General features: G+C 32.5%; 3 protein-coding genes and 1 pseudogene across 5 annotated transcripts; 3 read left to right on the forward strand and 1 right to left on the reverse strand.

The window, feature by feature from the left end:
• The first annotated feature begins 1,578 nt into the window (after positions 1 to 1,578).
• Positions 1,579 to 19,405, forward strand: LOC133314834 (trihelix transcription factor ASR3-like; annotated as a pseudogene).
• A 647-nt stretch (positions 19,406 to 20,052) lies between these two features.
• On the reverse strand, positions 20,053 to 21,379 carry LOC133314816 (magnesium protoporphyrin IX methyltransferase, chloroplastic). The gene is made up of 2 exons (XM_061516343.1): positions 20,685 to 21,379; positions 20,053 to 20,597 (listed from the first exon to the last, which is right to left on the reverse strand). Exons 1-2 carry the CDS (start codon positions 21,261 to 21,263, stop codon positions 20,190 to 20,192), a joined length of 987 nt encoding a protein of 328 aa, XP_061372327.1. The 5' UTR covers positions 21,264 to 21,379; the 3' UTR covers positions 20,053 to 20,189.
• A 2,431-nt stretch (positions 21,380 to 23,810) lies between these two features.
• On the forward strand, positions 23,811 to 34,367 carry LOC133314814 (uncharacterized). Of its 3 annotated transcripts, XM_061516340.1 has the most exons (14): positions 23,811 to 23,919; positions 24,090 to 24,185; positions 24,333 to 24,399; positions 25,129 to 25,239; positions 27,137 to 27,332; positions 28,424 to 28,509; positions 28,721 to 28,916; positions 29,505 to 29,616; positions 30,822 to 30,949; positions 31,091 to 31,297; positions 31,433 to 31,542; positions 32,428 to 32,557; positions 33,520 to 33,666; positions 33,837 to 34,367. In XM_061516340.1, exons 2-14 carry the CDS (start codon positions 24,098 to 24,100, stop codon positions 34,065 to 34,067), a joined length of 1,809 nt encoding a protein of 602 aa, XP_061372324.1. In that variant the 5' UTR covers positions 23,811 to 23,919; positions 24,090 to 24,097; the 3' UTR covers positions 34,068 to 34,367. The 3 variants fall into 3 exon arrangements, with proteins under 3 accessions (XP_061372324.1, XP_061372326.1, XP_061372325.1); XM_061516341.1 differs by lacking the exons at positions 23,811 to 23,919; positions 24,090 to 24,185; positions 24,333 to 24,399 and adding an exon at positions 25,658 to 25,712 and having other exon boundaries at positions 25,180 to 25,239; positions 33,837 to 34,366; XM_061516342.1 differs by lacking the exons at positions 23,811 to 23,919; positions 24,090 to 24,185; positions 24,333 to 24,399 and having other exon boundaries at positions 25,131 to 25,239; positions 27,166 to 27,332; positions 33,837 to 34,366.
• A 4,914-nt stretch (positions 34,368 to 39,281) lies between these two features.
• LOC133314811 (ADP-ribosylation factor GTPase-activating protein AGD1-like) lies at positions 39,282 to 57,096 on the forward strand. The gene is made up of 20 exons (XM_061516336.1): positions 39,282 to 39,326; positions 39,559 to 39,635; positions 40,634 to 40,734; positions 43,608 to 43,678; positions 44,149 to 44,211; positions 47,593 to 47,637; positions 48,504 to 48,569; positions 48,679 to 48,726; positions 48,814 to 48,909; positions 48,990 to 49,031; positions 49,664 to 49,879; positions 50,029 to 50,160; positions 50,247 to 50,462; positions 50,542 to 50,628; positions 50,715 to 51,050; positions 51,796 to 51,941; positions 52,008 to 52,101; positions 53,996 to 54,161; positions 54,256 to 54,508; positions 56,985 to 57,096. Exons 1-20 carry the CDS (start codon positions 39,282 to 39,284, stop codon positions 57,091 to 57,093), a joined length of 2,409 nt encoding a protein of 802 aa, XP_061372320.1. The 3' UTR covers positions 57,094 to 57,096.
• The last annotated feature ends 14,993 nt before the right edge of the window (positions 57,097 to 72,089 follow it).

Below are 72,089 nucleotides of genomic sequence, written 5' to 3' on the forward strand. Positions count from 1 at the left end.
TTTCAATTGTAGAAGGAGTGTTCTGCAGAAGATTCAACAACTTCTGATATTCAGCCTCTGACAGTGATACTCCCAGCCTTTGCTTATCTGTTTGGTTCTCGTTCATAGCACACATGTCAGCTTTTTGTTGTGCTAAATTTACCGCATTATGCTGTTTAGAAGTTTCAGTCCTATATCCAGGAGTTCTGTATCCGCGAGGTCTATTTCCAGGGGGAAATCCATGAAGTTGATAGCAAGAATCAATTGTGTGGTTTTGTCTCCCACAATGAGTGCAGATTTTTGTGTTTCTTCCTTGGTTTCCACGTCCCTGACCTCCACTGTTAGGTCTGAACTTTCCTTTCTCAACAAAGGTTTTTCTGCCATTGTTAGTCTCATTAGACAAAGAATGAGATAATAAGGAAAATTCACCTTGGGGAACCGATTGGAATTGCCTTTCTTGCTGAACCACCAAAGAAAAGGTTCTACTGACATGAGGAAGTGGATCTATCATCATGACTTGGGATCTAACATGAGCATATTGCTCATTTAGTCCTTTGAGGAATCTCACAGTCTGATCTTGATACTTGTGTGTTCGTATGAGTCCAAGAAGGCCACAATTGCACGCAACAATGCATCCACACACAGGCAATGGACGAAGATTTTCCAGTTCATCCCATAAAGTCTTCAGCTCTGTGAAGTAATCAGTGATGTTCATATCACCTTGTTGAAGTTTATAAAGATCTTCTTGAATTTCAGACAAACGAAAAATATCTGATTGACTAAAACGATTTTTCAAATCAAGCCAAACATCAAAGGCCTTGTCCATCCAAAGAATCGACTTTTCTATTGAAGGACTGATGGATCTATGAATCCATGCAAGGACCATAGTGTTACAACGCTGCCATGCCACAAACAAAGGATCAGCAGCAACCGGTGGAATAATGGATCCATCTATGAATCCAAGCTTGTTCTTGGATAGCAACGCCATGCTCATAGCACGCGCCCAAGTGTGGTAATTCTTCCCACTCAAAGGAGGATTGACAAGAATGAGAGCAGGATTTTCATTTGGATGCATGTAGAATGCATGTCCAGGATTCGTGAGAAATTCTGGAATCAAATCAGCCATTGTTTCCAAGAAAATAAGAAAGAAAATCAGAGATTGAAGAACAAGAAAGCAGCGGAATGTGGATACCAGAGCCTATGAAAGCTCTGATACCATATTACAAAAGATCAATGAGAGAAATCTAGAAGAATTCATTACTGAGAATGAAAAAATGAATTAACTGAGTTTTCAATGTATCAGATACATATTTATATAAGTGTAACCAACTAATCAACTAATCATAACTTCATAACTAACTTAAAGCTATGTCACGTGGGTGAATTCGTGATTAAAGGATCCACATGGCACTGCTTAACAGCTTTGCTGAGCTGGCCAGTTTCTGATGAATCTTCTTCTATGTTGATATCCAATAAGATACATGCATACTAAAAAGAAAAGTTTTTTGCCCCTTGATATATTAAAAAAAAAAGTTTTTAGTTATAAAAAAAGATTAAATATTTTTTTTCCTTTTTAATAAAAGGTACCGTTGCATCCCAATGAAAGAGGGTGACAAACTTTTCATGATGGAAGATTTTGTTGGCATTGCGTTGCGGGCTCATGGTCTGATAGGAATCTTAAAGTTTGAAGACTGCAGTACAGTGTGATCCATTCGAACTCAGTAGAAGGGACAAAGAGAGACACATAGACAAAATATGCTGAGCTGCTTACTAAACTGTTAAATAATTTAAAAAAAAAAATTAACATGTTATTACCTTAATAACACTGATTATTATTAAATTTATTCTTTTATATAACTTCTTCAATCTTCTGTAAAAAATAATATTGTGAATTTTAAAATTTGAATAAAATTAATATAATTATACGCTCTATTTTAACAACAACAAAAAAAACTAATTCTAAAATTCGGATTTGTTTCTTTTAAAGTGAAAAGTATATTTTAGAGAAAAAATAAAGACATAATTATTGATTAAAAAATAACAATTAAGATTATAATAAAATACATTTATATGTGTTACAAATTACAAAATTATTAAAATTTATTAATTTTACTTTTTAATTAATAGTATAACTCTTTATTACTTCTTTTTGTAAAATACATCCTAAATAAATCAAAAGTAACTACAGTATCTGTGTAGAAATTTTGGCTACTTTAAAAGTTACTTTAAAGTTAGTGCCGAGACTCGAGAGACTCAAAATTCGGAAGATGGAGAATGATAAAGAAAAAAGCCAAAAAGAGAGTTGCAGAGTTTCAATTTGAAAAGCGTTTACCATGTTCCTTTTCACGAATAAATCTTTGTTTTTATTTTTGTACTAAAGATTCAATACATTTTTATAATAGAAATATTACATATTAGTTAATTTTTTTTTTCTGCTAAAATTTTTCTCTCTCCTATGATTTTTAATATTTTTATTAATGGGATGCACTGAATTTTAATACAACAATAGCATCAAAAATTTATTCAGTCGTTGCTCGTCAGTTATCAGAATTTACTTTTGGGGCATGCGATCCACGCGCCAGTAGAACGTGATCTTCTAAGTTCTAGACCTGTGATAAAGTTTTCACGTCACAAATAAGTTATCTGTACATTATCAGAACTACATAAGTATTTTAAATTTATGAATTTAATATTTATCATTTTAAGAAACATAAAATTATGTTATTTTAAATAAAAAATAAAAGTTAATGAAAATTATAGGAAAAAAGTGAGTAATTTTTTTAAATTTAATTTTTAAATAAAAATATTTGGTGATGTCTCTCTTTTGTTTAAAGTAATACAACTATATTTCATTTAAAAAAATAAATATGTTTTTTTAAATTTATTATGGGTCTGATGTTGTCATTTTAAATGACATATTTTATATCATTTTAAGAGAGATAGAAAGAAAGAATAAAAATCATAGGAGAGAAAGTAAGTGATTTTTTTTTCAATTTAAATTTTAAATATTTTTTTTATTTTGTGTCTATCTCTCTCTTAAATGACATAATTTTATGTAATTTAAAATGATAAATAATTTTTCCATTTATATATAATTTATAAAGCATGAATTTAGTAAAATATTCAAATTTAAAATCATATGTGTATAATTAATTTAAATAGAATTTAAAAATATAAATCAAATTAAAAAAATTGTAAATAATATTTAAAATTAATTGAAAAAATGTGAATAATTTAAATCATTTTTGAATGTCAAATTTTACAGTAAAATTAATTTTTTTCAAGTGATTATTTTTACTTCAAAATAATCATTTAATTTCAAATTTCCAGAGACACGATGTAATTCTAGATTAAACTTTGGTAATTGAGTTTAGATTATGTAATTTTCGTTTGAATATTTGGTATATCATTATATTACTCTCACTTAATCCGAGGGTGGGCACAATTGGTAAGTGAAATACGATATGTGTTCCATTTTTGGTAGATATTTTTTGGATCAGAAGTGAAAATTTTTGCACTCTAAACTTCGGATAAGGGATTAATCTCGATTCTCGCCCTTTCTCTGCAAGATTGGCTCAATCCATAATATTTGATATATTATGTAATTTGACTATTATCTGCATCGCGCAATGTTACTTGATGTTATCGATTCGGATACAAACTTAGCTTAGTGGATGAGAAGCCAGTTAGACTTGCACATGTATTCTTTCTTAGGCAGTGTTTTGTAGAAAATTTATTTTAAAATTCATAGGATAGGAAAGTGTAAGTGAATATTGAAAATATCATGTTTGGTTCAAGTTTTTGAAAAAAATACTTGGATGAGGAGCTAGTTGGACTTGCACATGTATTCTTTCTTAGGCCGTGTTTGGTAGAAGATTTATTTTAAAATTGATAGGAAAGTGTAAGTGAATATTGAAAATATCATGTTTGGTTCAGGTTTTTGAAAAAAATACTAGGCAAATAAGATAGATAGGAAAATGACTTTTGTGTTGATTCTTGGATGAAATTCACCATTACAAAATACCACTTAAAATATGGTATTTTAAGATAATTGAGAAAGTGAAAAAACAGGTGTGAAGTTTCTCCCGAACATAGATTTTGTAAATTTAAATAAATTTTCTTGGTAATATTTCGGTCAACCAAACAAATTTTTTTTTACATCTTCCTACTAAACTCACTTTTCAACTATTTTTTTTTTAGTAACAAAGTTTAAACTTATATACATCCTTGTTTGCTTCCCAGAGTTACATTAGCCTCCTATGTCCTACACTTTTTTTTTTTTTTGGTAAGCTCCTATGTCCAACACTTTACCTTGGGTAATCAATGTCATTTTCGAATTTTCCAACCAAAAACTAAAATTAAATAATTGTCAACAATGTCATAATTGGAACTATCCCCTTTATTGGCTACATTGTCAGTGCCCCAACCCTAAAATGCCACTGTGGTCCAAATTTCTTCATCTTTCGTCTTTCCTCTAACGTCTGGAGCTGCCAATAAATTTACAAAATGAGCCCCCCCAAAGCCATTTCAATCCATTATCATTATCATTGCAGTATATATGAATTTTCATTATAGTATATAAAATCGTTTTCCATATAATTAATCTATCCGTACTCTTTCAGAAAATCTCAATCATGTTATGACATCTGATGTCATTCTATAGCATCGGGTGTCACCATCGAGCTGTGAATCGAACGGCCATGAAGCGTCAGCACCACATCAACGTTTTCCGCCCTTTGGCCTTTTCTTCATTCTGAAACCGCTCCGCTTTCGCCATCATAACCCCACCCCACGCACAGCTGGAAATTTTCTTATGTACTGTGACAGAGAATACTGTTTCATATTCGTTAATGATATAATTTGTCTCATCTAATATATGAAAAAATAAATTAAATCCATTTTTTTTTTTAATGGATTTCACTTATTATTTTGTGTGTTGGATAATACAATTTGTTTCGTACAAACTAGATGTGATAATATGAGTTATACCCGACCGACAGGTCAATCCATCAAAATGAGACGGATTGAGTTATTTATCTCGATCCACCAACTCATCTGATCATCTCAACCAGTCCCACTGAGTTGTGAGTCAAAATGAATTAGTGACTTGTCGGGACGGGTTGACCTATCGGATCCTTTTTTTTTTTTTTACTAATAACTAATATTTTATTTATTATTAAGCTTTTGTAATATATAATTTTTTTATTTCAGTACTCCCAAAAAAAATTTATTTATGAAAAATATTATCCATTGATTGGCATAACGGGAGAAAAAGGCAAAGAAAATAAGGGAGGAGTGGTTTAGTTTGTTTTTTGATCCCATCTAATGAAAAAAGAACGAGGGTTTTCTCCTTTCTCTGGTTTTAAACATGACTAGAAACAAATGTTAATAATGACTTTGTTGGGTATTAAAGAAGGGAAAAATGTTTTTTTTTTTAAAAATAGAAAGAAAGGAAAAAATATTTATCCTTATAATTGTGTTATTTTAAAAGAAAAAAAAGATACAACATAGTATTTTTTATTTAGAATTTAAATTAAAAAAAATATCCACTTTTTCTTTCATAATTTTCATTATTTATATTTTTCTCTCACTTAAAATGACATAACTCTGTATCCTTTAAAAACAAAAACAAAACTCATTAAAGATATCAAATAAAGATAAGGCATACAGAGAAAAGAAACGGAAGGAAAATTAAAGTTTATACTTTACACTCTTCTTGTTTGATTTAATTCACAAAAAATAATAAAAATACTACAATAAATGATAAAATTTACAAAATAAATAAATAAATTCCTTTCTCTTTTCTTTGTCAAAAAAAAAAAAATCCCTAACTCTTGCATTTCTTTTCCATTGTTAACTTACTATCAGATTGACTTAATCCACCACTTTTTTTTTTTTTGGTGGGGCTGTGGTGGTGGTTTAAAAACATACCAAAATAAAGTCGATATTGGAACCGATGAGAAACATATGGGACTCACCTTTACTTTTATTTTATTTTTTGCTTGTCTTTCCTCTCAAATTTGGATCGTATGCTTTTCCTGCAATACGTTCTAAACAATGAGAGTAACGAAGTAAAATACGTTCCTGCAATCCGTTCTAAAAGAATTCTTGAGGGTCCAAATTCTTTCCCTCCCGATCCACCCAAAAAGGGACGGATGAAAATTTATAGGCCTCGCATAAGCTTCATACATACAAATCTCTTCCTTATTTTTTTTTGTGATTTTTATGTTTACCGTACATATTAGAAAGAGTTTTATAAAAATTATGTTGCAGGAAGAGTGATTGTGTAATGTTACAGAAATTCGTTTTGCGTGCCATATTTTTTTTTTTTTTTCTTCAAAAAGTATGGACCCTACAAAATGTTATGTGTGTAGAAAACTTTCTTGTGTCATAAATGCAAACCTTATTAAAATTCTTAAAATGTGCTTGATGTTTGTACTATGAGATGAAGCTTGAGCTGCGAGATCCTGGTCCTGAAGGAACGAGCTCTCTCTCTCTCTGATAAATCCGTGTAATCAAACTGTTAAACCCATAACCCAAATGGGTTTGGGTTATTTGACCCACTAAATTATGGGTCAAAATTGTTTCCCCAGCTCACTCAAAATGAATGGCTGGGCAAGGCAATCCAACGGGCCAAATCTATTTTGATAACATGCAAAATAAAATTAATTGTAGGAAATTATAATAATTCTTTATTAAATTATTAATTATTAAAATATCCAAAATATTATTACCTAATTAAAATTTGCTTTTAAATATAATTAATTTTTTTTTAAATATAAATAGAAAAAATAAAAGTAAATAAAAAATAATTAATGCTTCAGCCATATTTCATGCAAATATTTGACCGGTATTTTATATGTAGGACAATTCATTTCATGCTAAACTCCATCAGATTAGGACGAGCATCAAAGATTAAATCTGAAAGTAAACCACTGATGTGTAATTACCAAACGCAATCTATCACCCATATAAGGCTGCATGGTAAAGGTTTCTAGATCTCAATATTTTTCAGAAACTTGATCTGGAAGAGCACAAAATAAGAACAAATTAAACATTCAATCTATTAAGGGCCTCTTTGATTGTGTTCTACTTTTTTTTTTCCTTAAAATTATTTTGTAGAATAATTAATGAAATGAGTATTTTCTATATTTTTTTAATTTAAATGTTGAAAGTCAAAACACAAAATAGAAACAAGTGAAATATGATGGTCCAATTTGAATTCTGTTTTCAAAAATAATTTTTTAATTTTCAGAATAAAAAAATAAAAAAACTATTTGATAAGGCCTGTTTCGTAAAAATAGTTCTAAAAATTATAACTATTTTTTAGTTTTTAGAATTAAATTTAGAGAACATATCTTAGTTGTTTTTGTTTTGTGTTTTAAATTTTAAAATAAAAAATACCTTTTTCATTAACTATTCTACAAAATAATTTTAATAACTAAAAAAACAGAACAGAATCAAACAAAATTATCTAAATTTGATTTTAAAGTCTAAACAGTTATAATTTTAAAATTATTTTTATAAAATAAGTATTATTAAAAAGTTTTTTTATTAAAATTAAAAAAAAAACTATTTTGAAAATAGTATTCAAAAAGGCCCATATGCCATATAGAAAATGCTTCCGTTTCCGAAACCATCCAAAACATATGGAAAAAACAATAAAAAAAAAGTATTATTTATTTAGATAACAACTATACGTTTCATTTTAGCAACAACCGCCAAACCTTTTGAACGCGGATGCTATATATAGTTCTATAAAATCCAAATCTTTAATAATCTTAATAAATTTAATAAAAATCTATATTTCTTACCTAACAAAATTGACAGCGTGTTTTGATTTAAGAAAATGTTATGTTTTTATTTTATAGTTTCACTAATAATTAAAAAAATGTCACTTTATTTTTATTTTATTTCCTGTTTTTAAATATTTGCATAGAAAATGATGAAAATAATGTAGCATTTTTTAATAATTATTAGTAAAATAAAATGTAAAATAAAAAATATTCCCTATATAAAAAAACTCTTAATTCTGCTTAAAAGAAATCCTAATTCAAAATCCTTTATTTATCAATACACGGTAAATTTAACACTTGAGATGAATGTTAGCACCATTTCACTCTTTTAGTTGGACAAAAATTGACCTTGGTCTCTTTTTTAATCAACTTAAACGATCTTGTCTTTTTAGTAATTGGACACTTCTCATTAATTTAAAAAAAAAAACCCCAATAGTTATTAATTATAAGCTTTCAAAAATATTTCTCTTAATAAATATTTTTTTTATATCAATTAGCAAAAAGGAAACATTACACTCAATCTTCGTTGATATCATTTACATATAATGAGTTTAATTTATTAGTCATGTAAATTGTTAAAAGCAAAATTGATCAACTATTAAAATTGAGTATAATATTTCTTATTCTTATAATAATGATGTATAAATTGATTATGCCCTAAATAAAATAATAATTTTTAGTTAGAAATTAAATTTATATTAACGTATACTCAATTAGTGTTCCTTATTTTAGAATTAAATGTTAAAAAATTGTATGTAAAATATTAGAATCTTTGATCATACCCAAATAATAGAATTAAGAATTTAAGTTGATTTAATAAGATTATTAAATGATAATACAAAACGTAAAAGGATAAATTAATTAAAAATAATAATAAAGCAACACATAAACATTTTTTTATCGTGTGCATATAATAATAATAATAGTGATAATTTAACATATAATAATAATAATAGTGATAATTTAACACTTAGTAAAAAAGAAAAAAAGAAACATGATTTTGATGTTGCACTTTTAATCAAATATAAGTTGAAATTGATTAAATAAAATTAGCATTCTCTTGATTGATAAAAGTTATTATTTGTATGTTGAGCTATAGAAAGATTCATGAAATTGGAGTAATTAACCTATTTTTCCATGTATCCTAGTCCATTATTAGCAAAGTGTCTACTTGCAACTTTTTCTTTTTTTCTTTTTATGTTAGACTCTATCACATTTTCACCGTTATTTAGAACTTGGTGGTGGGGGTGGGGGGAGTGATGATTTTGGCACTTTCCCTATCTTCCTAAACTATATATCAAGGAGAATACAAGTATCATGTTGTAGGAGAATCGTTATCTGATATCATAGATATAAAGTATGTAAAATCCACTCTTTAAAATAAATAAATAAATATTGGCTCAACTTTTGATATATAAGTAGTAGAGGTATGTTATCTCATGTAATATGAGAAAAATATACCTCATATATCAATCTACCAAGGGATAAGTAATTCGACTCATTCACATCCAGACCATGCATGTTTGGAATCCATATTATGCAAGGAGACATTGCTTTTTGCTAATTTGAATTGAAGGGTGAGATAAAATCAATTTATTTCCAGCATCATATCCATATGTAGCACATTCATAATAGTTAGACTCGAGCTCCGCATCAAGGTCACGGTCGATATCGTCATTATTATCAATATGGTCACTATCGTCACTCTCATCAATAAAAAGCCCTTAGGTTTGTTATGCAGGAACTTGTTCATAAATACTATAATGAAAGAAACATAGGAGTTTGTCGCTAGATATTTGACCAAATAGGATCATCCAATTTCTATATAACTTATCACTAAAACACCCCTAGGGGGTAGGGCTAAGAAGAGCTATACTTATTTGAGTAAATGCATCATTTACTCAAGTAAATGACTTACCAAGGATTGGGGTTTGGTCAAATTTGATTATATATATATAGACTTATCGTTTCTCAAGCTGCTTGAGATAATTTTAATATCCGGTTAGTAAATCATAACCGTACAAAGATCGATCAGTGTTAATAAAGGAAGAGAGAGAAAAAGGAAATCATAACCATTCAAAGGTGAATCAATTAATATAAGAAAATAAATAAATAAAACGACGTAGTTTTGGAGTAGTCGAAGATAAATTTATCTCAAGCTGCTTGAGAAATATTATATATATATATGTGTGTGTGTGTATAATTTAAGAAAAGGGGCAAATTATTATATAGTTTGAAAAAAAGAATACAATGATAAAAACAATTGAAATAAACAAAATGTTCGATAGGCCAAACTCCGTGTGTATTTCATGGAAATTGATTTTCATGTATAATTTCTTTACTTCTTTTATTACACCAATATCTGTTTGGGAAAAAAATATGTGTAATAAAGTGGCATAAGATGTAATAAAAATGGTGTCCGAATATTATTAGTCATTTCTGGACGATCTTTTTTTAATGTTTTAGTCTTTTACTTGAGATATGCTTTCATTTCTTTGCCAAACCAAACCGGCAGCGAGATACAATTAATTAATTTTATTAAACCGCTTCTACTCTCCTACCATAACCATGTGTATGTATGGGGTTAATTTAATATCATTTTATCCTATTAATATAAGTTTTCCGATATTTTCTTGTTAACGAGTTTTGAAAATCCGATTCTTTTCTTTTTCTGGAAGCATTACTTAAAAGAAAAAGAATAAAAAAAATTAGGAACTTGGAAAGTGTTACGGTTGGTAAACACTCTTCATCCATGTTTCGATCATCTTAATTTTAAGTTAGAAATTACTTATAAGCTAAAGTTAAAAAAAAGAGTTTAAATAAAAAAACTAAAAGCTGTTTGAAAATTACATAAAAAATTTAGCTTAAAAATTATTTAGAAGTACATATTTCAAGAAAATTATCTCTCTCTATCTTTACCACTCTTCATTTTAAAAAAAACATATAATTCAAGAAAAACAGATAAGAGCTTAAAAAAAAGAGGAGCTTTTAGTTTTTTTCTTCATTATAAAAAAAAAAATTTAAAATTTATTTGTTTTAACTTATGCTTATAAATAAGCTTAAAAAAAAAAAAAAGGGATGGAAAGAGGCACTTATATAGTGGTAAGGGCAATGGGTCATTAGTTGAATGGAGAGGGCATCCTTATGAGGCACCTTTGACTTCCCCAAATAAAGTTGTTGGTCTTTTTCTCTGCCTACAGCAAATAGTTAGCTCCTTACTCGGAAGGAGAGGGCACCCTTATGATTATCCATATAAGTAAATGCCATATTGGGAAAATAATAACTCATGGGAAAGAAGTTACCTACACGAAAAAAATATCGCATCCTCCTTTGGAAATTCATTTATTTTCAGCAAAAGCACATTTTTTTTTTTATATGTATGATTGTATCTCATCCTAATTCCTCAAAGTCTATCAGTGTCCGAGGTGTGTGATTAGGTTATGGCACCAACTTCAGAGAAAATTTGTGAAGGTGTTGCTGAGTCTCCAACTACTCAAGTTGGAACACAACCAACAGAAGCTGAACCCAAAATTGAAAGAACCAAAGCCACAAGACACCCTAGATGGACCAGACAGGAAACACTTGTTCTCATAGAGGCTAAGAAAGTGGTCGAAAATGGAGACCAGTTTTGCCGATATAGATCAGTATCAGGTTTTGTTCACACTGATCCAAAATGGGATTCAGTGTCATCATTCTGTCAGCAACTTGGTGTTAAGAGAGGACCCGTTCAGTGCAGAAAAAGATGGGGCAATCTTCTTACTGATTTCAGGAAGATCAAGAAATGGGAGTCAAATATAAAGGAGAAAGCTGAATCATTTTGGATTATGAGGAATGATGTGAGGAGAGAAAAGAAATTACCAGGGTTCTTTGATGTTGTGGTGTACAATGTATTAGATGGAGGGGTATGCACTGCTAATGCATTTCCATTGACACTGATTAAAATGACACCAAAAGCAGAGAATGTTGCTGATCAAGTTGAAGGAGTGGCGCCAGAGCAACGTAAGGATGATGAGGATGAGGATGATGAGACCATTGTTGATAGTGAGAAAATGGGTTGGAGCACAGAGGAGGAAAACATTGAGACACACAGAACTGCTTCAATGAAAACATTAGGTCCAAAGGAAACAATCGTGAAAGGGAGTCTCAAAAAAATACCCACACTCACACTGCCTGGTTCAGGTAAGAAGTTTCAATAAAATATCTATGTCCATTCATGTTACATAATTACATTTCATTCAATTTGTTTGTATTGCTCAAAAATGATTGTTGACATGTTAGGCTTACAATTTAGTGGAGAAAAGAAATGTAACAACATACTTGGAGTACAGAGAAAGAGTGACAAATAATTTTAAAAACTATATTATTAAATAAAAATAATAAAAATGAAAATATTACTTTTTCGTTTTACAATTTTTTTTCTTATTAAAAAAATTCATTTTTGACGGACATATCCTGTCAATTTTGAGGATGAATAAGTTTTCGACGGACATTTCGCCATAATTATTTTGTCGGAATAAATATTTGGATGATCATTCTTATATTTTGAGAACAAAGAAGATTCTAATTTTCATTGATACAGTACGTAAGATACTTTGTTGTTGTATAGGCAACAACTACACATTGAAAGAAGGTGAAGACTTTCAAGTTTGTACACTAAGAACTTGTTTCAGAGTTAGTTTTAGGAGGGAAAAGAAAAGAATAAGAGGGTTTTATTAATGTCTTCTCTTGTTTTTAAAAAAAGTGAAGAGAAGATTATCAAAAAAAAAAAAAAAGTGAAGAGAAGGAATTAGGAAATTTTATGAAACCTTCCAAAATCCTTCTTGTTCTTAAAATTAAAGTTATCTTATTTGGAGGTTTTAACTCCCAAACATAGGGGAATACCCTCCATTTTTCTTCTCTTCCATCCCGTTTCTTCCCTTCCCCTCCCCTTCAAATTTCCAAACAAAGTCGAAGGGATTGTTTGAGAGTTAGTTTTATGAGGGAAAGGAAAAGAATGATTTTATTAATTCCTTCTTTTGTTGGCGAGTTTAAAAAAGTGAGGGGAAGGATTTGAGAATTTTTACAAAACCCTCTAAAACCCTTCTTGTTCTTAAAATTAAAGTTCCCCTAATTTTGAGGGATTTAACGCTCAAACAAGGAAAGGGAATATCCTTCATTTCACTTTCTTCCTTCCTTCCACTCCCTCTCCCTTTAATTCTTTTCCTTCCCTTCTCCTCCAAACTCCTAAACAAAGCCCAAATTTCTAGCTGTGTGAAGTATTCTGAGACTGGTTTATCTCCCTCTTGAAGCGTGAACATATCATCTTGGAGATCATAAGTTATGAAGATATCACTTTGTGAAAATCTTTCATGCAAATCTCTCCACACATCCACTGCTCTTTCCATCCATAGAATGGACTGAGTTATGATTTCGAAATGGATTTATATATCCAGGAGGGCACCATAGTGTTGCATTTGTCCTACGTGGAAAAATTGAGTCTGTTGGCTCTGGAACAAAGGTGTTGTCATCAACAAATGCTAGCTTGTTCTTTGAACACGAGGCTATTTTCATGGCTCAAAACCATGTATATAAAATTTTCCATTAAGGGGAGGCAAAACAAGAATCAAAGATGGGATTTCATTTGGATATAAGTAAAAGAGGTTTGTAGGATTTGTGAGGAAATCTAGAAAAACAGATGAGTTTTGTTTTGCCATTGATTAAGAAAGAAAGAAGAAAGAAAGTAAGGAAATTGCTGAATAACAAAGCTTTTTGATACTGATGCACTTACAGTTTTCCTATTGCGTATAGCCCAACCATTGATTCAATAAGCTCGTTCAATCAGAATTGTGGCTCAATAAGTATGACTCGATCGTTAAAGGAATCAATAATTTGAAATATAATAAATTATGATCAAATCCAAGTCCAAATGAAGTAACAGATATAACGGTGATTTATTTGACAAGAAAAGGAAAGCAACACAGACCGGATAGGTGCAGCTCACTTAGCGACACAGGCTACTACTAGGTGGGGAGAGAACCTGGGTTCGATTCCTACCAAATGCATCTTTGGGGAGGGGCGAAGAGCTTTAACTATGACTAAGCCCTAACTCAGTATTAGTTTCATAGCCGACTCAAAAAGTTGAAGCTTGTGAGGATACTCGAGGGGCTGAATCACCTCAAAGAGATAATTAGGATCAGTATACCAAAAAAAAGAAAGAAAAGAAATCAACACATTTGACATAATTTGATATCTAATATTTGAGATGTGTTTTAAATGATTTAATTATAATTATTTATTTATTATTAGAAGTTAATTACCGTTATATTTTTTTTAGGAATTTTCATTTTTTTAAGATTTTATATTTTGAATTTTGAATTTTGGATCAATTTATAATTAGTCTATAAAAGGATGCTTATGACCTTCATTGTAGGAGTTAAATTTTATTTTATTTTTAATAAAAATTGAGAATTGAAGGGTTACTCTTTTAGCAAATACCAACTTTCTCTTGAGACACTTTTTCTATGCACTTTCGGCATCATTTGGTATCAGAGCACTTGGTTGCCTTCAATCAATGGTTCAACAGAATCGTGGAGGTCGTGGATTGCGGAGTCATGATGGTAGGGGATGCATATTCGTTCCTAAAGAAGACAAACATCCATGTCAGATAGACCCGCGAGACATATAAAATGAATAATCTAGAAGGCAGATCTAGGATTTGAAGCAACAACTTAAGTAAGCGTTGGACAAGAAAATTAGGGGTGTCAAATCGGGTCGACACGACACGTATACACGCAACACGAACACGATACAACTTTTTATTCGTCTCACAATCTTTAACATGAACACGACACAAATTTTTTGCGGATTGACACGAGACGACACGAATGACACGCAAACTATAGGTCAAAACGGTAAATGAAAAAAAAATTAAAAAATTGGGTCAAAATTAAAAAAATTAAAAAAAATTAAAAAATATGGGTCGAATTAGTGTTGACACGACACGACACAAATATTTTGTATGACATGTTTTCCTAATACGAACACGACATGAATTTTTTTGTGAGTAAACTTGAAAATGAATTTTCTTGTCGTGTCTCGGGTCGACCCGTATGTCATAACCTGTTTTGATATCCCTAAAGAAAATCTAAGTTTTTGAGCGACTACTTGTGCGGGCACAGAGCAAGAAAATCTAAGATTTGGAGCGAAAACTCAAGCAAGAGCATAGCGAGAAAATTCAAGTGTTCGAGCAACAACTTCTGGAGGTGCAGATCATGAAAATCCAAGATTTGGAGCGGTGATTTGCGCGAACAAAGTTGGGTATTCAATCTAAAGAAGAATGGAATTAGAGGGTGCATCCGATAACGAAGAAAAGGACATAAATCCTTTTGGGATTCTAAATCAGGGAAGAAATTGGGGAGTACGACTTGCAAATCAGTCCACTACTTAAGAATTTGTGATGTAACTCAACATTCTTGACTTTGAAGTCTATGATCATAATCCAATTTATAATGATTATTTGATTTACAATGATTATCCATCTTATGATGAAAATTTAGTTTATGTTGATAATCCAGTCTATGATAAATCTGATAGAGAATCTGAAGATGAAGATATAATGGAAGAAGAATTATCAATTGAGATTTTACCTGAAGAGATTGATATTAGTGAAGATAAAGAAGGTTTGAGGAAGAATCTTTTTCTAATAGTGGATAATGATGTACTTACGGTTGACTAATTGCACATGGCCCAATCATTGATTCAAGAAGCTTAGAGTCAGCCAGAATGGTGGCTCAATAAGTATGGCTCAATCATTAAAGAAGCAGTAATTTGAAATATAACAAATTACGATCAAATCTAAGTCCAAATGAAGCAGTAGATATGATTATGATTTGTTTGGCAAGAAAAGAAAAACAACACATTTGACAAGAATTGGGACATATTTTGAATAATTTAATTGTAATTATTTATTTATTTTCAGAAGTGAATAACCGTTATATTTATTTTTAAGAATTTTTCATTTTTTTATGATTTTAGATTTTGGATTTTGGATCAATTTATAATTAGTCTATAAAATGGTGTTTGTGACCCTTATTATAAGAGTTGAATTTTGTTGATAGAAATCAAGAACTGAATGGTTACTCTTTTAGCAAATCTCAACTTTTTGTTTAGCCACTTTTTCTATGTGTTTTCGGCATTAGATACCATCTTATATTTTGAGAAGAGAAGAGATTATGATTTTCATTGATACAATTCTGAAGGTACACTGGTGTTATATAAGCAAGAACTATACACTGAAAGAAGTTATGAGCTACGTGGTAAAACAATAACAAACTGATAAAAAAAGTAAAGGAAAAACTATTCTCATGTTATATGAGGTAAATATTTCTTCCTACACATCCTTTGATAACCGTGCAACCTTTTTTTTTTTTTTTTTTAGGTGATGGGCCTCACTACTATGTGCCTATGACATAAGATTCTTTCTCTCATGCAACATGAGACTAAATAAGCCCAAAAACTAAACGTAACTGATGCATGCACACATGCTTATGTGTCATGCTTTATTGATGCCGAAAGTGCATAAGAAAAGATGACTAAACAGAAAGTTAAGATTTCATAAAAGATTAAATTCAGCTCCTACGATAAGGGTCTTAAACACCTTTTTATAAACTGATTACAAATCAATTCAAAATTTAAAATTCTATGCTTTTCCTTTTTTGACAAATAAATCATAATCATATATATTTTTTCATTTGGACTTGGATTTGATTGCACTTGTTATATTTCAAATTATTGATTCTTTGAACATGCGAGTCATGCTTAATGAGCTATAAGTATAATTGTGTTTGACTCTAAACTTTTTCAATAAACGATTGGGCCATGTACAATATGTAAGTGTAAGTGCATCATTTACAACACATGAAAATAAGAAAAGAATAGGAGCACCGCGGAAGCTTGAAAAATAAACTTGCTGAAGAACTTGTGATGGTGTAATAGTCACAGAAAATCCGTAAAAAATTCCACGATAAATATTTCGTTGAAACATAAGAATGTCCGTAGAAAACGAACGAACCACATTATATGATTTTATCATTCCCATTCCATCGAAATTTTATGCTTACAGTAGAGATCATTAAAAAAAGAAGAAGAAACGAGGTGAAAAAGATATGTTTTAGTAGTTTTATATCCTTGGTTTAAGATTAAATAAGCTCAGATTAAATGTGTAAGGTGTGTTTCATTCTTCATATGTTTCTCCTAAGGCTATACATATTGTCACCAATCATTTTCTTGTTGCTCTACACTGATAAGCAGAGAAACAGAGACAACCATCTTGTCAAGGGAACTGCAATCCTGGTAAACCAAATTAACTCACACTACTGCGGTTTTTGACCACTATAGCATTTTTTTAATAATTAATTACCAAATTGATCCTATTTATAAACTATTTCAAAAATTTAACCTCTTCAGAAAACATAACACCAATCTGCCCCTGTTTGACCGTTGACCATGAAGTCTACCCGGGTACACCCCTACCTACCCTGGTAAATTTTAAAATTTTTTATCTACCCGGGTACACCCCTCCCTACCCGGGTATATTTCTTGAATCTGGAAAATGTTTGAATTATTTACCCGGGTAGGGAGGGGTGTACCCGGGTAAATAATCATAAACTGGTTGTGTGCGCCCATCCTCTTTGTGTGAACAGCAAATGAAAATCTCTAAATTGAAGGACTAACGCATGGAGAACAAAATCTGAAAATAGGTTATTGATGAAAGATATTCCACTGGATCATATGCCTGAGATTAGTGAAGCAAATAATCAAGGTTCTGCTCCAACAAAGGATGCTATTACATGTCACCAGTCAGGCAATTCAAAAAAATGTTCAGAATTAGAGGTGAAGGAATTGGGCGTTGACAAGCTTAAGTTGTGGAAAACTGTAAAAAAGACAACTGAAGATGGCAAGAGGAAGATGTTGGAGAGGGTGTCTCAGATGCTCAGAAATTGGCCATTCTTAAAATGACTCTGCAAGGTTTGAAAAAGAAACCAGAAACAAAGAAGAAAAGCAAGAAGAGAAAAGCTTGAGTTATGATTATTTACCCGGGTACACCCCTCTCTACCCGGGTAAATAATTCAAACATTTTCCAGATTCAAGAAATATACCCGGGTAGGGAGGGGTGTACCCGGGTAGGTAAAAATTTTTAAAATTTACCCGGGTAGGTAGGGGTGTACCCAGGTAGGCTTCATGGTCAACGGTCAAACAGGAGCAGATTGGTGTTATGTTTTCTGGAGAGGTTAAATTTTTGAAATAGTTTATAAATAGGGTCAATTTGGTAATTAATTATTAAAAAAATGCTATAGTGGTCAAAAAGCCCACACTACTGCCATTTATAATTCTGGTGAATCTGGTCATAGCATATAAAAATAACTTTTTAAGCTGTTAAAAGTGGTTCAGTTGACTTGTGATATTACAAATCATGCAATTTTGATGGTTGCATGCCAAAAATTGAGATCTTATGTCAGATCGGAAAGGGAGAAAAACTCATAAACCATAATATCGTAACACGAATGATAAGATCTTATATATATAAACTTTTTCGCTTTATATGGCAAAAATGTTACCATAGAAAAATATAAGAGGGTGGTTGATTTGTTTCAGTTTTCATTTTCAATTACTATATTTTTTATTAAATTTTTTAAATTTTAAAAAGAAAATAATTAAAACGCCAAATTATTATTATCACAATTTCTGTCCGAGCATTGTGTAAAAATACTTTTTCGTTTTATTTGAGGAGATTTCATTTCATAATAAGTTTTTTGTTATTATCTTTTTTGTTATTATAGAAATTTTATTGTTCTTAATTCTCTTACTATTATTGTATATTTATACAATAATAGTAATTATAGAATGTTATTTTTTATAGCGTATTATTTTTTATATGGTCGTTTAATTATATTATTATTGATATTATTCTGTTTAACTATACTTTTTATTTTATTAATAGAATAATTTTCATTATTTAATTTTCTATTTTTAATATTTATTACTCTTTATAATTATTATATTCTTTTTTGTTTACTATGGTTGCTGTAAAGTTTGATTCGGTTATTATTATATCATACCAAAAAAAAAAAAAAAAAAAAAAAAACAGAGCATGTATTTTACCAGGCAAATATATTACCGATATTGTATACTATCAGCTGCTCGTAAAAAATATAGCTTTAGTTAGATTGACATTTATGTCCATGGTCACTCCTTAAACTCAAGAGTGGGAATATTTTTTTGTCTAAATGACTGCAAATGATTCAAGAATACATAAAAAAATAAAAAAAACCCAAGCATTTATTTATTTATTTATTTTTGTTGGTAATCTCAACAACAGTGTATTTGGTTCAGGCTATCAGAGAGAACCTATGGTCAAAGAGGGATGCAAGAGAAAGCGATCATCATCAGAGAATTGTGAAGACAGCACAAATTTCAACAATGATATTATCAAAGTACTAAGGAGGAATAGTGACATAATGAAAGCCCAACTCAGAGCTCAGAACGCAAATTACCAATTGGCCAGGGATCAGCAGAAGGAGCAAACAGATACCTTAGTCACAGCCCTTGCCAAGCTCACAGATGCTCTAACAAAAATTGCTGATAAGCTGTGAATCAATTCAGAAGAAACATGAAAGATCTTTCAGGGGCATGCATGATTCCTCGTAACTGTTTACAAGGATTTGCCAATTGCTTTTAGTTTTGGCACTAGACGTCATTATCATCAACTCCCCCATCCCAAACCCTTTATAATTAGCACTCCTCAGTTTTTCGCTTTCTATCATTCCTTTTTTTTTATTGGTGAAAACTCCTCTTTATTGCATCTATTCTCGTAAGTTAATGTTTATTCCTTCAATTCTAGATGCAGCTTACAAAACCCTCTATTCTTTTCTTCCGAATTCCTACTAGGATTTAGAAAGAGTCTAGTGATTTTAACGCTTCTCTGTTCGTGTTAGCAAGAACTGCACAGAACCTGAAGCAATTTTATCACATTAGCATTTTACCTAAAGCAATTTTGGTTTTTCAGTTGTTAGCATAATGTCCCCTTACTTTTCCTTTGTAGCTTTTAGACTCTCTATATCTATTAACAATTTTACCATAATATACAACATAGGCTGGGACTTATATACAAATATGAACCACTGTACTCCATCTCGCTCAAAAACATAGTCTCACAGTGATAAGCATTTTAGCTACAAACTGAAGCTTAATGTGAGCACATTTGAGTACACATCCTTACACGTTTTAGAAAGGCGAGAATTATATGAAGAGAAATTGAGGTCGCGTATAGAATTATATGAAGAGAATCATAGCATACATAATAAGCAGGAAAAAAAGGCCTTAAAAAATGTACAATAGGAATTTCCTCTAAACAAAAGAACTAATATTATCCAAAACTTACATAGGAACAGCCTCAATAAGCTTAGCAAAGTAAAATTGAGTAGTGATTAAGCCTCTTTTCCTTATGGTCCAACCAACCTTGCGAAGTGCCCTCTCTACATCGGCCTCAGAGTGAAGATATGCCCTTGTTGCCTTTGAAGGTCCAGGGAACAACTCTCCAACCCTCTTTAGCAGATCATAATAAAATGTCTTTGGTGCAAAACTCATAACCAATCGGTTGTTGGCCAATGATGCAAGATGGGCAATCATCCCATCAGCCTTATTTTGTGGGTAATGAATCAAAACATCAAGGCACACCACCGTGTCATATTTTCCATCCAACCTCTCCAAATCCTTCACTACAAACTTTGGCATCATTGGTGCACGTGACAGACCATCTTCACTTGCTTCAAGTTGTTCTTTTGCCTTCACCAAATAAATAATAAATAAATAAATAAAATGAAAATGCAGCTTTGTAAATAAAAGGAAAAGAAGAAGAAGAGGAAAGTGAACCTGTTTCTCAGCTTCAGCAACCATAGCAGCTGAGATATCACTGGCGGTTACAACGGCACCTTCTTTGGCGAGGGGAATAGAGAGAGAACCCGTGCCGCAACCAGCGTCACAAACCGTTACACCCTCAAGCGAACCTTCGTCTTTCAACATCTGAAGCGTGCTCTCCACGGTCTTGGAATGTCCCACCCTAATGTCTCGCTGAACCCGGTTCACTTCGTCCGTGTCGCCGTAAATCTTCTTCCACCTCTCGAACCCGGAGTTGTTGAAGTACTCCTTCACCACCTCCTTGTCGTCCCCGCCCACCTCCTCCGCCTGTTCCCGCCGCCGCCTCTCGGGGTCCGCCAGGGATAGCACGGCCGCGAGGGCCGCCACTGAACCCCCGCTTATAACCGCGATGGTGGTTCCGTCGATGGCGCCGGAAACTTCGGCGGTTGCGGTTGATAGTGGCGGAATGACGAATGCTGTTGATAGTGGTAGTTTGAGTGGTTTTTGATTGGCGAGAGAGAATCTAGGGAAACAGTTGGTTCTGTTTGGATTTGGAACAAAAAGGGAAGACCATAAAGACGCTGAGAATGCCATTTTTTTTATTTATTTTCTAATTTTGGGGTATTTTCCCGGTTTGTGTCACCGGCCGGAGGGGGAGCATAAACTGGGAAGTAGGTGGTCGAAAATGTTATCCAGGATAAGATAGCATTCCAGCTCCATGCCTTTCCCTGATTCTCGTGGGCCCTACTATTTAATCTTTGTTTGGACCGGTGAATTGTACATTTAATTTGATATGTTAAAATTAAGCCATAACATAACTGATATAATTAAAGGCTTCATTTTTTCTGGTGTTACTGTAGATAAGTTATTCATAGTAAATTCAATATGACATTGTTTTGAGGCGGAAACTATGGTGTTTTTATAATTTTAATTTATTACAGGATTATAATAGTCTTTATATTTATAATTTTTTAAGATTTCAATACCAAAACGACGTCATTTTGGAAATAAATACAGATAATTTATTTGCAGTAACTGCAGAAATATTTTTCCCATAATTAAAAGTTAGAGTGTGTGTCATTTCAAAGGATATAAAATTGTGTCATTTTAAGTAAGAGAAAGAAATAGATCATGGGGGACAGAGTGTAGACAAAAAAATAAAAATAAAGGTGTGTGTCTCATTTCTTTATGAGAGTGAAATGACATAAGTAGTGTCATTTAAAAGGATAAACATTTTTTCCATAATTAAAATATGTATGGTTTAAATTAGGGAGTGTATTGGATTGAGATTTCAAGTGATTTTAATGGATTGTTTTTGGATAAAAAATCTATTGGTATTCAATTAAGATTTTAAAGAATTAAAAAAAGTCACGTGGTATTCAATTAGGATTTTAAAAGAATATTTCAGAGTCTGTCCAAATCCGTTGGTATTCAATCAAGATTTTAAATAATGGAAAAAAAATCTTGTGGTATTCAAAAATCTAACGATTTTAATGAATTTTTTACTGGTATGGATTTCGTGAGACTCTTTAGTAAGAAATATAAATAGGACGTCTCTCTCAAAATCTTAACCTAACCCCTAAGATTTCTTGAGATTTCTATATTGTAGTGTTTTCTTCTTCCTTTTGGCAGGTTGACCCGCTCAAAATCAGGTTCCGCCATAGGAGCTTCGTCAAAACTCAAAAATAACATATTTTTGAGTGATTTTCATCACAAAACAACTCAGAAACAACAAACCAACGAGATTTTAATATAATCTATCTAAAAAATAACATATTTTTTAGCTATTTTTGAGAAATTTTGGAAGTTGAAAAAGTAAATTTTCAAGCTATGGGTCACAATTTTTTTGGCACAAAAGGTGTTATTTTTGTATTTAAAACAACACAAAACAATAGGAAAATAACAGGGGGACTAAAACCCTCAAACAATTTTCCTTTTACGTCAATGAAACAATATTAATTTAAAGAAAGATTGAAACTTTCGTAATATGAACCGTATATTTCGTAATAATACATTCATAAACGAAATTTCTTCACTATATAAAATGATTTCAAACAATTTTTGTGTCAATAGATAACTAAAAACTTATTTTTCAAAAGTCCCAAAGCAATTTAAGCTCTTATCATGTACAATAAAAACTCCAAAGTTTTCAAGATCAATTGCAATAAATTCCAAATGAAATTTTATCATGAACTTTAGGTTCTATATGCAAATTTAGAATTATTTTAATAATTAAAAAAATTGGGTCTTATAATCATATATGCATAGCTTTGATACCAAATGAAGAAGATAATTTGTAACCCATTGGTCAAACCCAAGAGCAGAAATGAGAAAATGTTAATGCATGGAGGACTAGTATAATTTTAGATATGTGAAAAGCTGTTGCTTAGTAATTTTGAATGTTTATTAAAAATTATATTATATTTTACTGATTGGGAAAATTATATTAGGTTTTACTTTTTTGTATTAATTTCATTGCATTTCTTTGTTTTTTTTTATGGGAAAGATTATACTTACAACCTATTTTTTGTTCACAACTTTTTACAACCATATCTTAATCGTTAATTTTCGTCAATCAACAGTTATTACTTTCGCAAATCAAACTCATTAATTATTATTTAATTCACAATGAATGATAACCGTTGATTGACGGAAATCAATGGTTAATATATGGTTGTAAATAAAAATAGGTTATAAGTATAACCTTCCCTTTTTTTTATCGACTCTTGTAATTTTGAATGTTTGTTAAAAATTCATATGGTTTTTTAAAATCTTATAAATCCATATTGTCCTTTCAAATCTTATAAATTATATTAAAATCCTTTAAAATTCAATCTTATGAAATCTTGATTATAAGAAAAATCTTTTAAAAAAGTCTTTAAAGTCTCTCAATTCTTATATAATCTTTTAAAATCTATAAGAATTTTTATCTCAAAAAAATCTTTCAAAATCTATAAGAATTTTTATCTCAATTTTTTTTTTCAAAATCCTACTCCACTACACCCTTTAGTTTTTTTGTTTGTAAGTTAATCCATGGGCCAATATAGAATTGGGTTGGGCTAGTATGACCCGGCCCTTTTAAACAAAAGGGTAGACTGTATCTGCTAACTGGGGTCCTTTCACTCTTACCATAGGCATAGTTCCATTCGTTCTCGGCGACGACGGAGGAGGCCTTTTGTACCAGCGTACGTAACATTCGTGGCACTTCTTAACTTCAATCTATCACGACGCTTGAAACCCTCGCTGAAAGGTTTGTGTCATTTTTTAATCTTTATTTCGAGATCTGTTGTTGCCCCTTCAAACGAAAGCTTCAGTTTTATTTACTCACCAACCAAACGCACCGCATCGACCTCCAACGCCGGCTCTGATTGAATTTTTTTTTTGCTCAATGAATTTGGTGAATGTTTTGAACTAATGAAGACGTGGTGATGGGAAAGGAGAAAGTGTCCGCTATGGAAATTGACGATCCAAAATCGGCGAATTCTGATCAGATCGTTCCCAAATTCTCCATTAACGGTTTGTCTTCTCTTTCATGCTACATTGCTGTTCCATTTATGTTCCTATGATGTTGCGCTTAGCAATGAAATGGAAAATGCAGCATATAATAGTGAAACTTTGATAATTGGTGTAATCAGTATTTTTATTTTTTGTAAAATTTTCCAGTACTGCAGCTCTTAAAATCTGCGCAAATGCAGCATGGCTTGCGCCATGGGGATTACACTCGCTATCGGTATGTATTTTTATCGTTGCTAACATGATGTCAGATTTTAATTTTTTCTAGCTGTAGATGTATATTCTATGTAGCACCGATACTCACACGGGACACGTGACACTCGGAGTGTCACGTTAATTCGTTAGCACACGTTTTGATATTAATTAATATTTTTAATTTACGTAGTGTATATTATATTTAATATTTAATAATTTAACAAAAAAATGAAACTAAACTTATAATATTCATTAATTTTGCAAAGAATATAAGATATCCCAAATATTTATATTAAACTCAATAAAATAGTAATCGTAATCCAACGAATCTAATAGTTAGAATTAAAAACGCAATCTTTGAACCTTTTTTTGAATTTCTATATTGCGTGTTGGAGTGTCGGGCACGACACGTCAGGGTTTTTGAAATGTCAGTGCTTCGTAGTGTATATTGGATCCTGAAGAATGATTCATAGGAGAGATGCAATTTACTAGTTCTATAACTGAACAGCTTAACTATACCAGTGAAAATGGCTGGGAACATGTCAGCTTTTGTTCTGCTTTAAATGCTTTGGATAACAGTTTCTCCTTTATAATTTTGTGCACCTTGGTGCTTCAAGACCTTAGTCTTCTGGCATTGTGGACTAACCATTCAGTGGAAACCATTGATTCAAGCCATTGCTTTGACTAACATGTAACATGGTGAAATATATATAGATTACTTATGGATGTATCTTTTTCCTTAACGTTGTAGGAGGTATTGCACTGCTCGTTTGAGGAGGTTATATAAGTCGTTAAAGTTTACCCATGGTCGTGGAAAATATTCAAAAAGAACCGTAACTGAGTCTACTGTCACTGAAGTAAGGTATGCTTTACTCACTGTATCTTTCTTTTCTGGTACAAGTTCTGGCATCTTTTTGTAGTTGACTTAGTTTGAAATTGTGTCATAGGAGGCAAGAATATTAGAAAGATTGATTCCAATTGGTTGTTAGACTTTACTATTTTCATTGCTATCAAATTATTTCTGGGTTCGTTCTCCGGAATAAATTACTTGTTGGTTCTCTTATGAATTACTGTGATGGTAAAACTCCGATAAATCTTGAAGAAGGTTTTAATGATATTGATCTGTCAAATGATCTAATAATATGTTGGTCAGGGTTGACATTGTACACATATATTATCAAACTCTCTAAAGGCAGGTCTTGAAACCAAAAGCTATGGGCCATAAGCTATTACTTGCCAGGTTAATATTAAAGATATAACCTTTTAAATTACTTCAGCAGTTCTGTTGCAGGAACATGACTGCGCTGTACTACAGGAATAAACCCACTCTATGAGGTGAACTTACTAATTTCATTCTTAAATGGTTAAAAGTGTCCAGAAAGTTAAATAGCCTTGACCTTTGGTTTACTCTAAAGCATTAGTGGCCAGAAGCAGCCGAAAGCCTGAAATTCATCATAGGGAATGCCTATAATATTTTTTAATAGGATAATCTTTTTATGTCTACTTGGAAGTGGAGAGGTATGGGGGCTCCTCCATGGTGTCTTTAAAAGTGGTTTAGATCTTCTTGGAATCATTTTGATGGGATTTTCCACCTTAAGATCAGTCAAATTAATTTTTTTTTCTTCCTGACATTTTGCTTGAATTACTTGTTTGAATGAAAAGACTATTTTAAATCTTTTAACACTATCTATATTGAAGTGTCCCACATTCTTAAAACCACAATGAACATCTTACAGGAACCAGGTAATAGAACACTGATTTATCAGATTTTCTATGGAGAATTCCTTCTCTGCTACCGATATTCAGATGGTATCAGTGTCAGAGGCAGGATTACATAAACTGAAGTGTAATACTCACAAAATTAAAAGGAATGAAAGAAAATACAATATAGCCAAGCCATTCGAGGTTTGGTCTCTCCCTCCTAAGGTCCTCCCCGCCTTTTCATTTTTTACCCCTTTCCTAACAAAGGCCTTCTTTTCCTTGCTTTTCTCTCTCTCTGCCACGTAGGCATTCTGTTATTCGTGTAGTGGAATTTCCTGTCTGCCTTAATCATTGCTCACTTGGGTTGGGTCCCTGCTCTGCACCTCTTATCAACCTTCTTGATATACAACTTAATAGGAGGTCTAACAGCACCCTAATGAACATTGGTAGGCTGAGTTTTTTCTGAAGAGATTAAGCTGATAGGGGGTTTATACATTATTAATTGGTCGATCAATAATTCTCTGGGGTCATTGCTCCTGAACCACTTTTAGATATATTTCTTAGCATTTCTATCCAAAAGAATCCCAAAAGATTTATATGAAAACCATCATATCAACCTTGGTTTGTCTTCTTTCATTTTTTAATATTTATTTATTTATTTATTTTTCTAAAGTCAACGAGCCTGGAACAGTGGCAAAGTTGTTCCTTTGTGACTGAAAGGTCACGGGTTCGAATCCGGGAAACAACTTCTTTGCAATTATGCAACGGCCGTACAAGGATTGCCCTCATCCCACCCTCACTAGTCAAGTTTAATGGGGAGTGGTTTATTCATTTATTTTTCTATTCCCTCAATTTTTCTTGCTTTTTTTGGGTTTATTGACCGTTGAACCCAACTAGTTTGGGATAAAGATGATGTCAATGATGATGATATTTTTTAGTAAACATTTTATCTGTCCGGCAACATTTTTAATTATCTATGCATGTTTAACATTGAAAGCTGTATTTCAAAAAAAAAAAAAAAAAAAAAAAACATTGAAAGCTATTTGGTTTCAATTCAGGTTTCTTCACCTTATTCTCTATTCGGCAGAGAGAGCCTGGAGTCATGCCATGGAGAAAAGGCAGCTTCCAGATGGCCCAAATGCACGTCAACGTATCTATTTGATCGGTAGGTTGCGGAAAGCGGTAAAATGGGCTACTTTGTTTTCACAATTGTGTGCAGTCAAGGCAGATTCTAGAACATCACTGGAAGCCGAGGTGTGTCTTTTAGTCAGTTATTGTAACAAATACATCTTTAAGAATAGATTTTTACATCTAATTGAGTTATGGTTAATTTACTGCAGTATTTTATTTTGCATTTAATTTCTTATGCCACCCCTCTCTTTATGGTACAGAGTTTATACTTCATACCAATCCACTTCTTCAGAGAAAATCAACTAGCATTTCGAATGTCTATATTTCTTTTTATGTATAGAATCAGAAAAAATTTATGTGTGTTTTCTTTTAATGCTTTTTAGATGTCTGGTTTGATTTAAATAGGTAATAAAGCCATAAAAGTAAGATTTACATGAACACATGATAATTAAAGAAGCTAAAATAATCCACTGTATGTTCTTGAACTTAGGGATAAGTTTTAGTTTCATTTATCCCTGAAGTACATTTCTATTTAAACATTTTCCTTAAAATTTCAGTATAGCATCTTTTCTTGATTATAATACTCTTAATATAAATTACTTTTTTTAAGTTGTAACTTAGACAATCAGGGGAAATTTTGTTATAGATTCTTTCCAGAATAATGTGATATTGTTGTAAGAACATTAGATGTTATAAAGCTTAAACAAAATAAGCAAGATTTTATTATAATGAAGCAATAACTTGTAGCGATGTTAAAATTATATTGTACCGTTTTGAATTGATAATTTTTTTGATAGGTTTTACTTTGATACATTGGTTTCAAATTGAAAAATTTTGCCACTTATTTCTGGGATTATCCACAAAATTAGTTCTAAATTGGAAGTTTCTGAATGAATTTAAAATAAAAAACTTTTTTGAGATTATATTGATAGCTTCAGCAAATTTTAGGAAATAAAATTTATTTTACCCATCAAGATATCAATATTATTTACACTGATCGATTCCAAGTTAATCTGTATATCCTATTCTGTTTTTGTTTGATAATTATTTATCAATTTTTTAATAATGTTTAGGAGTCTTAAGCTGTTTAAAATGCTAATGCTTTGATAGTTTTGCTCTCTCTCTCTCTAACTAAATCTATTGTAGATAACTATTTTTCTTTTGTTGATGAAAAATGGAAATAATTTCTCTTTTGTTTGCTCACTGAATTTCAGGCTTATGAGTCCTATATGAAGGGGAGTTTGTTGTTTGAGCAAGATCAGAACTGGGATGTGGCTTTAATGAACTTCAAAAGTGCTCGGTACGTTTACTCTGTCTCCTTGATTTATACATACTGCCTTGAAAAGAAGTTAAAATAAGCTCTTTTTCTTAAAAAAGAAAATAAGGAACAAGTTTATGCTTGGTTGAATGAGATCCTCTGTGAAGGATTTGAAAATATTTTGTGGCAAACACTTGTTTAGTATGCTTCCATTTTTCTTGCTCAGGCTTTTAACTATGTCCTTATTTAATAGGGCTGTATATGAGGAATTAGGGAAATATGGAGATCTGGATAACCAAGTTTTGTGTCGGGAGCGAGTTGAGGAACTAGAACCTAGTATCCGATACTGCCTTCACAAAATTGGCCAGTCAACTCTACAAGCCTCTGAGATTTTACACATTGGTGATATGGAAGGTCCTGCATTAGACCTTTTTAAAGCTAAATTAGAGGTTGGTATAGATTTCTTTTGTATATATCACTGGGAAAAAAATGAAAACAAGTATCCTTATCTTTGCAAATCAGTATATTCAAATACTTCTTATGAGGACATGTTGCATTGAGATAGACTTTCATTTTCATGTCTATTCAACAGGGGGACTCAATCATGCACACATAAAATGATCTTTTAAATGTTAAAAAACTTTCCTGAATAATATACCTTCGTACTTGAGAACTCCTAATGTTTCAATTCCTGAGTGAAAGCAGATTCAACTTTATGCTTGTTTCCTTCAATTTCGCTAATATGGTTGCCCCCCCCCCTCCCCCCTCCCCTTCCCCTTCCCCCTCCCCCTCCCCCGGAACTCCAGGATCCTTGTGTAGAAAATTGTGTAATTCCTCATATGCATCATGTCTGTAAAAGTATCTTATGCAATACTCACTTTTGCTATTATTTTAATGCGTAATGTTTTACAGTTACCATTCAAGAGTCTTAATCAGTTCTATTAATTGAATCAGTAGGCTGCTTTTTTGAAAGATAACAAGCTTCATGCATGCCCTTTCTATAATAAGAATACATAATTGAGTATTGTTTGTTCCAGGCCGTCATGGCTGAGGCAAGATCTCAACAAGCTGCTTCCATGACAGAATTCCATTGGCTTGGCCATAGATTTCCAATATCAAATGCCAAAACAAGGGTTGCCATTTTGAAAGGTTGGTAGCTATCTTCTCTTATTAATTAGAGGGCTAGTAAATTCAAAATGAAGTTATCTGTTGATTAAATTTAATAATCATCTTTCCAAGTCTTGATCTCACCTTTCTCCGATGTGCATCTACCTAGTTGTCTCTTTTTCCACCCTGCAAAATGACATTTACTACTCTTCCTGGGATTCTTTTCTTTCTGTGTACCCTTTCATGAGTGTGCTGTTAATTGATTGGAATATTGTGTACACTAATGACATTTACTGTGATCAGTTAGAAGTTAACTATTTCCCCCTTGTGGATGCTGGTGATAGCGTGATACAAATTCTGGACATCTTATACTAAATATATTCTAAAAACATTGGTCTGAACAACTTGTTGGCATGTTACTATTGTGGGAATTCTTGTAACTTAGTGTAATGGGCCTTAGCCCATGTAGCTTTTATTGTTTCCTTCTTTACCCTTTTTCTTTGATATATATTGTAAATCTCATTTCATTTGAATAGATGAATGAAATATTCAGTTTTCACAACTATGTTACTATTGCTTTAGTAATATGCTTGATTTTTATTGTAGTAGATGTGCTGAAAGCAACTCCTGGTGGAAATATAGTTTGGCCGATGAAAATTTGTATTTTTGATACCTGGATTAGTGGGTTTTACTTCTGACTTGTATACCTCTGTTCACATACGTAATGCTCCTTTTGGTGCTTACACTGGAAAAAAAATCTTAGTTAATGTGGAGACTTTAAATCCATTCACAGAATATCTTTGCTAACATGGTGCAAACCTGTTAAATCATGCAGATACCAGACCTAAAGGAAACTATCAAATTTTTTTTTTTTGAGAACCAAACATTTGAATTTGTTGCAAGGCTTCATTTCACATTACCAAAATTGTATTGAAACTGAAATTTCTAGTTACGATTGTATACTTTTTTTATTCATGATAATTTGCATATTATATTTTGCCAAATATGAAGATGGGGAATAATACTGGAGCTGATTGCATCATTTTACATGTCTCCATGTAAAATGCATTCTCTTCTGTAGTTGGTGATCATCAATCATGCAACAATGCTTTTGGGTTTTTTATAATGTATTTAGCTGTGTGATTTAGCATATGGTGGCTTTTTTTTTGTTATTTCTTTGCTTTTTATATAGTTTAGCTAAGTTCTAGCAATATCAAGTAATGTTTCTATCTGAATAATTTTCTCAGCTCAGGAGCTGGAGAAAGATATACATAGTCCGTTGGCAGACTCAATTCCAGCAGATAAAAGACTTGTTATTTTTGACAAAATCTTTTCCGCATATCATGAAGCCAGAGGCTATATTCGGGCTGATTTGGTATGGGAAATTACTTTATGTTCTTGCTGTTAATTATGAATTCTCTGCAAAATCTCTTTACTTGTTAGACAGAGAGTTGTTTAAGCCCTGTAGTAATGCACCATTGTTCTTTATCTGTTCTTAATATATGGCACACTTTAGGCCACTGCAGGAAGTTCAGAAAGCGTGAAAGATGATTTGAATGGTCTTGATAAGGCTGTCGGTGCTGTCTTAGGAGAAAGAACCATAGAGCGCAACCTCTTGTTGGTTAAGGTTGCAAAAAGTAAACTTGCAAAGCGTCATGATGATAAAAATGAAAAAGTCACCAAACCTGAAGAACTTGTTCGATTATATGATCTTTTGCTACAGGTTGATATTTTTAGTTTGTGAACTTGCGCAATTAAACACTTTTCTTTGTGTAAAGATCCTTCAGACTGCTGCATTTTTTTAATGTTATGCTCCTCAAATGGAATGCCAATGTTTTATTGATCATGTATTTGGCAGAATACAGCTGATCTATCCGATTTAGTCAGTTCTGGAAGGGATAAAAAGCCAGAAGAAGTTAACTTTGCAGAAGAGTGGTCATGGAAAAGTTTGGCTTTTCGAGCAGAAAGGTTTGTTTCTGGGAACAAATATTTTCTTATTGATCCTATAAATATGCTGTCTTTATTTAATTGCTTACTAAATCATACATGCTATTTTCAGCTTTTTCTGAAAGCCAAGATTTTTAACTTTCTATTCTGAAAACAAAAATCTTTATACCATAGAATTTCTGGGATTTTGTAAAGGAAAGTCCATCAGAACACATTACTGTTCACCTGATGAGCCTCGCTGTTCATCCCATTGACAAAAATCTCTTTGATGATCTCTTATCTTATCTTAATGCTTTTAATTATCAGAGCTATTTCCATATTTGAATGTCTAAATATTTTGCTTTTGTTTGCATTCAGTTCTTTTTTACCCTGTTTTGTCTAGTATGGCATCCAGTTTATTTTAACCTTTTTTTGGGGTTTCAGGAGTCAATGGTTTGCTTTGGGTTTTACTGCAATGTATCGTGAAATATCATATTCTTCCATTTGTTTTTGGTTTTCCCTCAAAAGAAGGGTTTGGGCAGTTATTGTTTTTGTTATATGTCATAGATATTTACAGACAGTTCCCTATCCTTAAAGTTTGTATTTTTATCTCTTAACAAATGAGCATACTTTAGAAATAAATCTAAAGTTGTTTACTTATTGGTTAGCAGCAATTTATTATGCAAATATTGTCTTTATTGTTTGGTTAATGCATGGATGTTTTCGAAAGCAAGATTAAGTCCTTTTTTTCTGTCCTTTGAGGGCCCGGGGAGGAGGAGGAAGAAAGAAGAGGGGGGGGGGGGTGGTTATTGAGTAGTAGGCAGATATATGACTACTGTGCTGTTGGTACAGCCAAAACCGTATCTTTTTTTAAAGAGATGAAGCTACCTGAACTAAAGGTTATACCTGCTTACAACTTATCTGCAGGTGCTTTTATGTTGCAAAGTCATACAGTGTGGCTGGAAAGAGGGCTGAAGCTTATGCTTTGTACTGTCGTGCTCGCAGTTTGGCAGATGATGCCTTAAGAAAGCTTCAAATGTTAGATGGTGATAATAAGGTAATTTTAATCATTTATTTTTTAAGATTGGATTAGTGGACATCTCACTGATTAATGCTAGCACTATTATTTGCATTGTGATATTTTATCAAATGTTAACCTTGGACTAGTAGGGTACTAAAATTTGCCTTCTCCCATATTCATTCTAATTTCCATATCTTGGAAACCCTTGGTAGACCCTGAAGTTTTGAGTGTGGAATTGAATGTCGTCGATGGGAAAGAATTAAACAAAGCCTTATGTATAATGGTCTCCTCTGGGCTCTGACTAGGCATAGATCCAGATATGGTAATTTATCAGGCTTGTGGTATGCTCAGATAGACCATGGGCCTGATAAATGACCATCTCTGGATATGTACCTAGTTGAAGGAGATCTTTTTAAAAGTGGCCTTTGTTTAATTCCTCCCTGTCGGTGATAATCGATTTCACACTCAAAACTTTGGGGTGTGCACTATGTTTTCATGCTACAAAAGTAAATTGCTTCATTTTATTTCCTGTAAAATGTTCTTCTAAATTGAGAATATTCTTTGTATGTTGAAATTTATTGTTAAAATTATACGGATTTTGGTAGGGCAGGAAGAAAAGAGAGAATGAAGAATGAAGAATATGAAATTGGTATTGATTTGATGTGTTATGATGTGATTCAAGCTACAAAGCACTATCCCTATTTATACTAATACTAGACTCCAAATCCTAATTAGATAAGGAAATAAATGATTAAATATAAAAAAATAAGGAAACTATTCCTAAGAGATCATATAAGATATTCTAAACTATTCTAAGAGACAATCAAAATGTTATGAGATATTTTTCATATATTCTAACATTTATGATGGGAGCTTAGTGGGTTAATGGTAGTTGTTTTAGATTCGTAGTTTAACGTACCAATAATAGTCAAGCCTCATGTTTGATTTGATCGCTGTTGTATTTTCTGTAATTTTTTTCCTGTTTTTGGGTTTGGCAGACTATGATGAAAGAGTTAGTGGACTTGTGCACTGAGTGCCGATCTAACAGTTGTATAGAGCATGCGTTGGGGATCATGGAGGAGAAGAGGACAAAAGAGAATCTCTCCGAAGGGATCTCTAATATATCATTGACTGGAGCTGAGCGGGTACATATGCTTCTACTTCTCATGTGATCCCATTTTGGTTTTTATTTTTTTGTCATGCATTATCATATGGGAAGGTTCCGCCTCTATTGAATTTGTAATGTCTCAGGAGATAATAGTACTTACATGAGCATTTATTGATATATTCTAACATATATCCATACCTGTTTCAGTTGGAGAAGTTCCTTCTTGAGAAACTTGATGTTTATGAGTCTGCTGTGGGTGATTCAAATGTGAAACGTGCACCTCGCATCACAGACCTCCCTCCAGCTTTCCAGGCAATTTCCCGAAATCCTATTGTTGTGGACCTGGCTTTTGACACGATTGATTTCCCACCTATTGAAAATAGGATGAAGAAGGATAGAAAAGCGAAGGGCGGCTTAATGAGTAGATTATTTGGATGAGTATATTTGATTAGGTTTTAGGTTCTTCACGTTGAAAAATTCTCGACTCTGATCTGGTGGTTTCCTTTGTTGAATATTGTTATGAATTTTGAGATGTTGGTATAAAAATTTTGGGTGGTCTAGATATTTGGAAATTTACAGCGGAGAGATTTTTCGGTAACTATTTTCTCTTTGTCATAACACTTGATGTAAGTTGGGCGGGCTTTTACTTCTAACACTCGATAGAAGTTAGCTTCAGCTATTATTTTTACAGTTAATTCATTTTGGAGAAAAATAAGACATCAAAATGAGTTCCCTTTATTCAGCACACACGATACGTGGAGGTGCAATATATATAATTATCAGGAGGCGTCTCTTCTGGAATTATATTTTCAGCTGATAAGGCATAGCATGAAGTTCAAGATGCTTTTCAACTCAGCTAGAAACTAGTTAGAAAAGCTGAGCTGCTGTCTCAAAATTTGCACAAGATAAGGTTGTTGACTCTGGAACTATGTAACTCGTTTGGCTACTTTTGCCCCATTTCCTTTAAAGAAATCTGAAACTACTTATCCTATCTAACAATATTGGCATTTCTCATAATCAGTAAGGTCACAATTTTTGTTCCAAATTATTGTTATTGCCTGAGGCTCACCTTTCTGTTTATAAATAATATAGTATTGCCTAATTGTGCCTTGCGCGTACTTTACCAAATCGGAGAATTGCAACATATCCAGGTTGATATTACTTTTGCGGTGCTTAAACAGTTAAATATGGCACACACAAGTTGTAGGTCTTGTACCCATTTATTCTATACAACAACGGATTTGTATCACATGCACCAATTTGATTTTGGTGCACCGGATGAAATACGGGCCATCTGTTAAGAGGTGGGTAATCTGCGAAGCCTGTTAACACCATGGTATTCCTGAAGTAATGGAAATTAGTCACTGATAAAACAATGAATTATTGAAAATGCTTGAATTGATGAACAAGCCGTATCTAATTTGCAGAAGGATATACCCATAAATGGGTAATAAGTGACTTTTTGAAATACTTATTGAAGCAAGCTAAGGTTATAGTAGCTATACAGTTGCTTTATTTGTTTATTATTATTTATTTATTAATTTTGTAGAGATTTGTTTAATATTTAAATTATATAGAAAAATTATATATTTACATAGTTTATTGATTCTATATATTATACAAAATTTAGTAATTTTTTTAAAAAAGTTATAGCTACTTTATCGTTAGAACATCTATGTTTTTTGATTTATTTGAAAGGTTTTTATGCAATGTATGTCTTTAAATAGATTTTGAGTCATATTATTTATTTATTTCTACAAAAAGGTTAATCCCATAAAAAAAATAAAAAATAGTCTAGATAACAAACAAATCTTTGGTGCATTGAATGTATCCAATTGGGTATATTTTTATCACTTATGAAAAAAAAATTCCCGCCACATTGAAATTTTCTCTCCTTTTGGAAAAAAGATGTACCGAGTTGGGTACATATGATGCACCAAAGTTTTGTTCTTAGATAACAGGTAAAACTGTGACATACATTTTACAAAACATGCTAGAACCTATTTAAGCAACACCTAATCTAGTATGTCTTCGACTATGAATGTAAATGAGATAGACTTTAGTTTAAATGTGTTAAGCCTATGTAAATATTTCAAGTCTAGATAGCTTGTTAGCTAATTAGCTTCATACAAGTCAAATTATAAGTTTGAGATAACTTATTTTTAAAAAATACAAGGTCTGACCTAGCTTATCAAGCCTATTAAGCCTTCAAAAATAATACATTGCACTCTATAAAATATATATTATAATTACTTTGTACAATAGCTAAACATAACCCAGAATATTGATAATTTAACTACATTATTGAAAAAAAAAAAAAAAACAATCAATCAAATCAAATTGTAATACAAAGCAAAAAAATATGAAGAACGGGGACTTACCATCAGCTTTGAAGATATCCATCAACCAACTTATATAAGAATTTTCCAAGAAAAAATAATTAAATAAATGAAGAGAAATAAATAAAAAATTAATCACACACATAAACACATGCCAAACAAACAGGAGCAAGATATGTAGATGCATACAATACACATAATTCAGATAATATGTTATTTTTTTAATGGAAATTTTGAAAAAAGCAATTTTTTCAAAGACAAAAAGAGCAAACAATACAAAGAATAAGGGTTTACTATTAGCTACAAAAAGTCTTGAGAGTAACGGTGAGAATGGAGGTTTGGAAGGTATAATAAGTTAAAAAGGGATAGAAGAATAGTGAAATTTGACGAAGGAGAGGAGAGCGGTGGCGGCTAAGGAATTTTGGTTTAAAAAAAATGTGTTTGTCGAGTGAGAAGAGAAAAGATTTCAAAAAATTAGAAAAATTAAAAATCATAAAATTTTATTTTATTAAAAAATAGCAACATAGATAACAAGATATTATTTTATTGAAAAATAATAAGATATTATATTATTATAAATAAAATAAAATATTATTTATTAAAAAATGCTTAAGGCGAAGGCTTACTAAAATATGTTTGTGACCTGATTTTTAAATAAACATTTTAATAAACTCAAGCATATATTATTTTTAAAACGGGCCAAGCCAAAAATGACCCAAACTATAGGTCTTAAGAAGTCGTTGATCTATTTACATCCCGATCTTCAACCCAAGTTGGAGTCATATGAGTGTGAGTTTTAATTTAATTGCTATTATTGAAATAATAAATGTGTAATTCACTTACCATTAACATGGCCTAGTCGCGCGAGCTCATCCAATTGCTGGGCAAAACGAGGGTTTTTCGGGTAAGATAATTATTGTGTGATCTTGACACTATGAACTTAGAGAGTGGATCCTCTCATATGAAATAGTGGTCATGTGATCATGTTATTTGATCACAATCACTCATTAGTGATGAAAATAAGAGAAAAAAATGTATAATTTTTAAATGAGTGGTTGTGATCAAATAACATGACCACATGACCACTATTTCACATGAGAGGATCTATTCTCAAAAATAAATGGATTAGATAAAAAGCCTTTTAATCTGTGAAGGAAACATTATGTGTAAGTCATTGGCGGACCCAACAAGGGGCATGAACATTTGATTTTAGCTTCTTCTTTTTTTGTAAATTTTTATTTGTCTATTGATTCAATATTTATATTAGGGTCCTTAACAAAAAATACAATCCTCACTTTAGTTCCTTATAAAAAAATTAGTTTCAAGGTTCTTAAAAAATTCAAAGTGGATCAATTTAGTTAAAATCGTGATCCCTCACAAATTAAAAAAAGACTCACATTAGTCACTCAAAAGGACTAAAATATGTCCACTTTGAATTTCATAGCCCATAGGGACCAGGTCACTAAATTTTTTTGAAAGGGATTATGGGGACCGAATTTTTTGTCAGGGACCAAAAAGAGTATTTATTCTTGTATTAGTTGGCAACGTAGCAACGTACAGAGATGATTAAAATAACTTAGCAACGCAAATTGATTAGAGAGAAAACTTATTCTTCCTCCCCTGTCACTTACCCATTTCCATGCTCTTTTCATCCTTTGTTTCTTTTTTCATTTTTATAAAAAGAGAGGATTGATTGCAGGTCTGACATTCCAAATAAGTTGATATCTAGAGACGAGGTTTTCTCTGTGATTTCGCTTGCCTTCTTTTGTACAAGTAATGTTGACTTTTTTATTCACCACTGTAAAATATAATGATGATGTATGAATGTACTAGAGTATATTCTCATATTTATTTTGGAGGATTCGTAAGATCCAAGGAGGGAAATAATTGATCAAACTATTGCTTGCAGCTTGTTATGGAAGCAACTAGATTATGAGCGAGTTCATAACCTTGTACATAAAGTGTTAATCTAAATTGTCTTTACAAAAAAAAATTGGAGACGCCGCCCCCGAACCTCCACCACTAAATATGCGGACACAATTTTTTTTTTCTGGGTCCGCCGCTGGTGTAAGTTACATAAATTATTAAAATATCACTGGTGTAAGTGACATAAGTTTCAACACACAATACACATACACACTCCGAAATCCAATAGGTAAAGTCGTGTGGGGATATTAGGTAGTGAGGAATAAATTGGGCTGACGTGATTAATATATATACAAATGAAATAAAGTTTTTAATAAATATACATCTACACCTAAAATTCATGCACTTTCTTTATACAAATTGGGCTGAGAAACACATCTTACTTAGAATAAAAATATAATTTAAAATTTAGACTCAAGAATGTACGGTTTATGTCATCAAGAATGTTCCGTTCAAAGTCGTCTCTAGAAATCACATCAACCAATTTCTGGTCATACTCCAGTGAGTTTATCAAAAAGCTTATGGATTGGGAGGTTTACGAAGTTACTCAAAGGAGACTCGACGTAACATTTGATGCATCGCAAAGGCCATAACACAATGGTTAGATGCTTATTCATTTATTTATTTTTGGAAGGAAACCTCAATCACCTACCTTATGTTATTTTTGGTCATTGTAAAGGTCCATCAATAGAAACATGAATGTTAATAGGATTATTCTTATTATAAGGTCTGTAAGAATATCTTAATTAGAGTCTAAAAATTAAATTCCATATCAAAGTAGGAAATTAATCATTATGCTATTTAGTTTTCATAATTTATAATTGGTTAAATGAAGTTTGAAAAATTATTACATATTAGCTTCAATAAAGTTCAATAAATAAGGGAGAAAAAAAGTTAAGGATCATATATCAAAATCTACACCTAATTTCACGTGGTGCATTAATTTGGAAGAACCACAATTTGAATGCACCAGTGAGCATCCCAGAGTGAGAAAACGATTGATTCATGAGGAGTAAGGAATGATAGTGAGAGGTGTCTGCTCTGTCCCGGACAGAGTGACAACGCCATCGTCGTTTTGTAATGCAAACAAAAAACGACATGTTGTTTTCTGGCAGAGGATCTCTATAGAGAGAGAGAATTTGGAGTGAGCGACAGGCATGAAATATCGCAAGCACTGTTAACTGTCTCTCTCTGATCTCCCTCCAAATGCGCTCCAAATATATAATAATATTATTATTATTATTTTGTTTTATTTTCATCGCTCTCTCAGTTTCTTTCTCTAGAAGCAACCGTTAGATGCACAGCGATTCCTTTCTCTCTGAAACAGAAGAAACAGAAGAAGAAGAAGAAGAAGAAGAAGAATCGTCGTTTGCTTTATATTTGGAAAATGCATTTCGCAAGTCTCGACGACACTCCAATGTTCCGCCAACAGGTTCTCCTCGCATTCTTCTGTTTCATTCTTATCATTTTCGTTGCGGTCTTAATTTGATTCTCGGATTGAACGATTGTGTTGATCTTATGATACAGATAGATAAATTTGGTTGAAGAGGATGTATTGTATTGATTGTAAAAAGCGTTGGAGAGAATGTGTTTTGTGGTTTGGTTTTTGTGTTGAAAAGTATTGGTTTGCTTAATTTATAAATCATGAATGGCTGTGGATGCAGCTCCAGTGCTCGGAGGAAAGTGCAGAATCATTACGCTCTAGATGCTGGAAGTTCTACAAAGGATGTCGAAAGTATACGTAGGTTTTCCTTATATCCATCTCATTGTTGATTTGAATTTTGCACTGTTGTACTTTTGTTGTGGGATTACCTAGTTAGTTGTATATGAGTTTGTTCTATTGGAATGAAAATTACAAGCACGTGAAGTTTTAAGGGCAAGTAGAGACTCATTATACTCCTAAGTAGGCAGAGACTTCAATGAATCCAAAATTAAAAAAAATAAAATAAGTTGAGCAAACTCCCCCCCATCTACTCTCACTTAACTTCCTTGAACTCATTCACCATTGGGGGATACAAGTTGAAACTTGAAATCTACGAGGTTTTATCATGGCTTATAGACCCTTAACCTTAGGTACTCTCAGCAACTCAACAGTTTAAAATAATTCAAAAAGGATATTGATGTTCAAATTGTATGTTTCAACATTTCATTGAATGCATACTGTTATTCAAACAACATAGTAATTCTTGAGTTTTAGATTTATATCTTGACCAATAATAACAACAAGCAAGCAAATGCGCCTAGAGTGAAATACAACTTCTTTTAAAGATTCTTTTAGTATCACCTTTCCATCCCTAAAAATTTTCAAACAACTAAGTAGCTAAAAACTCTCTCTTGTACTAACTGCTTCATTGTTTTTCCAAATGGATCCAAAATCATATGTAAAGAGCTTTTAAATATATGGCTTTGAAAATTTTTCAAATTTTGGATGTAAGAGGAAAATATGTCTGGACAGGGTGGGTGCACAAGGTCTAGAGTTCACTAGTTATATCAGAAAATAGAGTAGGAACAAGGAGAAAGAAAGCTATAGATTTTCTTGTTTACTGTGAACTGGGTAAGAGCCTTGTTTAAAAAAAATCTTATAAGATACTACCTACATGTATTGGAACTACAGAACAATTTATATCATGATATTTGATCTAATCAAGGAATACTTTTGACCACTATGGCTGACTAAGTAATCACAGTCCTTGCGTTCTTAAAAATTCTTATTGCCTGGTATTTTTAATACTTTTATAGGGAAGGGCTTGGAGAGGCATATGATGGGGACATCGCATTTGCAAGTGCCCTTGAAAATTTTGGAGGAGGGAATAGTGATCCTCATTTTGTTGCTTTGGGAGGTAAGCCTTATTGGTCTCTCCCCACCACTTGCACTGTCTCATAAAACTAAATGACTTTCTTTGTGATATGCTAAGTAAGAAGCAATAACTGGAAACATGTTTACTTGAAGGTTATCTTGGGTTATGTAGAATATTCTAGATTGTGATTTGTCATTTATTGCTTTTTTGCAATCTGTTCCCTTATTTATTAGTGTCTCTTGTTATTGTAAATAAGTCTCTTAGTTTACTGTTGCTATTTATTGGTGTAGCTCACTGTACTCAATATAAAAAGGACCCATTGGGTCTCAATGAATCAAGAAATTAAGTTATTCAGTCAAAACACTTCTTCTTTTCTACATGGTATCAAGAGCTGGTTATATTCCAGTCTCTTCCCTGTTCTGATATTTTTTTTCTTCTTCCTATTCCTTTTTTTTTTTTCGTTTTTGCCACTGCCAAAGCCAGAATCCTTACCTAAACACCTCCAACCACAAAACCAAGGCCACCATTAGGTTCAGAACAAAATTCCGAGCCAGCCCACAAAAGACCCGTCGCCGAAAACTCCTCCACGCGCTGCCACCAACCTGCAGCCTTGCCGGCGCGTGTGATCCACGCGCCGCCCTCCCGTCATTTTTTTCCGGCGAGTCATACCTCGTTCTAATCGTCTACCTCCCCCTATTCTATTTTGAGGGTCAAAATCGTACTTGGAAGAACTTTTTTTCTGGGTACCTGTTGTTAGAAAGCCATGGACGCTGAAAGTTTTAAAAATTCGTCTTGAATTTTGTCCGGAACCTCACCCTTTCCTAACTCTTCGTCTTCTGGAGACAACCCAACAATGCAGATCACCAATCACCGTTTAAACGGTAGGAACTATGTGCAATGGTGTCAATCTGTTAAGTTGTTTATCCAGGCTAAAGGGAAGATGGGGTATCTTGACGGAAAAAAGGTAAAACCAGCAGAACGTGAACCTGGATATGATGCTTGGGTGACTGAAAATGCTTTGGTCATGACATGGCTGACTAATTCTATGGAACCAGATATCAGTCAAACTTATATATTTCTTGATACGGCTCAAGAAATTTGGGAAGTTGTTAAAGAATATTACTCAGACTCATGAGATAGATTATCAGGAGACATTTGCTCCTGTTGCCAAGCTTAACACTATCCGCGTTCTGCTATCTCTTGCCGCCAACCTTGATTGGCCATTGCAACAGTTAGATGTTAAGAATACCTTCTTGAATGGTGATCTACATGAGGAAGTTTACATGGATCGACCTCCTGGTTTTGAAAAAGGGGATGGTTCTGTGTGCAAGTTGCAGAAGTCTCTCTATGGACTTAAACAATCTCCCAGAGAATGGTTTGGGAAATTTACTCAAGCTGTTAAGGGGAGGGGGTTTACCCAAGCTCAGACTAATCACACTTTATTTTTTAAACACTCCGACAAAGGTAGAATTGTTATTCTCATCGTTTATGTTGAAGACATAATTGTCACTGGTAATTATAGCGAGGAGATAATCTCTTTAAAAAAATGTTTAGCTGACCAGTTTGAACTAAAAGATCTTGGATCTCTCAAATATTTCCTTGGCATGGAAGTTGCTCGGAGTAAGGAAGGAATTTCTTTAACTCAGAAAAAATACATTATAAACCTGTTGCAAGAAACAGGTATGCTTGGGTGCAAGCCGATAGAGACTCCAATTGAAGCTAATATCAAGTTAGGAGTTGAGGACAGGGAACATGTTGATAGGGAGCAGTACCAGAGACTAGTGGGGAAATTAATCTATTTGTCTCACACTCGTCCTGATATTGCTTTTGTTGTGAGCATGGTTAGCCAATTCATGCATTCTCCTAAGGAAAAACACCTTAGTGCTGTTTATAGAATTCTCAAGTACCTCAAAAACACCCCTGGTCGAGGAATTCTCTTTAAAAGGGGGAACAAAAGGGTGATTGAAATTTATACTAATGCAGACTGGGTTGGCTCTGCAATGGACCGAAGATCTACTTCAGGATATTGTACTTATGTCTGGGGAAATCTTGTGACCTGGAGAAGTAAGAAACAAAATGTTGTTGCAAGAAGCAGTGCAGAAGCGGAATTTCGGGCTCTAGCCCATGGTATTTGTGAAAGAATTTGGTTAAGAAGGCTTCTGGAGGAGTTGAAGATCTCTTATTCCCTACCTATCAGATTATATTGTGATAATAAGGCTGCTGTCAGCATTGCTCAAAACCATGTTCATCATGACAGAACAAAACATGTGGAAGTTGATCGTCACTTTATCAAAGAAAAAATAGAAGACGGTAGTGTATGCTTGTCATATATACCTACCAAGGAACAGACGACAGATATTCTCACCAAAGGATTACTTAAGCTGACCTTTGAAGATTGATCAGCAAGTTGGGAATGATCAATATATATCTCCCAACTTGAGGGGGAGTGTAGAATATTCTAGATTGTGATTTATCATTTATTGCTTTTTTGCTATCTGTTCCCTTATTTATTAGTGTCTCTTGTTATTGTAAATAAGTCTCTTAGTTTACTGTTGCTATTTATTGGTGTAACTCACTGTACTCAATATAAAAAGGACCCATTGGGTCTCAATGAATCAAGAAATTAAGTTATTCAGTCAAAACACTTGAGTATAACAAGTCATATTGTTGCTGGAGGTATACTCCAGTGCTGTGCATAATACTTTAAAGCCATTAACCGAGCTTCCAAAATCCCTTAGGAAATACGGTCAAAGTTGCCACATATATTCTAAAGCATGTTTTGTTGATTTACTCTTTGCCCTTGCTTGTTTAAACCTCTGTGCTTCCATTCAATGTACATAATTTTGCATTTAGTTTCATTACATGAAACTTATCTTTGCTATTGATTTTGATAAATTTTGTTTTGATATTCCCAGGATCTGTTATGGACAAATTTACTATTGCTTTGAGAGAAATCAGTACATACAAGGAACTTCTTCGGTCACAAGTAATGATTTATCTGATGTTGACATTGTCTTTCTTGTTTTTCGGCAGTACATACAAGGGTAGATTTTATATTTTACTGGCTGCTTGTTCTAGTAGAGGGATGCCCTTTTTGTATACTTTCAACTATCTTGTTTGTAAACACAACGTGTTGGCTGTACCTATTCCTCATTGAATAATAATAAATTTATGATATTCAGGTGCATATTCAAATCATAATACTTGCTACATAGCCTCTTTTCCTTGCCCTGGTCCTAGGCCAGGTTTATTCATAGCTTAAAAGAAATATTGACCAATGATAGTAAAATAAAAGTACTTGAATATTGGTGAAACTTGTGGCTTTGCTGTCTTTTAACTTAAAACTTGAGCTAATTTGTCACTTGATGATGGCTGGGATTTTTTTTCCCTAGTAAATTAGAGGCAACTGTTCTAATTGATATTGTTATGCTGACTATAATTAATATGGCTTCCTAGGTAGAGCACGTGCTCAATGACCGGTTACTACACATTATCAATGTGGACATCCATGAAGTCAAGGTATCTTGTGAGCATTTGATATTGTTTTAATGTTTATACATAATAGTGTTAAGAGGATGAGCCTGGAGCAGTGGTAAAGTTGTTCCTTGGTGACTGAATGGTCACAGGTTCAAATCCAGGAAACAGCCTCTTTGCAATTATGTTAGGGTAAGGTTGTATACGAGGATTGCCCTCACCCCACCCTCGCTAGTCGAGGTTTAATAGGGAGTGGTTTATACATAACGGTGTTGGTTATTATACACCAAACCTGTAGAATGTTAAGCCGTCATACTTAATGATATGACTTAACTACAGTTAGCTTCAGTAGTTTCTCTAGTGAATCCATATAAGTCATAAAGCAGTATGGCGTTCCCCTTCCTCTCTCTCGAGATGTAATTTATGGCTCTTGGTATGTGACAAGACTTCAATTTGTATTTAACAATATGGAATCTCACATAAAATGAAATTACTATGTCCAGTTCTTTTTTGCATATCTAAACGAATATTACAAAGGGAATAGATAAATAATTTGTCTGGTGAGGAAGGAACTCCTCAAATAATCAATGAAATTAGGAGCATATAAGCATATGGAAAAGTGTAAAGGCTAGTAATTTAACTCATTCTCTAGAGATGTAGATCAGTGGGTACTAGATGAAGTAAAGCATAAAGAGCATGATATGTGCAGCCCATACACAATTTCTTATTTAGACGCTAACTTAAAACCTAATAATCAGTGGCTAACCTGTAGTCTAATCACTAGCTAATCAAGATAATTATTGTTGACTATATATTCTAACATAAATGATAATAATATTTAATATTTTAACACTCCCCCTGAAGATGAAGCTGTTAAGCTCTCATCTTGTTACCAATAAACCCAGCCAAACAGTGCCAAACACAACCAAACAGACCTATTTTGCATAAAAAAATAACCAAGTACAAGGAGAGAGTAATCTATGTAATAAAGTATGTTGACCTTAAAGTGGATACAATACGACTAGAACCCGAAACATTAGAATGAACCAAAGCAAAGGGAGAGGCAGCTTGACTGTAGACTCTATTAGAAAATGGGCTATGTGTGTGCTTTCATAATTGACAAGACTCACAACGAAGACTAGACAATTGGAGAGGCTCAATACCAATATTTAACAACATAGCTCATGTATTTCGTCATAGGAGAAAATACTCAAAATTATAAAAATAGGAAGAAATAACTATGATCATAACCGAAATTCAGCTCAAGATACCAATACTTATCTAGTCAGTTATGGTAAATATATTATAACTATATATAGTAAAACAAGTTCAAAACTAGAGATCCTTTAGCTCAAAGTTCATAACTCAGGCTGCGTTTAGAAATTTCAGGATGTTCACCTTTATTGTAAGAGATAATGTCATTCCAACATGTGGCGCATTACTGTCAGTTGCAGACAGGGAGCTGATTCTGTTGAGTTAGTTAGAAGCTGTTATTCAGTTTCTGTTATCTGTTATAAATAGATTGTACTATGTATCAGATTATCAGCTGTTGAATTAATGGACTATATTCATATTCCCTCAACCTCTCCAATCTCCTTTCCTGCATTTTCTCAGTTTTCTTCAGTCATAAAATTTCGACAAAATTTAATTAAAGTAGGGTGATACTAAAAGGCAGCAACAAGAGTGTTCCAAGTACTTGCATACAATCCAAAGCTCTTTAAGGGAAAACTTGTTAGTATGGTACCCAATTACTTCCTAGCTTCTAGTGGCTGTCCAAGATAGTCCAAAGTCCAAACCTAGACAAAAGGGTAAATCTATTAATAACTCTATGGCTGTGATTAACAGCTTGAAACACTGTAGTTAGAGGTAAAGGAACGATAAGATTAAGTAATTTCAAATTTTCATTATGATGATCCCTACCCAAATGATATCCTAGTTTTATAATCTAATTCACTCTTTGATTCGACTCCTCAACACTCCTTAGGGTTGGACGAAGGAACCATAGGAAACATGCTGTAAGGGGTTTTGTATAAAGTCAAAAATTTGGAAGCAATTCATCCAAAGAAAACACCAGGATATGAGGGAAGATAAAAAAAATAGGGTTGCAGAGCTCCTTAAGTAGATTCTTTTTGGGGATGGGATCACATAAATGGATGCTTTACAAGGTTTCAGCAAGCCTTTCTTTATAGGCTTGCTACTTCACATGCATAGACAAAGTCACAAAGATGCACCACCTAACTCAACAAAGTATTCTTCACCAAGCCTTGTCAAAAATGTAGAACATGCTTGGCAATAAATTGACTAACCAAGTTACTTGACTTGATGAGGAATTTGTCAATCTTTATAAATTATGATGTCAAGGCTTCCATTCATAAAACATGCACATTTTTTTGCCATAAATGAAATCAAACATCTGTTTTACGCACTGAATAAGGTTTGTACATTGATTTTTAAATGAAGCCACTAATTCCTATCACAAAGCTAGATAATTTATTGTATCCAATTACTATAGAATACCAAATATTTTCCCTCTTGTTAAAAAGATAAGATTATCACACCAAGCTCTAAGAAAGTTTTAACTATCTTAAAACATCCTATTTCTTAGGGTGGAGAGTTGTGGTATATTATTAGCCACTCCATTTTTTTATTTTTTTTTATTTTGCATGTAAATTAAAATAATAGACCTCCAATCAATAGCATTTTCTCTTTGCACCCCTTAAGCCAAATTGGCTTGGTCCACCCCTGCCTATTCCTTCTATTATACTCCTAATCAAATTGCCTCGCAATATTGTCAAAAATCTAGTGGCTCAAAATCGAAACTTTAAACAAACCAAACCTTAAGGTTCAAACATTTCCAATCTCTTCTAGATGACAACTTTTAGCTGAAGAAATGATCTGGAACAATGTGTTCTTGACCATAATCGAAATGCTGCTCATAGTCCTTGAGCACCTTATTTGAACAAAATGAATAATGCTTTACTTCCTAGGCTTACAGGGGGAATAATCAGTTTCTGTTTATTTAAATCTAAATGATTAAAAAATGTCGTTATTTTTTGCTTGCTAACTGCAATGTAATTTTGATAAAGTGTTAGAGAATATAATATAAATCATTAAAAAGACCCTCACCTAACAGCTCTGGTTGAATTGGTTCTTAACATGGTATGCTCTTGCGTGAGGGGGTGTGTTAGAGAATATAATATAAATCATTAAAAAGACCCTCACCCAACACCTTAAGGTTTTGGGTTGAAGTGGTTCTTAACATAAAGAGATAGTGGAGAGAAGAGTTGAAATTATGACTACTCTAAAAACCGTGATGAAATAACTTCATTTTAAGAATATCAATTAAACTAATCACGGTGAAAATTTCATATGACTGGTATACCCTTTTTTTTTCTTTTCTTCTAATGCTTCAAGGAATGCTTGCAGGAAGCTCGGAAGCTTTTTGACAAAGCTTCCCCTGTATATGACCAGGTACTTCTCATTTTCATGCAAAGGTTGCCCAACGTAATGAACTCTGATCAATAGATTTTCTTTCCTTCAGCTACATGTGTATTACTTGTGAGCTATATAATTTACTCGATGAGAAGAAGCGTAACTGCTTCTCTTGTTAACTGATACTAGGAATAATATAAAACCAAAAACCACTTCCCGATAAATCCGACTAGCGAGTATAGAGTGGAGGCAATCCTTGTACGCAGCTTTACCTTTACATAATTGCAAAGAAGTTGTTTCTTGAATTCGAACCCATGACTTTTCACTCATGAAAGAACAACTTTACCACTGTTCCGGTTCGCCCACCTTTATACTAGGAATAATATAATCAATATTATTTATTTTCACAATTAACTTTTCAATCAATATCTGTATTGTCAAGATGTTTCTTAGTTAAGGACTATCATGGATTGATTTATGTTTTAAAATCTCCAATTCACTTGTTGAATTTTATGTGTTGATGCTTCTAAATTTGATAATTTAGAGAGTTAGAATTTGGGTTTTGATGAAAATAATTAAATGAGATAATGGAAAGCGACCTTGTAGTTGTATGCTTGAAATTTTCAATTTTTCCCTAGGTCCAATCTCAGTTATTTCATTTGGTCGAATTTCAAGGTACTATCATTTTTTTTTCCATATAATCAATTGCTCACGCAATTTCTGGAGTTGCTACTCTGCAAAAATACTTGGCTTTTTATTGGCAACTTACATATTAAAATTTCAATTTGAGTTTGCAGTACTTTGGAAGGAATATGATGCGTGAGTTTGTGTGTGTATAAGCTGTTGACAGTCACCTACATATCTCTTGATCATAACACAAAAGGAATGTGGATTTTGTGCTACAGGCACGTGAAAAGTTTATGTCATTGAGAAAAAGCACTAAGATTGATGTTGTTACTGCCACAGAAGAGGTATTTCCAGTAGCTTTTCTTCGGCATTTTTTGTTTATAAATTAGTCCAATAGCTTGTCATGAGTTACTATGATCCTTTTGAATCTAATCTGGTCTAGAGACATTCCAGGAATTACAGAATGCAAGAACGTCATTTGAGGAAGCCCGTTTCAATCTGGTATTTTTAGTTGCACGAGGGTTTACTTTGAGTAAGATGTACAGTGTATCATTAGGTCTTAACTACATGACATATTTCATCATCTAGGTTGGTGCTGTTAATAACATCGAGGCCAAGAAGAGATTTGAGTTTTTAGAGGCTGTCACTGGAATAATGGATGCTCATCTTCGATACTTTCAGCAGGTGTCTGACATAGTCATATATATGGCACTTTTCCATATGTAGAGCACTTACGCTGTTTCTGAAAATTCTTTCTCTTGCAGGGATATCAGCTATTGCATCAGATGGAACCTTTCGTTGGCGAGGTTTTGATATTAGTTCTATATTTTTGCTTTTAATTTGACCGCTGATAGTACATATAGTTCTTTTCAACTGATAAGTAGATGTAATTTTCTTTTGATTTCTCTAAAACTAAAATCCATGGGAGATCAAGAAGATGATACACACAGTTAATGTATATACCATCTGACTATTAGGTTAGTATAACACATTTGAAATTGTTAACATATTGTTAACATATTAGGTTAGTATAACACATTTGAATTATTGGTGGGGTCATCCAAATATGTAACCCACCGGTTAACCACTGTGACATGTTTACTTTTTGAAGTATAGAGCAAAGTTTTTGGTTTGAAGCTATGATTAGTGTTCCTAATTTATTTTGACTGAATGAAAGATCTTCTTTCCTGTATCTGAGGCACTTTTTTTATTCTTTTAGAATCAATTTTCTTTTGCATTAATTAAAAATAATCTACTATTAATCTAATGGCTAAAAGGAGAAACTTATAAGACCTAATAGTCCTTCATGTGAGGCATGATATTGGTCCAAGGGGTGGGCATTGTTAACGGTTATTGAAATTTGGGAACCTTTTTCTTAACTTCTTGCTCAAGAGGTAAGGGGTAGAATGCCAAAATATTTGATTCAGCTATGTTGCAGGTTTTGGATTATGTACAACAGTCAAGAGAAAGTTACAATAAGGAGCAGATTTCACTTTATAAAAGAATGCAAGAATACAAAAGACAAGTTTATCAAGAAAGTAGGATGTCCTTGAATGGCCCTTATGGTTCTCCTAGTGCAGACTGTGTGCATCCTTTTTCTAGGATATCAAATGAAGTGGTATATGTCGTAACGGAATCTGCCGCAAGTGGAAAGGTATTTTAGAATATGACGTTTCCCTCTTTCTCTGAGAAGATGTATTTACTTCATTTTATAATTTCTAGATCCCAAGTCCTGTTACTAGCCAAAAATAACATTCTGTGTCTGGTCCATTGGCATCTTTTCATCTCCTGCACAAAATTTAGGTTCAAATCATTCGACAAGGGTATCTTTCGAAACGATCCTCCAGTTTGAGGGGTGACTGGAAAAGAAGGTATTTTGTTCTTGATAGTCGAGGAATGTTGTACTACTATCGCAAACCATGGAACGGGTCATATGTAAGTCACCAACTAATACTTAACTTTTAATACACTAAACTAGGTAACGCCCATTCTTCTTAATAAATCTGTGCATACCATTTCAGGGCAGCAATCAATCATCTCCAAAGAGGAATAGTGCCACGGAAAATGGTTCTGGGCTTCTGAGTCGATGGCTTTCCTCTCATTACCATGGGGGTGTCCATGATGAAGCCCGTCATACAGTAAACCTGCTGACGTCAACAATCAAGGCTGATGCTGATCAGTCAGATTTAAGATTCTGCTTCAGGATTATTTCACCATCCAAGAACTATACACTGCAGGTATTTATTCCAAAACTTTATCAACACATAGTTTGGGCTTTTATAACTACTTCTGAAGATACTAAGGAAAGCAGTGCAGGCAGAAAATGCACTGGACCAGATGGATTGGATGGAAAAGATAAATGGAGTAATTTCCTCCTTGTTGAGTGTCCAGACACTGGGAACGGTACACAGTAAAATTTTCTTTTAAATGCATCTTTTGATGCCCGTACTAATTTTGATTACTATAATTATAAAACAATTATGTGACAGACTCTCTCAGCTGACTCAGAAAACGGTGACTCTGACTCTGCCAACAAGGTTGATGTGGTAGAAAGTTCTCCAGATAATGATCGCACAGTGAATGAGAAGGCTACATCCAAGAATTCCACACCTGATAACCATTTACGTTCGTCTAAAAGTATGCAGTTGCATAAACACGGCATAAGTAGTGAAAAGCCAATTGATGTTCTTAGAAGGGTGTGCGGTAATGACAAATGTGCTGATTGTGGTAAACCTGAACCAGACTGGGCATCTTTAAACCTCGGCATCCTTATATGCATTGAATGTTCTGGTGTTCATCGTAATCTTGGTGTACATATATCAAAAGTAAGTAGTTTAGGTTGTACATATATTTTTACCCTTTGTTGTTGTATATGGTTCATGTCTTATCAACTTTGACTGACTAAAAGCTAGAGACAGTTTTTAAGGATCTGTGACCTGCTACCTCAAGCCCTCACCGTCTAGCTATCAATAGCTACCCTTAAGAAAAATATTAATTAAAGTATATATTTAAAGTTTTGTTGTATGCATGTAAACAGAGAAATATATTGGTAGTCGTTCAAACCATCATAAGGTGAAAATAAGTGCATGTCTTAGATACGCTATTTGGACTCAATTTCTTTCTTTAAGCTTAGCATTTAGCAAGGCCCAACTCTGCAAAATGTGGAGACAAATTGACAACAATTAATCTATGCAAACTAAATAAAAGCATGCAACATAATCTTGCAAACCTCAAAAATTTATATCTAGGGAATCAGGTTAGCAGAAGAGGGTTTGAAGAATGATTGTTAGAGTATTATACTATCGTTGTCTGAGTACGAATGCAGGCAGTACAAAAAAGAAAAGCGAATTATACTTAAAGATAAAAACTGATTAATGACCATCATATGAGACCTGTAAATATAAGCCTTATAAGCAATTAATTACTTATAAATTTACTCTGGCATTGCTTTCTTCTTCTTTCTCTCTCGCTCTCTTTCTTTTTTGTTCCCCTTTATTCAACAGTATTCATTGTAAATTTCAGCCACATTCTATCGTTAAATGGGAAAACAAAATCAAACATTTTTGGCAGGTACGATCACTGACACTTGATGTGAAAGTATGGGACCCCTCTGTCTTAAGCATGTTCAAGTCACTAGGCAATCTCTTTGCAAACTCAGTTTGGGAGGAGCTGTTACCTTCGACGAGTACTTTGCAAACTGATGACAGCTCTTCTGGGTAAGTATTGCAAAAATTGAAGGGATTAACTGTATGAACTTACGCTAATAAGCACCTGAAATGCAGTTCATCCAAGGCAGACATAGACAAGCCATTTCATGCAAGAAAACCAAAACATGATGAGTCTATTTCATTAAAGGAGAGGTTCATTCACGCAAAGGTAAACTTAGAAAATTTTAAGTGAATTCTTCAAATTTGTGAAGTAAAGAATTCTTAACCTTTTTCCAGATTAGAACATCAAGTAAATGTATTCTATTGTAATACCTATGAAGTTTGGCATACCTAAAGATATCCTGAGGAATAGTTAAGAGATTCAAGAAATCTAACCTTGATTAGCTGTTTCTGTGGTATTAACTTTCTTGGACGTTGGGGACCTGATATGTTGATCTCTGGAGCATATTTGGTTTGCAGATATCCTGTTTTGTGACCAATATAATAATATCTTTCAGTTGAATTATTATTTTATTAAGGAAATGAATCACCACGTAATTGTCAGACATGTAAGAACATAAACCTTTACATGATGGCTTAAGCTTTTGGAAGAGTTAGTTCTGACACAATATCTGAATATCTTTGACCAAGTGGTCAAGATCCCAATCCTTGCCTCCCAAATTCTTTCAACGCATGTAAAAATAGATTTATGCAATGTCCACATTTCAAACTCAAAGGGCAGGGCTTTTGTATGAAGGAGATATCAGAGATATAATAAAACCACTAATGAATCTTCACATAGCTTAAGCTTTTAGGAGAATTGATTATGAACAATAGTTATATTCATTGATAGAGTATATGGCCGTATTGTATTAGAGTTCAGAGTGCAGGTTTTGGTCAACAAGTTCTAGAGTTTAGAGTAGCATATTATTTTTCGCCAAAAAATGTTAAACTTATTTTATTGAATGACCAGATAAGCTTGACTGCTTGCTTTACTGCTATCGTCAATTGCTAACTCAAATTCTCAAACTCTGCTGCTTAAAGTATGAACTCTTGTATCATATTGTCCCATGTTACGTCACTATAAAGTAGGTGAAGTGGAGAACAGATGCGTAGAAGCAGACCATTTATTCTTTATCACTACATTTTAGACATCTATCCATTTGTTCAATTCTCTTTTTTCTAAAATGTGAAAATAGCGGGTGGATTTGGATAATTTTTGTACAATTACTTTTGAGAATAATTAATACTGAAAGAATGCTTAAGATAGATAAGTCAAAAGTAATCTGATGGGTGGGGGGGGGGGGGGGGGGGGGGGGGGGGAGAGAGAGAGAGAGAGAGCAGTGGTAATGCAGTAAAACAGAAATAAAATACAAATGAAAATGGCACTTGTAGAGGCCTTCTCTCTCACTCAGCAAATGCTGTCAAAACAACTCCCCCCATTGCCTACCTTCCTACGTGACCCATTCCCCTTTTATTCATGACCTCATGACCGAATCCCCTACCCCATAATACAATTCTTTCTCACACTCCCCAATCTTGAGTGTACACCCACAAAGTATAATGGATTGTCTACATCATTGTTTACCCTTCCTAGTGTAAACTCTAATGACCAAATCCTTGATGCACGAATGATTCTGTTTGGACTTTAATGATTACAAAACAGAAAGGAAAACTTTAATGATTAACCTATTATAATTCTGGATTTTGTTTGCATGAGTACTAAACAGAAAGGAAAACTTTAATGATTAACCATGAACTATCTCATTTTTTTGTTTGTGGTTTTTTTTAACTTTAACTCTATTGAACTTAATGGTCAAGTTTTACCAAAGTCCTTTGGGGACTACTTGATCTCCAGATCAAATCTCGGCCTAGCCAATTCACCTTCACTTTCCTACAGTGCAAAATGATGTTTGAAACCCGAAATGCATTTAGATAGTGCTATCAAAAAATGCACATATTGGATATTTAGTAACTGCGTTATTTCTTATTTAAACTTCGATAGATTTAATTTTTCTCCCTCTGTTAAAAACATCTAGCATTTAATAACAATTTTAGTCTAAATGTATTACTTGACGGAAGTTTAATACCCGGAGATAGAACTAAATGGTTTCTTATTGCAGTATTCTGAGAAAATCTTTGTTCGCCGGACAACGAAAAACCACCCTACCTTTTCACTGGCACAACAGGTGTGGGAAAGCATCTACGCCAATGACAAGAAAGCGGTATACCGGCATATTGTCCAGTCAGATGTGGATGTCAATGCCATCAGTCGGCAAGCATTATCTGGTATGTCTTCTTATCCCAGAATTGTCAACTTCAGGGAGGTTTTTGCTGTTTGAAAAACCAAGAAGTCCCGTACGAATAATTAGTTTCTGTACAGGAGGTGACTCTTTTAACGTGGCTTCTTCAAGTAATTCAAACATTTCATCGCAAAATGAAAATCGGTTGATTGAGGATATAAAAGATGGTTCTAGTGTGCTACACCTGGCCTGCCTAACTGGTGACGTTGGCATGGTGGAGCTGCTCCTACAGCGTGGGGCAGATATAAATGCTTATGATTCAAGCGGTCGTACACCACTACATTACTGTATTATCAGAACGAAGACCGAAGCTGCGAAAGTCCTTATTACCAGGTAATTAATTATATATTGGATGCTTTCTTAGATTATATATATATATATATAGATAGAATCATTTGACACCTCCTCTAAGAGTTGTTAGATCAAAAAATATCAATAGTGTTATATGCTTACAAATCAGAGTCGTTGATCTTTTTTGATCTAATGACTCTCAGATGAGGTGTCAAATTTGAAATTTGACACCGATGTCAAAAGATTCTACCTCATATATATATATATATAGAGAGAGGCAGGATCCTTTGACACCGGTGTCAAATTTGAAATTTGAAGTTTGACACCGGATCTGAGAACCGTTAGATCAAAAAAGATCAACGATTCTAAATTGTAAGCATGTGACACCATTGATCTTTTTTGATCTGACGGTTATCAGATCCGGTGTCAAACTTCAAATTTGACACCGGTGTCAAAGGATCCTGCCTCATATATATATATATATATATATATAAGATCATTGTGTGGGTGTGGGTCTATAAGTACTTAGTAGTCTTGCAATTTGCAAGAGGATGTAATCTATACCCGAATTCACGCTACAGTCGTCGAATAATCAATTACACTGCCAACTAGAGAAAGACACCCAACCTTCACGGGGCGTTTGGTTGAGGAGAAATTTTATGAATAATAGGGAAATGTTATACATAGGGAAATGGTTAGAAAGTGAGATAGGTAGGAAAATGTAAAAAAAAATTGTTTAGTTGGGAAAAAATTTATCGGGGAAATTAAGTAACTTTTATGAAATCTATGTTTGGTTGGAGGTAAAATATAGATGAGAAACAAGTTGGTATTACCAAAATAACCCTGTTTTTAAAAAAGCAAATACTGAAATATATAAGAGCGGAGGAACAACTAACAAAAAAACATCAGATGTTCCCACGCTCCTCTTATTGCTGCAAATTATTACAGAAGATTTAAAACAATCCCAAAACTTCAAAACTTTATACACGAACAAAAGAATTTTTTGCCTTCATATATATTACCCCGAGTAAAAATAAAAAATTCAGAATTTGTTTTTACAATAAATTTCGTGAATGACTGGATTTAGAGGTAGTGGGCTTGAGCGAGCAAGGGTTATGTCAATGAGAACTTCTGGTTGGCACAATATCCCTGTAGAAGAAGAAGATGCTGTAAAATAGCTCGAAACTAGTCCAAGTCTCGCCACCAGCCCTTGATAGAGGTAGTAGCTATAGGACGTTCCTTTCTTGTATTACCATTTCATGTATAATGACTGGAGGCTCTGAGATTCAAAACCAATTATATTTCAATTATTTGCTCTGCGGAGCATTCATGTAATATTTACTGTGTACGCGCTTGTCTCCATAGCAAGCAACGACCCCAAAAGGGAATTGAGTGAGGAACAGAAGCAGCAACAGAGAACCCAAACCGGCAGGGATAGCGATGGAGGGTACGCTCGTCATTTTCGGTCTTGCCTATAAACACCATTTACCTAGCTAACATACCATACCATATATCAAGAGGGGTTCTGTTAGCTGGCTTTCTCATTCATTTAGACGTCCATGTTGTTTCGCTTGCAATCTCATTTAGGTAGCAAAATATTCAGAATCCCTAAACCAAACAGAGCAACCCAATTATTCCACTTCTCACTTACTCATCTATCTCAACATTTTCCTCCAACCAAACACACTCTTATTGTGTTCTACGTATATTTATTGTATATGCTAAACATTTGAGGACGTGCTGAACTTTGAAAAATGTGAATGCACATTAATATATTCTTCCAATTCCATACTCCTTAAAGTGATAAATAAGTTTAACACTATTATTTTCATCATTTCTACGTTTTAGATTCATAGTAAACTAATTAGCTTGGAAGCATGAACCAAAAACATAATTTAGACGTTGACAAATGATTTTTTGATGATCATGCATATTTTTTCTTCATAGTTTTTTTTTTTCTATTATTTTTGTCACTTCTCCCATTAATTCATTGAGTAATGATGTTTGTTCACAAAAAAAAGTTATACTACTTTTACACTTTTGCTTGTTTGGGAAAAATAGAAGTAAAGAGAGGTGTTTTGAAATGTTTTTTATTGTTTTATTTAAACCACTCCATGTTAGTGAGGGTTATCCGGTCTTACCTAGAGTCTATTTCTTAGAGTTTTATTTTTATTATTAAAAGAAAAAAAAAGTAGCGTAAGTTTTTTGGTTTGCAAATATCATTTTTTAAATTCATTATTGTCCCCTTTCCTGGCTAAGCTGTACACCATAACCATCCAACAGGAATTCAGAGGCTTGAGATTAGGTTGGTCGAATTGAAATCTTATCCAAATTATAAGATTTTTGCTTGACCATGAATTAACTCTACCACAAGACCCTGATAAATATTGCATTTTAATTTCTGCAGCTTCATGGGAATTTTCCTCATATATATTATCTCAGATATGTTGTGCTCATGGTAAATATGTTCTGGTTCACTTTGGAAAACTTACTCTGAGTTTTTGCCAATCATGTACAGGGGGGCCAATCAACATGTCGCAGATAAAGAAGGGAACACTCCTCTTAAGTTTGCATCAGAATCCGACTCTGTTAGCAATGAAATTCTCGCTCTCTCGGCAAGCAGATGACATGCCCAAAAACTTACTATAAGCAGTCATTAAATCCATGTCTTGGATTTAAAACCCGTAGTTTGTTCCTTCTCAATAAAATTAAGGATCAAATAATACATGGATAGTTTAGCGCAGTAAGTAAAGAATCATCTGCTTCAACTCGAAATCTTAAGGTGTTGGATAAGGTTCATTGTACTATTTTTTAACACACTCTTTATGCAAGAGCCCTTTAGACTTGAAGCGTGGATATTGCACAGGTTTATATTATTTTATTTTTTTATTTTATCTTGTGCTTATTTAATTTCATTTAAAAGTAAATAAGGTGAAGGATTGAACTCGTGACCTTGAGGTCATTAAAGTTTTGATATCTTGTAAAGAATTATTTTAATTCAAAATCTTAAAGTGTATCGAATAAAAGTCTTTTTAATAATTTATATTATTCTCTAACAAATGTGGAGAATACTGAAGCTGGTGGGTTGATTTTGTTGGGTCAGTAGTCGTTATCTTCTTCGTTGAAGGATGAGATGGGTTGATCGCGGGCCTTCTTACATATTGTATAACCATAGCAATGAGGTTTAAATTTCTAATAACATGCGAAGTCCACAAGTCCTTTTATTTTACTGACGCAACCTTAATAACTTTTTTAAATGTAAGATGTTTAGCTATCACTTAAATTTAAAAAAAGAAATGATTTTAACCAAATTTAAAAACAAAAAACTCCCAAGTAAGTACGCGGTAATTAAAAGCGAAATATTCCCATGTAACGAAAAATTCACTAGGCAAAGACAAAAATAAAGAAAAAATCTAAATGACTCACTTATAGGGTGTGTATAACAATTATTCCGGAATCAATTTTTTTTTAATTTTTGTTTTCGGGAACAGAAATGGATAGGAAACTCGTTTGGTAAAATTGGTTTATTTTTTTGTTCCCGGGATGAACCAGTTTAATTTTTATGCTAGGGAACAGAAAAAAGAATCAGAAAAATTCTGCTTTTTTGTTCTCAACCACAAAATGAGAAATACTTATTTCTCTCAATCACTCTCCACCTCTACCATCATCACCGCCACCACCATCATCTTGACACGACTATCGCCACCGTCGTCGCCGCCGCCATCGTACCGCTAGTGCCGTCGTCGCCACCACGATGCCACCGCCACCATTACCACCACCTCCACCCATCACTACCATTATGCCATCGTCACCACCACCACAACTACCGTTGTCGCCGCCACCACCACCACAACTACCGCCACCACCACCACCGCCGCCACCACCACCACTACCGCCATCAACCACCACCATCATCGTCGCAACCACCACCACCATCGCCATCACTACAACCACCACCATCGCCACCACTACCATCACCTCCACTGTCACCAACCACCACTCTCATTGTCGCAACCACTACCGTCATCATCGTCGACGCCGCCACCAATCACCACCACCATCGCCACCATTACACCAACGTCACCACTACCATCACCACGCCATCACCACCACCGCCACCGCCACCATCACCACCACCACAGTCACCTACCACCACCGCAGCAGCCACTGCCACCACCACCATCATGATGCCTTCACAACCACCACCACCACCATGATGCCTTCACAACCACCACCACCACCATGCCACTGCTACCATTGTTGTCGCCACCAACCACCATACCCACCAGTCACCACCATTGTCGCAGTCACTGTCGTCACCTCCACTACCACCGCGGCTGCCACCATTACCACTGCCAACGTCGCAGCCACTGCCGTCACAAAGAGGTGGGATTCATTTCTTTAAAAAATTTCTCATTATTTTTCTCTTCCATGATTTATCTCTTTCTCTCACTTAAAATGATACAACTTTGTGTCCTTCAAAATAATACACACTTTCCCCTAATAGAAAAGCATTTTAAGATATTTTAATAATGTTTAATTTTATTAACAAATAATATCTTTTTTAATTTATTAAAAATAAAAATACGTTAATTAATATTTAAAATAAACTAAGAAAGGGTGAAAAGTAGAGACATAAATAGAAGAATAATTTATACAAAATTTATAAATAATTATATAATAAAAAATTGAAGAATTGCCACAGGCAAAAGATAGACAGCTAGATATTTATAAAATATATAGATAAATAAACAGATAGATAGATAGTATTGTTTTTACTTTTTAGGTAGCATGCGCAAAATGCAAATGTAATAAAAAAAAGAGTGCGATAAATATTTTATTTTTATTTTTTTGAGAAACTGATTATCTGAAGAAGTTAGGGAGCATTTGGTACATGAGAAATTTTTTGTTAGCGGAAAAAAAAATTGACACTAATATGGTGGGAACTATTTTTTGCCGGGTAAGTTACAAAAATGTGTTTGATAGACTAAAATTTTTTTCAGAAAATTGAGTTAAATTTACTGATGTTATGTTTGATTGATAGTTAAAAAATAATGGAAATATTAATAAAATTATGAAACTACCCATCAATTTGAATATACAATTTGAAATGTTCTGAATCTGATGTTAAAATAAAAGTTGTTTTGGTCAATGAACAGCAAAGGCAGCTTTATTTACCATGTTTCGAATGGTAAAGTTTGTGTTGGTTTCTATGTAGAAAAAAACTTGATGGGCACAAAAGTTTCCAATTATTTTTTTAACTCTCTCTCTCTGCCAAACATGGCTAACGTTTTCTCCCTACCCCATTTGACAGGCAAATTTTTTTTTCCATTGTAACAAACACCCCCTTAATGATTTGTTTTAGGAAAAAATATTTATCCTTTAAACGACACAACTTATATCATTTCACTTTCACAAAGAGGTAGAACCCATACTTTTATTTTTTTTGTCAACTCTCCATCCTTCTTTATCTATCTCTTTCTCTCTCTTAAAATGACACAATTTTATATTTTTTTAAATAACACACATTTTTTCCTTTGTTTTAACCTTGAAATGGGACCTTGATCCTAAACTTTTTTATTAAAAAAAGAAGAAATAAAAAAAAAGGTTGTAATAGTAAAAATTTCTTCAGTGAAAGTGAGTCTGATGGGCAGTGGGCATGAATCTTGCCAAATAATTCATCAATGATTCAATAGGGAGACTTTAAATTTGAATGTATGGCTTCCGTAATTCGTCTTTAAACTAATAAATTTCAAATTTGACCACTCAAAGTCCAAGTGTAGTAGCAGCAGCTGTCGCTACACATTGCGACCGCAATTTTATAAAAAAGCCGACACAACTAAATAATTATGACTACTCGCTACTGATTTGTCATTATTCTCTATCTTGGTGTCATCAATGTCATAAAATAACTTTTTTGAAAGAATAAAGACACTCATTGTGACCCCAAAACAAAAGAAACAATATAGAATCATAATAATAAACAGAAGAAACCCATTGCTTATCAAGATGGACACATAAGTGGTGGGGTTTTGACCCAAAATAAATAAATTTTAAAAAATACACCTATTTAGTTCGTTGATCAAATGTTTTAAAGGACTAACACAGAAAGTCGCATTTTAGGTGGTTACGCGTTTAGTCGCTCACCTAACACATGCGCATTTCTGACACATCTGAACACGTCTGTACCAGGTACGTGTCTAAACACGTCTGTACTAGATATGCGTTTCTAACTGTGACGCAACATGCGTGCCTGAATATGACACATCTTGGTATTGTGCTCGTCAGACTTGTCAGAAACACACACCTGGTACAAACGTGTTCAGACACATACCTGGTACAGACGTGTTCAGATTTGTCAGAAATACGCATGTGTCAGTTGCGCGACTAAACGCGTAACCACCTGAAACATGTCTTCCTGCATTAGTTCAGTAAAACGTTTGGTCAACGAACTAAACATACGAATTTTTTTGAAATTTGTATTTTTTTGGTCAAAAACCCCGCATAAGTTAAATTTTTAACCGTGTTAAAACTGAAGGGAATATAGTTTATGTTGCATGACATAAATACACACACAAAAAAGTAGGTGAAATTTATTATGGAAAAGATAAAGAAAGAAAATAGATGAATTTTACTCAATTTTTTATGTGAGCATAAGACAACATGAGAAATTATATTTTCTAAGACTGAATTTCGGTGGAAAAAAAACCTACGGCAAAGATAAGTGATAGGAAAAAAAATTATAAAGTAAATGATTCTGAAAGGAAATCAAAGAATTTTCTTTTCAACTTTCCCTTTTGAAAAATAATGCATATTGATTTGAATGGAAAAAGTTTGAGTATTTTAATTTTTCAGCATATAAATACAAATTTAATTTTTGAATTTGTGTGGATAAAAAATAGGAAAAAATATTTATACTTTTGCGAGAAAAAAAATTGTCACATTAATATAAAAGTGAGCAGGTTTCATTTTAAAGAGAAAAGAGAAAAAATATTAGTGGAATCCACTCATTTTTATGCAAATATAACAAAAATATTTTTTCTGCAATAAAAATAAAAATATTAAATCTAAAAAATATTATTAAAAGGACTATCTTTTTCTACAGCCGTGTAGGAGACATAGTTTGCTGTTGACCCATAAAAAAATGTGTTATATTTATTTTTTATTGGGGATTATTTTTCTCATTTAACATGAGAGAAAAATAATCTCCTACACACACATATGAAAGAGAGAGGAGAGAGAATAAAAGAGAAAGAGAAAATTTAAAGTGGATCCCACGTCCAATTTGTATCTAATGCATAAGATAATTATCTCATGTAAAATGAGATAATTATTTCCTTTTTTAATTTGTAAATAACTAATAGGCCACAAGTTATATGTTTATAGCATAAGATAATATATTTCTCCTTTCATAAAACTCATTTCTGTTTGGATAAGCTTTTGAAAAAAGGATTTTTTATGAGTAATTTTTTTTATTTTTTAAAAGTCAAAGTTATTTTATGTTTGGATGCAATATTTAAAAGGTGTTTTTAACTAAAAATGTTATTTGAATGTTAAAATAAAAAAAAAACATTTTTTATGTGTAAAATTACTTAAAAGTACAATGTAAATGTGCGAAAAGTTGTGTCTCGTTGGTTTACATCCATACCTCTTCTGGCTTTCATATTTTTCATCAGTATAATTTGGATCCTATACAAAGGGTGAAGTTCTATACTTGCTCTATGAAAGTTTCTGCTTGGCCCTCCTCATATATTCTTTGTCGCAAGGCCTAATAATAAGCTTCTCCGTCGTAGATCTAATAGCATATAAAAAATTAATTCAACTCAAAAAACTTAAGACATTAAGTGATGCTACGTTAATGATTTTATACTTATCTAATATTTATATCCATGTCATAAAAAAATAAAGTTGGTAAGGTTGTGATAAAACTTTTTTTTTTGTGAGAACTGATAATAAGTTTTTCCCATAATAATTTTAAGGGCATACACACCATATTGGGTTGGTGCAATAGGATTATTAACTACTAAAATGCTTGTTCAAGTCAAAATTCAAGTTCCCACCTCCTTAGCCACTAAAAATATTCCTTGAAGTTTCTTTTAAAAGTTCAATTTGACCAAAATAGTGCTAAAACTGTTTTGCATTTGGTTTATTTATTTTTTACCTCTTTAATACTGATTCGTAGCAATTTCCTTAATTTATAGAAAGAGATAATTATAACTCTGACATATAAATAAAGGGTTTATCATCTATCATTTAACATGATCACAAAAAATTTCCTACATATACAACATTTTGTGGGGCCCGCAGCAACAAAAAAAAAATCGGCACGCAAAACGAATCTCTATAACATAGCACAATCACTCTTCCTATAACATAACTCTTATAAAACCCATAAATAAAAGATTAAACACAGCAATTTGCGTGTCACCTCAAGCCTAAGTCAACACCCTTCCCATTATATATTTCAATTTAATTGTTCTCATTTCAAAGTATGCAAATAAATTTATGCGGTGACAACAAATTATAAAAACAGGCTCTTACTGGGATTGGAAAGCAAATTTTACCTTAGAGTTTGATGAGCATGTGTAATATCTTTTTTATGAAGAATCATCACCTGACATTCACGTTATTTATTTGGCTGATCTTATTAGAGTGGGAAGATCACAAGCTCTGGTGATTCAGTAACTTCTATTTCTATTTTAGTGTCGTGTTTCTGTTTTGGTGTCTGTCTTTGTTTTGTTTGTTTTTATTTTTTGGACTCTGGCCCGTTGACTATAAAAAAAAAAAAAAAAAAAAAAACAGGCTCTTACACATAGACAAACATGCTGGCCGAGAACCACTTATTATAAATATATGTTTGGTTCTTGAGCATTTGTTAGTTGTTGTACAGCATATATATATATATATATAATATATTCAACTTATTTTATTAAAGTCTTGGTCTTTTTGATCAATAATATACCATGTCAGTGGCACTTCTTTCGTCAATGTTTTTTTCTTAAAAGAAAAATATTTTATTCAAACCCCACCTTTGTTGGCAACATGGACATTCCCCTGCTCGCATGGCCGGTTGTGATATTGTTATTGTATTTGTATTTCACCAGTCATAGCTCTCTCATACCACAAAATTATGCTATTTTTCTATTCACTCAAGTCTTAAATTGTAAATCCGGCCGGTAGAAACAAAACATGGACAGAAACCCTCGTGCATCTCTACATAAAATAAAATAAAATAAACGCTCCTGCATATATATGTACATACACTGATGGATGGTAGTTCATGTTTTTTTCTATATTACGAGCATATTAGACAAATGTTTTTTAGGAATGAAAATTTGAACGAAAGGTTCTTTTATTATAATATCAAGGCATATTATAATAAAAATTTATCGTATTACATGTAGATAACATATTAATAGAAGACCATTGCCTAAATTTGAATTCAATTTTTTTTTTGTCAATATTATAATTAAGTGCAGTGTATCTGAAGGTTAATTTTAATAAAGTTAACCTTTATTTACAATGCACTTTGCTCTTTCTACCTAATATATATAATAAGTAGTTGCTCTCAGAGTTTCTGTGTCACCCATTAATTTGTGACATTAATTATTATGCACCGTGGTCCTGAGTACTTCTGTGACTGGGTGGAGTTATAGGATGGGTGTCCAAGTTCTTGTACTGAGTCCTGAAATGAAAAAAAAAAAAAAAAGTATGATTCGATTCACTTCGTAAAATCAAATAGCTTGAATGAAATAAGGGCATGTTTGGTGTGGTGTATAAGGTCTAATAGTATAAGCTCATACTATACGTTATGACATTTTCAGTTGTTTGGTGTGACCATCGTATAGTATAAGCTTATACAGCAGGATCCCTTTATACATCAAAATGATGTATAACTTAATCAGGCATAGAAGTGGTAGATTAGGCTTGATAAGAGGTTGATGTATTAATATTTTTGATAAGAGGTTGATGTATTAATATTGCTTACAAGTACAATTTCTAAGAACTAATATATCATTTCAATATTTATATATTAAAATAATTTTTTTTCATATATTAATTTTTAAAATATTAGAGGATATTATCTAATATAATACCATACCAAATACTGGATAGTATTAGAATTTAATCAGGTCTTATACAATCAAATCTTATACTATCAAGCCTTATCATATACTATACACCAAACATATGCGAGGAGAAAAGTATTAGAGCTCTAAATATCGATATAAATCAGGAAAACATTTATAAACGTACATAAGAAGAAGTTGTTCGTTCTTGATGACTTATTGTAATCCGTATAAAGGTCTCTTAATAATTGGGCCGAACAGATTGGACTATAATGTTGCTGTCAGTGTGGCATAACTTTATTTTTATTTCAGGGGTACGATGAACTTAATTAAATTGTTACTATAATAAATCTTCAAGGCTACCTCAGTTATCAACTCACCTTCTAAAGAATTGTTTGAATAAGGTATTTAAACTCTGTCTCAAGTAAATTCTTAAAAAATCTTAAGGAGTCAAAGGATGTGTCTTTTTTCTTGATTGGGGATTAGTCTCATCCTTCCTCCATACCTCTAGGTTATTCCAAAAAAAAAAATTTGTCACTGGAATAATAAATTTTATGTTCAATATTAATTGTAATGTTACTTATATTTAATAACTCCATTTTGTTTTTCTCTCTCTCTTTTATGATTTCTCTCTTTCAAATATTTTGTGTCTGAGGTAAACAAAATTTGCTCATTAAATATAAGTATAAATTGATTGAGTAATTTATATAAAATAAATTTGATATAAAACCCATAAAAATTTTAAAGGCAAAGGAGGCTTAAAGAAAACGGAGAAGAAAAAAAGACATGTAGGGTCGGTAGTGTAATGGCGTTAGAATTATCTAACATTTTATATGGGACCTTCTGGTCTATTTTTAGTCCTCTCTCCACCAGGAGACTATTCCTTCACCAACCCCACAATGAAGCTATCCAAAAGTGGAGGAGTTGTGGGTCTTGTTGCGTTATATCTCACACCCAAACGTGCAAGCCTTCCAAGTTTATCTCTAATGTCAGTTATAATCGTGATTAATCAAAAGGTAAAGTGATTAAATTTAGGATTATTGTGCTATGCTGTCCTCTAATGCATGTACATTTGGTGGAACGTGGATAACTGAAACCCCATCACTCAGCTTCTCTTTTCTCTCTCGAATTTGTTTTTGTTACTTTCCTGCTTTTCCTCACACCAATGAGGATTTGCCTCTAATTCCTTTTCTGTTTCACTCGCTAGGCCCACTCTTGCCTTTCTTTTATTAATAATTTACTCATTCATTCTCTTTTTTTTACGTGCTTTATTCCAACCCTGTTTGATAATTCATGGAAATTATTAAAAATGGGTAAATAAAAGAAGATGAAATTCCAATGCTATTTTTACCTTTAACTTAGCTTAAATAATAGAATCGTTGTACGTTTATATATTTCATTTTCACAAACCTTTTATAGATTCTGAATTAGATTTATTATCATTTAATAAAAAAATAGCGCTAACCAACGCATCTCTTGCATTTTGTTTTTTAATTTTCAAGTTAACCTTTTTAACTAATGAGGTAATTATATATGTAGTTAGTGAATATTCATATTGTTATCGAAATATACAATTGAAATGTTTTCTCAAAAAAAAAAAATAGTTTGGAAAACTTGTCAGCCTTTATTTTCAATAAGAAATACTCATTAAGATTTAATAAAAAGACAAATAATATACATTAAATTTTTTTTTTTAACCATTCCTTACTTTTTCTATAAAAAATAAAAAAAAACATAAATGATATAACAGAAACATAAGGGCAAGTTTTAACTTCGTTTTATTTTTGTTGTCAGTGTGAAATCATTTTTTGACGGAGGACAAAAAAGGAAAAATGAACTTTACTCACATATATAAAATAATTTTTATTTGGAAGAAAAGAGGAGATTAAAAAAAAAACATAAGGGGTCCAGGTGGCGAAAAAACCTTCGATACATTTGCTGTAAGTATAATCATATTAAATAAAGAAAGTTTTTGGGACTAAAAAAAAACATGGATTAAAATAAATAAATAAAATTCCCTACCTAATCTGCATAGAAGAAATTTTTCGCAGGTAGCATATGGGTAGTGTCAAGTGTGGGGTGTGACGTAACGGTGCTCCACCATATGTAGACAACCATCCTCAGTCACGCAACCTGCGTGATTGGCTTACGACGTAACCAATTAATTACAAATAATAATAATAAAATTTGCAGTGGTCCACTCTACTCCCTATAGGCTATGGTATATGCGAAACCCAACTGACTCTACTATAGTGCCACGTGCTATACTTCACTTTTCGCTTCTCATAAAAGATAAAACCACCACTTTTAACTTTCAGGCCAACCAACGTCAACACTGCTTTTACACTAATTTTAAACCCCGTTTCAAGTCCGTAACCGTTCTGAATTAAATTGTAACTCCGTTTCAGGTCCTTAGCCTTTTAGGGGGCGTTTGGTACGCGGCATTTGGCCGGATTCTCGGGAAACTGAATTTTTCTAAATTTTAAATTTTCGAATATTATCGTAAACTGAATGTAAAAATCATATTTTTGAAAATTAAGATTCCCGGACAAATAAAAATTTCTCTTGTACCAAACGCCCCCTAAGCTAAATTGAAACCCCGTTTCAAGTCCGTAACAGTTCTTATCGTAAGTACGTGTTTCGGAGCAATTGCCAAGTAAGATGATCACTTGGACGCAGTGTTTAAATCGACGTGGGGTAATGGATTTCAACGGGGTCACGGAATAACTTTACTCTGTTTTATATATTAAAAAAAAGAAAAATATATATTTTATATGAAAACTTAAAAATTTAAATAATTAATCATAAAAAATTCAAGATTTACTTAATATAATTCAATCAATTACATTTACGAGTCAATAATCACAAGCTAATTAAAGTATTAAATTATAAATGGAGTTAATAAAAACTTATATAATAAAAATCAAACTCAGACTCTTCTTGTCATTCTCTTCTCATGCACCTGCAACAATATGTGAAAAGAGATCTCTTATCCCTTATCTAATAAGAATGACAAAGGAGAGGCGGCGACACAGTAAATTAATGGTGGGCAGAGAAGAACCAACACAGTGGAGGAGATCACCGGATCAGGGAGATTGGGTCTGGGAGAGAAGATCGAAATAGAATAAGAAGAACGATTCAGATTTCATATCTAATTATAAATCTAGGCATCAGCGAGTTTTTGTTTTTTGTTTTTTATTTTTTCACACATCAAACGATGTCATTTCGTGTATAATTTTTAAAAAAATGCAGTGAACTCTTTCACCCAGAGTCACGAGTTCAACCGGGAGGTTAGAGACTTAGAGTGGTCAACTTGCAAGTAGAGTCTTACTACTAACAGGACCCTCAGAGAAAGGGGGTCAATGACTCGGCCGGGTCTACCCTGGAATGAGGCAGGATTTTAAAACACTACTTGGCAGACAAGATACCATCAAAAGTTGCTAAATAATTTTTTTTTCATATTTCAATCGATTTATCACTTTACGATTAATTTGATTGAGATTTTCAAAAGTAAAAATTTAAATTCTTCTAAAAAAATCAAACACATACTCTCATATCAGCTGCTTAGTTTCCCATGTTTCCCATCATTTGATAATTGCTAAAATTCTGAAACATGTAAAAAGGCAATTTCTTTAAAAAAAAATGTGTCAATGGACCCCTTTTTCCCGTTCCCTTCTCCTTTCTAATTTTAAAGTGTTTAAATAATTTAATAATTAAATATAACTTGTGTGAATGAAAATATTTCTTTTAATTTATTTTAATATTTTAAATTGGGATTGATATTTTTACTTCAATAGGATATAAACAAAAGGATGAAATATCGAAAGCTCCTTTTAGATTAACGTTTTAAATTGGTATTAACATTTTTAAATGTCGAGGTATGGAAAGATGGTTTTAGATTTACTAGTATCAAAGCATTATAGACAATTGCAATTGCATCCCCTACAGATCTAAAAACCAATGATGATATTTTACATTAACATTTTTAACACAAATCAATAATTGTGATGTCGAAGATTTAGAGCAAAAGAGAGGGAAAAGATTAAACAAGGCACGCACAATAAGCAAATGAAGAACATTTTTGGTGGGAACAAAGATCGTATGTATGAGAGAAAAGAGTAGTGGGTGGATATTAATTTGATTCCACGTTTAAAAAATATATATGTTTGTTTATTATTTTATTTTATTTTTTGGATACTTATATTTAAAAAAATAAAATAAAATATACATACAATGCGCCTTTGATGCTTGTTAATTTCTTATCATAATATTCAACAGGCTATTCAGTTATACATAAAAGAAGACTATCTAATTCCAAACATTAAATTTAATTTATTTAAATCTTTATAACAAAATATAATAATTGCTTTCATAATTAACGTGTCACACCTTGCGTGATAAAAAATAGTAACATTTGTGTACCTAACAACCTACAGTAGTGAACCAAATAATCTACGGGGTTAAATGACTAAATAAAATTAATTAATGACTAAAAATGACAAAAGGTAGGATTAAATGACTAAATAAATAAATAAAACTAATTAATGGACGCTTTGGTCTGTAGGTTAGGGATCAAAGAGGTAGATTTAGGAGATTGTCGAAAGTCGAAACTCGAAGTAGCTATTGCTAGGAGAGAGGAGGCACAACTAGATTGGGCCCACAGCTTAGATTAGGTGTAATGCGAATAGGTGACATCCAGTGGGCCCCACTTCAGCACTAACCACATCATGGTCTGTCCTTTTTTTTATTACTATTATTATAGGATTAATTGCTTGTTCGACTCGAGTATTTAATACCGTAAACTTAGTTATAATGTGCTGCTAATGATATTTAACTATTTAAAAATATTTTTTAAAGTTTAAATTAAATTTAAAAAATTAAAAATTAAAAATATTTATGGATAATTAATTTAATAAATAAATTTAAATTAAAAAATATAAATAAAAAATGTCATGTGTCTATTTTTCTAATAATGGAAAACTAAATCACTTTTAATAAAATATGTTCTGATTTAAGATATAAGAATGAATAACTTAATTGTGTATCTTAAACTATATCTTTTTCAAATATTGACTGAAAATTTTGTTTAATGATTTATTAATTTCACATCTCGTAAATAGTTTTGAAATATTAATTGTGAAGATTAAACAAAGAAAAAAGTATCTAATGTTACTTTAGATGATTTTGTCTAATATTCACTGAAACGACGTTGTTTTTGATAAAAAAAATTGAATGATATAGACTATTTTACCCTGGAATAAATTAAAATTACAAATACATCATGATTTTCGTCATAAAACAATGTTTCAATAAAATTAGATAAAATTATCTAAAGTAACTATTATACCTCATTATTTTTTTTTTTTTGTATATCAATTATACCTCATTATTTAAATGTAATTAGTTTTTAAATTAGACTCTCATGTAATTAGACTTAAGTTAGTCATTCTAATAGCTGTCATGACTTAGACGGTTAGTTACTATAGTTAGACAGTTAGTTACTATAGTTAATTCTTAGAGTTACTTGTTTTACCTTGGTTAGTCTTTGAGTTACTTACTTTGTTCACAGCTTGTATATAAGCTGATGTTTTACCTTCTATTCATAACCTTTGTATTCCATTCATTACTCTAATAATGAAATCCTATTCAATATTCTCTCATTCTGTTAGTAACTTTAAAAAAACGAATTCATAAACAAATTATTAGATTCATCTAGGTTTAATTTAAGGGTTTATCATCTATCATTTAACATGACTACAAAAATTTTCCTACACACACAACATTTTGTGGGGCCCGCAGCAAAAAAAAAAAAAAACTTCGACACGCAAAACGAATCTCTATAACATAACACAATCACTTTTCCTACAACATAATTCTTATAAAAACCTTAATTTAATTGTAGCGTGCCTGCAATGTTTTCCATACGGTTACTAACACTTTATTTTCAATTGTATTTACGTAATGTTTGAATCTGCGTGCGGATTATTGACCAATTCACTCTGCGTTTTGACCAACTACTTCATCAGAAATTGAGAAATACTAAGTTTAGTTCCTATTTTTGATACAAGGATGGTAAAAAAATTAATTTACTGTAATTTAAATAAAAAATATGAATTTATTATTGTTTTCAAAATATTTATATGTGCATTGTAGTGTGTCACATTCTGATTGTAAGAATTGTAAGAAGACGCTCTAATATCAGTCTAATGCATTAGAAGAAGAAAATTAAAATACTTACAAAATTTTCAAACTCAATTTGTCGAAGTGGACAACATTTTAGAAGTTTATTGTAATTATTTCGGCTTTAATGTTTTTACGGTGATTAATTATTTATATTTATTCCTAAAATGACGTCATTTTGAGTTAAAAAAATTAAAAATTATAATGAGAAATACTATTATAACCCTGAAATAAATTATAATTAAAAAAATACCTTGATTTTAGCTCCAAAATGATATCATTTTGTGCTCAATATAAATAATTATCTACATTAACTGTAGAAAAAATGAACCTAATTACTTTTTTAAGTAATGGTTTTATGGAAATAGCATATATTGCGTATGCGAGATAAAATTGTGGATCCAAATATAAAATATCTTTATATTACGAACTTGGTATTTCAATGAACAAATGTTATAAGAATCCTGTACAAAGCATGGAATTAAAATATATTATTCAAACAAAGAAAAATATTGAATGTAAAAAAAATATATATAATAAGAAACATGAAAATAATTTCTCAAGTAAAACAAGTGTGTCGAGTATAATGAAAATTATCATTAGAGAAGTTATTGTAATAAAAAATTTAGCCATGTTTTTGTGCAAATCAGTCTGACATATATTGCGCATATGTGAGATAAAATTGTGAATCCAAATATCAAATGTCTTTATATTGAAGATTAATTTCCATATTTGGTTTGTGATCTAAACTCATCCCACGCAAGATATGTGGTCTAACCCATTTGTACTCAAAAAGTATAATAATAAAGACTTAAAAAGAGAGTAAACATATTCATTTTGTGTACATATCAGCTCAAGGCTCTACAACATTCTTAACAATCAATCGCTAAGAGATACACATGTGATTTCAGTTATCTCTAAAAGACATTGCCCACAAATAGGTATATCGATGCATGGAATATGTTATAAAAGCCATCTCAAACTACCAATGAGATTTGGTGCTGCCATACTAAGACAACATAAGCATGTCACTCGACCATTATATGACAAGAGACTCGAAACTCATGTATATTCATCTTATCCATTTTAATTTAAGTTTATTGGTCAAATATTGACCTCAGTGTCAGAGTATTTTGTAAGTATCTCCCTTAATTTGTCTCAGCCAAACAAAACCCTTTAGTACTGGCATGACTATTCCACGGGAGCATCCCACGACAAGAAATTATTTTAGGTGTCATCCTGGGATTTCAAATATACGAGAATATTGGATATAAAAAAATTGAAATATCTAGTTTTAATTAGTTTAGGTATACTTTTGGTTATCAGATTGATCAGTAAAAAGATGTTGGGTTGGATCACACACGGTTAAGTCT

This window comes from Gastrolobium bilobum, unplaced genomic scaffold (genome assembly GCF_033153095.1).
Source record: "Gastrolobium bilobum isolate Gb01-03AN ecotype WA unplaced genomic scaffold, APGP_CSIRO_Gbil_v1 utg11595, whole genome shotgun sequence".
Lineage (NCBI taxonomy): Eukaryota > Viridiplantae > Streptophyta > Magnoliopsida > Fabales > Fabaceae > Gastrolobium > Gastrolobium bilobum.

Excerpts from the sequence above, each read along its gene's own strand:
- LOC133314816 (XM_061516343.1), bottom strand. The coding sequence starts at position 21,263 with ATGGCATTCTCAGCGTCTTTATGGTCTTCCCTTTTTGTTCCAAATCCA. Across the intron at positions 20,598-20,684 it reads TTGCTGAAGCTGAGAAACAG|GCAAAAGAACAACTTGAAGC; the intron begins GTTCACTTTCCT and ends TATTTGGTGAAG.
- LOC133314814 (XM_061516340.1), top strand. The coding sequence starts at position 24,098 with ATGGGAAAGGAGAAAGTGTCCGCTATGGAAATTGACGATCCAAAATCG. Across the intron at positions 28,917-29,504 it reads TTTTTAAAGCTAAATTAGAG|GCCGTCATGGCTGAGGCAAG; the intron begins GTTGGTATAGAT and ends TGTTTGTTCCAG. Across the intron at positions 32,558-33,519 it reads TGTTAGATGGTGATAATAAG|ACTATGATGAAAGAGTTAGT; the intron begins GTAATTTTAATC and ends TGGGTTTGGCAG.
- LOC133314811 (XM_061516336.1), top strand. The coding sequence starts at position 39,282 with ATGCATTTCGCAAGTCTCGACGACACTCCAATGTTCCGCCAACAG. Across the intron at positions 49,880-50,028 it reads AATCTGCCGCAAGTGGAAAG|GTTCAAATCATTCGACAAGG; the intron begins GTATTTTAGAAT and ends CACAAAATTTAG. Across the intron at positions 51,942-52,007 it reads ACTGATGACAGCTCTTCTGG|TTCATCCAAGGCAGACATAG; the intron begins GTAAGTATTGCA and ends CCTGAAATGCAG.